Here is a 72,089-nt window from a genome sequence, read left to right as displayed (position 1 = left end):
GCCGCCTCATCAGTAGCATGCCCAGGTTTTGTAGGGAGGTCATACAGGCACGTGGAGGCCACACACACTACTGAGCATCATTTCCTTGTCTTGAGGCATTTCCACTGAAGTTGGATAAGCCAGTAATTTGATTTTCCATTTTGATTTTGAGTATCATTCCAAATCTAGACCTCCGTGGGATATTATTTTTGATTTACATTTATCATTTTTTATGTGTTATTGTTCTCAACACAGACCACTAAGTAATGAATAAAGATTTGCAATTGGAATATTTTATTCAGTGATATCTAGGATGTTTTTTTTTTAGTGTTCCCTTTATTTTTTTGAGCAGTGTATATACTGTGAAGACATTTCATTCACTACATAAGAAGTTAATTGTTTTCAATGGAGACTGTAACGCTGGGAATTCCTGCAGATCCTTTGATCACATGAGTTGAAGCAACAGGACACCCTGTAATCAGGGTATTAGTCAGTGACCCTTTAATTTTGAATCCCTCATTAAAAAAAGAGAGCTCTATAGAAAATATCTTCATATGTAAAAGAGACTGATTTTATTCTCTTGAAAAAAAAATGCATTTAAAGGTCCATCAGTATTCTTTTGTATCACTTGCTCTACTTCCCAAAAGGAAAAGGTCAATTACATGTTTTCAAACTCTTCTAGGATCACTATGGTGAACAGTTATGATTGAAAAGCATCAGCAGGGGGCGGTATTGTCACAGCGAATAGCCCCTGTTCATTCTCATTGCAGTACTGCGGGTATACGCTGAGGAGATGGAGAGACACCAGCACAAATACACAGATCGAAATCCCTTACATTACATTCTGTCACTAATGGGAGTTTTTCTTAAGTTTCCCTATCTCAAACACATAAGCGCTCTAAGAGTGATCTCACCATACAAAGTAATCATAGAAAACTAAGTCTGAGCTGGAAACGAACCCTGAGGGTAATAATGGGGTTTACCGTATTGCTAAACAAATTATGAAAAAAACTACAAAATCTGCAACAAAGAATCCCAATAGGAACCTAGGCTAAGGTGCCTTGCATAAAGTGGTATTTAAAAGGGTTGTCCAGACTTGGGACCAGAGCCGGCTCCAGGTTTTTGAGGGCCCCGGGCGAAAGAGTCTCAGTGGGTCCCCTTTAACACATACCACGATTCATGATCGCATATAAACACAGCCATGTAGTATATAACACAGCCCACATAGTATATAGCACAGCCACCTAGCATATAACACAGCCATGTAGTATATAACAGCCCACGTAGCATATAACACAGCCACGTAGTATAGTTGGGACCCAATTCTGCAGTCAATCTATGTGACTGAAGGCTTGGGAATCCTCACAGCGAGCACAGTGTACTATGTCAGGATTCTTCGGCGCTGGGAACCGGCGATCATGTGACTTCAAGTATGCAATTTGAATACTTCCGGCCACATTCCAACTAGATGTGTCATCAGTGTGTTGTAATGAGTGAGGCCATTGCATGTCTAGTTGGCATGTGACTGTATGTACGGAAATCAAAGGAGAATCCGGTATGTCAGGATTTACAAGTCTTCAGTCACTATATGTGTTGATCTTCATTTAACCTCCCACACAAGTGATAATGCTGATTAAAGTATGAATCTGAGCTGTAAAGTATTAAGTATGTGTAAGGTACAATGTGCTTGGCCGCAAGGTCTCATTACACATGAAAATTGCCAAAAAATATTTTACACAAAATTGAACTTTACCAAACGTAATGAATATGAACAATTGTGATAATGGCGCCACTTTTCCAGATATTAGTGGAACAATCTGGCCAGTTGACAAGCTTGTGATTCCTATGGCGTCTACGTGCCCGTGAAGCACCTTTATTTTATTGGCTGGGGTGAATCTCTCTCCTGGTACAGGGTGACTCACTTGAGTATTGCTATTACCGAGCCGCGTGGAACACATGTACTTCGTCAGTTCTGAGCAGGTATGGAAGAATTCCCTGCAGCTTTTGGATTGCAGAAGACACAGAATTATAGATAAATGCCCTCCAGCGTTTTTCTTTTCTCAGTGGTTACGTATCAGCAGCACATTATGTATCACGGGTCCCTTTGGTTCTGAGTGTGCTGTCGGTGGCATTGTCCTAGAGAGTCTGCAAATTGTCTCTTCAGAGAGGAAAAGAACTTGAACTCTAGTGCCACCTATTGGAAGTAGGAATTCTAACAGTCAATGTCGACTCTTTAACGAGCCTTGTCACATGACTTAGGATAAAAGCCAAACCAGAATCTCAATTTGCAGACACTGTGTTTTGGGGTACTGTCCCTCATCAGTGCAAAGTGGAGATCTGGTTTGGCTGATTGAGAGGTGTCTGACCTGGATCCAAGAAGTATTGTTTCTCTTTGTGGAGAGTGACATGATGGGCAGTACCCCGAAACACAGTGTCTGCAAATTGAGATTCTGGTTTGGCTTTTATCCTAAGTCATGTGACAAGGCTCGTTAAAGAGTCGACATTGACTGTTAGGATTGCTACTTCCAATAGGTGGCACTAGAGTTCTAGTTCTCTTCCTCTCTGAAGAGACAATTTGCATATTTCCCAGAGGAGCATTGCGGCTTTAAGGCTCCTCACCTCGACATGCTTAACATGTCACTCTCCGCAAGGAGAAACGATACTTCTTTTATCCTAGAGAGTACAAATGATTGACTTTGTTTTAGTGACTCCAAGAAGTATGACCGTCGCTTCAATGCCGGAGAAATACATTTCTGATAAATTCCGGAAATTAATAACAAGGGACGTGGACATAATCCCTAAATTCTTCATCTACAAAAGCAGATGGGTTCCATTTTTGGACGTTCAGTATCATATTTCAGCAATATAAGTAAATCATGAACATCAGTGGCACAATATAGACAGAAACATGTTAGGATAGTATGTATTTTTATTCTTGTGTTTTTCAAAGTTTTTGATGGATTTTTTTTCACCAACGTTTTTCTAGCATTTTTGGACAGTAATGAATGATGTAGAGTTAGATAATAGATATAGATGATAGATATAGACAGACAGTCAGACATATAGACTAATAATTTCACAACCACCTGACACTTAAAATTGCATCCCGTGGTGCTTATCGGACAGCTTTTTTTTAAATTAAATAATTGTAACCAGCAAAGGTAAAGCAGACAGCTGAGCGCTGATATTAACAGGCTGGAAAGATCCCTGGTTATTGAGTCATTCCCAGTCTAAAAATACAAGCTCCCGATTTTATTGCATTGTTTACAGGTGCATTAAACATATTATTATTATTATGTATGGTTGTGATTTGATTTTGCACCCTGATCTGATCATTTGCTTGCACTGACTTAGTTCTCCCTTTGTGAGCCTCCCATATTGTCTCACCTTGGAGCATTATTTGCATTTACCCTGTTTACTTTCTTTTGGTTTTTTTTTTGTGTACATGTGTCATAGAGAAAAAAATTAAATCCATAAGACATCTCTAGAAGGGAGGAGAGCTGACACACCATCCTCCTTTAACGTAGAACTGCACATTGAACATGTGTAACTAATTATAGCTAGGGAGAGAAGAACTGATTAAAACAGGAGAAAGAGAGAGAGAGAGAGAGATGTGTGATCTCCATTAAAGTAGCACCCCACTGCAGTGACCAGGTAATTGAAACAGGATGATCAATTCTTGGAACCAGATTCCAAAATGAGGATTTGTTTACACAAAGGGTTTTTCACAGAATCGTCTTAGACTTTTTGTTTATGGTGATCAGATATGAATATTGGGGGTTTTGCATTGATCCAATATTTATGGGATATAGATTTTCTGCGTCGTAGCGAAGGGACGAACATAATGCATTCACTCACATCACTGTAGGGCCATTGGAACCCCTCCAACTTAATAACAATCAGATGAATGAGCCCCCGCATGGGCTCATAAAGGGGAGGTATGTGGGCATTACCTTGAGCTAATAGAAAGGAGTATTTGGGTTTGCGTCATTGTTCATTCTGGAAGTCATAGTTTTCTGTGAAGATGATTGCTTTTCCCAATTCGAATACTTCCCTCCGCTAAACACAGAGGCATTTCTGTGGCATCAGGTTTAGTAATTCTCTTTCATTATTCCTTTATATTCTATGCAACTGTATATACTGTATTGTTTTGTTCCTATTTTGTATTATCTTTTTATTTTTTTTATAAACACTGCCTACTTTTGTGGATTAAATATATAAAATGTAATAGATGTCCAAGAGAAGAGATAAGGTGGCTGTTATCAGACAAATGTTCACATCATTCATTAAATGTTATTGAATGAAGGACTTTTAAGGCACGGCGATTGCAATCTTATCTTTTCTCTTGATCATTTATTGCATGTATAGGTGAGCACCCGAGATCCCGATTCACCGGTGTTAACTACGCTGTTCCTTAAGGAACTCCAGTACTAGTGACATTTAGCTTCTGGTGCCAGTGCTTTTACTTTGTTAAAATGTTATAGCTCTGTTCCTCTTGCTCTGCAAACCACACACCTGAAGCCATACACTACCTGTACCTGGTGTCCAATTGGCCTGTTTAAAAAATTGGTGGTGGCAGCTAGTAGTTTTTTTGTTATTGTGGAGTTGGCAATGGCCGTACCTGGGTATAAATGTATATTCCATGCGTTGGAGGTGTATATGTAATGCTGGGTGATGGTGAACTGACCTACTGCTAGCCAGCAAGAGCAGCGTGTCGGTCACACTTGGCACTAGCCGTCTCACTGCAGCACACCCTGGAGGGCCGGGTATACTCTTCACACGCCTCCTGGTCCTGGCAAGGGGGAACTTTAGCAGAGCCCTTCCAAGGCATCGAGCAGCCAGACGCACACACAGCAGACAGGGAAAACACTCCAGAACCAAGAAACCACAGTGCAACAGCATGAACTAAGGTGAACAATGATAAACCAAGCACAGGCACCAAAGCATGAACCTCCTCTGAAGTACAGAAACACTGACCTTAACCACCCACCAGAACTGAGAATAATCAGTAACAAAAGGAGGAAATGGCAGGTTTAAATCCTCCTCCCAGCAGTCACCTGATCACACTTGGGCAACACCCAATCTCCATCCCCCAAAACAGAGCAGGGGAGGGAAGACTGGAGGGACGCTCACACCATCTGACTGCCCCAGCAGGTGCGCTGGCAGCAGCTAACACCGCACAGCATAATCGCTGGGAGTAGCGGTGTACAACCTCCCATCGATGCTAGTGTAAGAAGGAAAATCGAGCCACGGGTAACTGTCCTATGCTGGGTCAGGAAATGTCGGGGCTGTCTCCTCTGTTGTCCGGGGATGGAGCAAGAAACCGGACAGACCTTTGCACTTGGAAATAAGGAGTGTGGTGGAAGCAGGCAGTCTTGGCGGGAACAGGCAGCGCACAGCACAGAGAGAGAAGTGCTCCGGCCCTTGAGCACCGGGGCTGCACCGGCCCACGTCCGTGTACTCCTGCCATGACCAGCAGGGATTGCAGAGAGAGAAGTGCAGTGTGCCCAGTAACTGTCAGTGAGCGAGGTGACATGCGCTTCGTGACCGTAAGTACAGCGCACGTGTCGCAGAGAATCAGTTACTGGACAGACGTTTGTGGCCCACCTTACCACCATATACCTTCCCGCCCACGGGGGGCTCTGATCGTGCTGCGGCCTTGCTTCCTCCGGCCACATATGTTCATAGACTAGGGGCTCAGCATGAAGGTACCGGAGACCGACAGCTGCCGCCCGATGACGGACCGCAGTTACCAGCTGAATCTCCTTGGACAAACACTGCGCCAGCCGTTGATGGTGCCACCAACCCCCAAATGGTACCTGCATTCTGAAGAACTTCTGGCACGATAAGTGCACCACCGAACTACTGTCATGTTTATTTACCCTGCATATTCCCCGCAATTGGACTGCTATTCCCCTGTTTAACCCTTCATCTCCCTGTGAGAAGTTAACCCCCTATTAAATTAAAATTATTACATTTGTTAACCCTTGCTCTGCCTTCTGTCTGTCACTGCATCTCGCAACCTGCTTACAGTATACTAGAATGCAATATTTGGACTACTGCAACCTCCTGCTCTGTGGCCTCCCCTCTAACACTCTCGCACCCCTCCAATCTATTCTAAACTCTGCTGCCCGACTAATCCACCTGTCCCCCCGCTATTCCCCGGCCTCTACCCTCTGTCAATCCCTTCACTGGCTCCCCATTGCCCAGAGACTCCACTACAAAACCCTAACCATGACTTACAAAGCCATCCACAACCTGTCTCCTCCATACATCTGTGACCTCGTCTCCCGGTACTTTCCTACACGCAACCTCCGATCCTCACAAGATCTCCTACTCTACTCCCCTCTTATCTCCTCTTCCAACAATCGTATACAAGATTTCTCTTGCGTATCACCCCTACTCTGGAACCCTCTACCACAACACATCAGACTCTCGCCTACCATCGAAACTTTCAAAAAGAACCTGAAGATCCACCTCTTCAGACAAGCCTACAACCTGCAGTAACCACCGATCGACCAAACCGCTGCATGACCAGCTCTACCCTCACCTACTGTATCCTCACCCATCCCTTGTAGATTGTGAGCCTTCGCGGGCAGGGTCCTCATTCCTCCTGTACCAGTTATGACTTGTATTGTTTAAGATTATTGTACTTGTTTTTATTATGTATACCCCTCCTCACATGTAAAGCGCCATGGAATAAATGGTGCTATAACAATAAATAATAATAATAATAATAATAAGCGAGCACCTCCATAATGCTCCACTCCCCCGGAGGTGACACCCCACCCCTCATGGCCAGTGAAGGGTGATAGGAACCCACTAGAGAGCTGAAGCCCACCCGGGAGCATGAGGGACCTGCTCAGGTACAGAGCTACCATTCCTGACAATACCATGTTCAATGTGAGACCCCCAATGAGTGGTCTTGTAGTGGAAGCAGTCGAGGCCTCGTCCATCACTTGTCAGAAAATTGCGTGATTGCCCTGACAAATGGAGGCATCAAAAATGCTTTCCCCCGACAAGATGGTGGCAGCGTTGAGATCTGTGTGTTCTCTCCGGTGTCATCTGCGACAAACTGGTAACAGTGATGGGATGCTGTTATTCGTGACAACATGGCGTATCTATTTACTCTAAGCATCATACAACCATCCATTATTTAAATGCTTATTATATTCTATGTGTATATACCTATCCATCTTATATTGTAATTACAGCCACTACACCAGGGAGGAGCCGAGTGCTAAGCGCCAGAATTAATTGGCGCATCTAATGGATGTGCCATTTTGGGGTGGCTGAGGACTGATGTTTTTAGTCTGTGACTGGGGCCAATATACATGACCCTTATGGAGGCTATTAATATCAGCACACAGCTGTCTGTTTATCCTTTGCTGGTTATTGAATATAGAGGGGACCCCATGTAATTTTTGGGGGCCGTCTTCCCTTTAACAACCAGTAAAGACTAAGCAAACAGCTGAGCAGATATTAGTAGCCTGGGAACATTTATGGATATTGGTCCGTTCCCAGAATATTGACCACAATCCCCAGCCGTCAGCTTTCCCTCAGCTGGTTGTGAAAATTACAGGGGACCCAACTCGGAGGGGCTATGAACTGGGGAACGGTCGGTCGGGAGGTGACCCAGGACTTAAATAAAATAAAATAAAAAAAATAAAAAAAACCTTTCTCAGGTTTCCCGGCATCGTCCCACCCTAGGCACATGCCCTCAAGTGCCTAGTGGCAAATACGGCATTGGTCACATCCAAACATAGACTAAGTGTGAACAGGTGCTGAACCTAGAGTCACCAACTCTTATACAGTCAAATAAATAAGGCAGCACATTTTACTTTACAAAGCTGACATCAACCCCACAAATATTACGCCACTTGCCACCACACCAGGGCAAGTGAGAAGATCCGGGCAAAGCACCAGAGTTGGTGCATCAAATAGATGCGCCTTTTGTGGGGAGGTTTCGGTCTGCTATTTTTAGACTGAGGAGGGCCAATTTTCATGTCACCTTCCCAGGCTCGGAATACCAGCCACCAGCTGTCAGCTTTAGCTTAGCTGCTTGTCAAATTGGGAGGACGCCATGCCATTTTTTATAAGTATTTAAATAATTTTTAAAAATGGCATGAGGACCCCTCTATTTTTGATAACCAGCCAAGATAACTGAGGCCTGCAGCTAACATGTGTCAGTTTTCCCTGAGCTGGATAGCAGAAATAGAGGGCTAAATTTTTTTTAAAATTATTTGTTTACTAGATGGTGGCCCGATTCTAACGCATCGGGTATTCTAGAATATGCATGTCCACATAGTATATTGCCCAGCGACGTAGTATATTGCCCAGTCACGTAGTATATTGCCCAGCCACGTAGTATATTGCCCAGTCGCGTAGTATATTGCCCAAACACGTAGTATATTGCCCAGCCACGTAGTATATTGCCCAGCCACGTAGTATATTGCCCAGGCCCAGCCACGTAGTATATTGCCCAGCCACGTAGTATATTGCCCAGTCACGTAGTATATTGCCCAGGCCCAGCCACGTAGTATATTGCCCAGCCACGTAGTATATTGCCCAGCCACGTAGTAGATTGCCCAGCAACGTAGTATATTGCCCAGCTACGTAGTATATTGCCCATTCACGAAGTATATTGCCCAGTGAGGTAGTATATTGCCCAGCCACATAGTATATAGCAGAGCCACGTAGTATATTGCCCAGCCACATAGTATATAGCAGAGCCACGTAGTACAGTATATTGCCCAGTCACGTAGTATATTGCCCAGCCACTTAGTATATAGCAGAGCCACGTAGTATATTGCCCAGCCACATAGTATCGACAGAGTATATTGCACAGTCACGTAGTATATTGCCCAGTCACGTAGTATATTGCCCAGCACAGAGCCACGTAGTATAGAGACTTAAAAAAAAATAAACATAAAATCACCTTCCGAAGGCCCGTTGAAGTCCTGCTATACTCACCATCCGCCGCCTTTCTCGCTCCTCGCGACGCTCCCGGGACCGCTCCATTGCAAGCGGCAGCTTCCGGGGACAGGGCTGGTATGAGCAGGACCTGTGATGACGTCGCGGTCACATGACCGTAACGTCACGGCAGGTCCTTGTCGCACACCAGCCCTGGGACCGGAAGCTGCCACTTGCAAAGGAGCGGTCCCGGGACGGGAGCGACGCGAGGAGCGGGAAAGGCGGCGGATCGTGAGTATAGCAGTTTTTTTGTGTTTTTTATTATCTTTAACATGACATATTTTTACTATTGATGCTGCATAGGCAGCATCAATAGTAAATAGTTGGGGACACACAGGGTTAATAGCAGCGGTAACGGAGTGAGGTACCAGCGGATCGTTACCGCTGCCATTAACCCTGTGTGAGCGGTGAGTGGAGGGGATTATGGAGCGGGCGCCGGGCAGTGAGTGCAGGGGAGTAGGGGAGGGACTAATCGGACTGTGCCCATCACTGATTGGTTGCGGCAGCCATGACAGGCAGCTGCCGAGACCAATCAGCGAATGAATAACCGTGACAGAAGGACAGACAGACAGACGGAAGTGACCCTTAGACAATTATATAGATTGCACAGGTGCCAGATGAGGAATACTCTCATCATTGTATGCCTGCTCTCCCTGCTATCAGCGAGACCTGGCGTACAGTGATGAGAATAGTACTCTCATCAGCCGATGCCTGTGACCAGCGGTAACCTTCATACCGCTGGTCACAGCTGCTGGCTGACACTGTCATTTGTTCATGCATGAGAACCGCAGTACTCTGATTGGTGGTAACGAAATTGTCGCTGACCAGAGCCAGTATTTCTCGCACTGTCACACATATGATAGTATGGGAAACAACCGATGTGCAAATCCAAACAATGGGGTCCGTGCATGGATACTTTACCGTTTGGGTTCGCCCATCACTATTCCTACAATGAAATTGGTAGAGGAGGGATAATGATGTGAGATTGTTTTGTTGAGTTTGGGTTAAGTCTCCTATTTTTGCTAAAGACTAGCATCAAACCCGCTCATTCAGCACCAATGCTTGACCTCAAAAATGCTGTTTTGGATGAAACTAGTAAAAATTCCCAGAGGCATATTCCAAAATATTGGGAAAAGTCTTGTTAGAAGATTGAGTTTAGATTAAGATGATCAACAAGCTCATATACAGTAGGTTTGATGGTCAGGTATCCTCATACTTTATGCTTAAAGCAAATGTGGCACCCCAGGAGTTTGGGTACCACAGTAGTGCTGCCTTCCTCTCTGGGAGGGTAGTGCTATGCCTGGAAACAAGGGGGATCTCTTTGGCAAGGAAATCACACACACAACACCTTCTGAATCCAGGCCAGGAGAGGGGAGTTCAAAACCCTGTTTTAGGGCAGCTTCCCCGAATAAAGATCCTGGTTTGAAGGAGGAGTCAGACAGTTGGTCCAGAGAGACCAGTGAGTGCAGTTGAGTCTGGAGAGCAGAGAGGAAAGGAGCAGAGGAGAGATTTTAGGGCTCAAGGAGGCTCAAGTGGGCCTCCGAAGAGCCAAAGTGCAGAAACTGGGTACCGGGAGCCCGGTGTGGAACTGTAGGACACCTAGCAGAACCAGAGGGCACAGAACTACATGTATACTGCCCAAATTAAGCATGTGGTACAGCAGCACCCTGGAGCCTGGAGTCGCCGTGCAGAGACCCCATAAGGAACAGCTCAAGCTGCCTTACCATACAGGTACCTGTCCCAGGACAGGGGAAAGAACCAGGATCTTGTTAGGACATTACAGATGGCAAGGGACTATAGTGTGGCACCCCTAGGGGTATTTGCCACAAAAATAGTTACTGACACTAAACACAAATATTAAGATAGCAAAACTGCACTACCACCTCCGGCCAGAAGGGGGAGCTCCAGAGACTCCCCTTGATCCATTCTGGTCTGAGAGAAGAAATGGCAGTTGGGCCAAGGAGCTGATAGTGAGAGGTCATACAGCTAAATTTCTAACAGCCCTATGACGGTTTCCAGGCCCAAATCACCGGCCTGAGGAGAAGAGGGATAGAGAAAAAGGACATTGTGAGAACCGGGTAGCATTAATCACTACCCAGAACAGGCGCAAAGACGGATACCGGATCCGTGGCTGTATTCATTACATATAATACAGCAACCGGAAAAACGTGAGGTGATATCAGCTTCACTAGGGTCGGACGCAGCAACAGACACAGAGTTCAGCGGTACTCCCAGAGGGGGTAAACCGATAAAAGGACTCGGGTTGCCCGTCGAACCAGGACCCGGAGGGGACAGATTGGGCCGGCATCCAGTTCACATACAGCAGCAGGACCACACAGAAATTGCGCACAATAAGAGGCGAAGACCCCGGCAGGGTCAAAGTAACTCAGAGTTCCCATACAGACTCCGGTGACAGGACTGGTTGTAAATCCTTTTTTTTGTTAAAGTAAACTGGTTAAACGTTTCAGTGCCTCAGTCTTTCATTTGGACAATAGCCATCTATCCAGGATCGGGATCATCGCCGCTGGGAGAACCTGCTGCTGATCAAGTAAGTGCCTGTCCCCTCACGATACCCCTTACACTGTGCATTGCCTGAGGCCACAGCACCGGGTCAAGCCACCTGTGACATCCCCCTCAAGAGACAGACCCCATTGGTCCGGTGCTGGGTATCCCGGTCTCCTGGGCGTCACAATTGGCGTCATGAACAGGATCTAGTCAGCCCGTATACCGGGTATTGTGTGCCGTGATTGGAGCCCAAAACTGTGAAAACTTGGATGAAAAATCTTGAAAATTGACTTTATTAAAGAAAATTCCATTCCCCATTGAAAACTATTGAAAGTGACTTTTCTCCATTGGTTATAATGGAATAAAGATGGCCGCCATCCCCTGAGGTAATCACTTCATAACCGTTAGGCACGAGACTGTTAATTGAGCTACGCCATCACCTGAGCCCCAGTCTAACTGAAAAACTTCAGAATCCGCCATTACAGAGCGCGCGGCGGGCGGGAGCAGCAGGGGGCGTGTCATTGTGGGCGGCACCAAGCTGAGCGCTCTGACATCAGAGCAAGGGGAAAATCGATCCTGCTGCACAGCAGAACGAATCTACACTATCCCGACGGAAGCGGAGGACCGGAAGGGTCCGGATTAACTAAGGGGGCACAGTATGTCGCAGCACGGAGACGCCGCAGCATCCGGCGACGCTAATGCAGCTGAAAGACAGAGTGTCGATAGAGAGTCTGGTAGCGCAGCGGTGCAAGGAGTGGCGCCCATCATGCCGGTGCTGATGCCATATACCCCGGGTGGCCCATGGCTTCCAATGTATGAAGGTGAGCCTAATACCCTTGACGATTTCAGAGAAAAGATGCTGGCCCATTTTGACATGTTCCCCGTGGGTGAAGTTCAGCGTGTTAGTCTCCTGATGATGCAGTTAAGTGGCCATGCTAAGCGAGAAGTCACAGCATGGGCAGCTGATCTAAAAGGCACTGTTGAACGCATATTTGCTGGTTTAAAAGCTACATTTGAAACCACTGCCAGCAGCAAAGCTAAAGTACGATTCTTTAATTGCAAACAAAAAGTTAATGAGGGCGTGAGAGACTTTGCCTTAAACCTGCAGGAAGCCCTTAAATCACTTACACTGGCTGAACCCATTTTTAATACCGGAGCGGATAAACTGCTAAGAGATCAATTTATTGAGGGACTCTACACCCCTTCTCACCGGGGGCATGTGAGCATGCTTGTTTTTAAGAACCCTGAATTGACATTTGCCCAATTAAAGGAGAGCGCTATACGTCTCCAGCTGGCAGAGGCACCTCGGGATCAGGATCCTGTGCAACCCATGGCAGAGGCACCTCAACAACAGGGAGTGCAAGTGACATCAGCTATGTCCGAGGCCATTGCTAAGCCCCTGGGGCCCAGTAGTAATGAGGCTCTTCAACAAAAGCTTGACTCTTTAACTGATGTTGTTGCTTCAATGGCTAAAACCATGCAGGAGATGAGAGGACCCAAGATGGAGTTGTCAGACCGTAGAGAAGGTGTTCCATGGATGAGACCCCGGAGATACCCGACATGGAGAAGACGACCCCGCGACCGCTACCAACCGGATGGACAGCCCATTTGCCGCCGTTGCCAGCAGCCAGGCCACTTTGCACGAGATTGTGATTTAAACGGGAATCCCCTGGGAATGCGGGCCGCTTCGCAGGAATGAACTTTCAAGGCCCAACACCCTGGCACGACAGGTACATCGGAGGACGACCCATTATCCCTATCGTGCTGGACGGAATGCCCCTCAACGCTTTGCTGGACACAGGTTCCCAGATTTCATCTATACCGTATATCCTTTATAAGAGGTACTGGGCTGATGCAGATATTGATAAAGGGCCCTCTGATGTTAAACTAGATATATGGGCCAGTAATGGTAAGTTGGTACCGAAACTAGGATTCAGGGAGATGACCATAAAGATTGGTAAAGTAGAATTGAAGAAACAGGGTATAATTGTTGTTGATGTTGACCGGCGGAACTGTGAACCAACTGTATTGATAGGAATGAATGTGTTAGAGAACTGCTTTTCCGAAGTCATTTCTGTCTTACAGCAAATTGCTGAAACTGCCCAATCCTGCCAGCAGAGAGTTCTCCGGAGGGAAATAAAAGTATTGATGTTAAGGCAACAGGTAGAAGTTGCAGGTGGAGAAATCGGCAGTGTGAGGGTAAGTGATCCAACGTCTATTGTAATCCCACCAAAAACAGAAATGCTGGTATGGTGTAGAGCAGCCATTGGTACTAAGGGACGAGATTATCAAGCCTTAATAGAACCAGTGTACACCGACAGCAGGCCCACTATACTCACAGCACGAGGGGTAGTCGAGGTACACCGGGGACGAGTGCCGGTACGACTTTTGAACTGTGGAGAGGAAGAGGTCACTTTGCCAAGGTATGCTACAATGGCAAAGCTATATACTGTTGACAACAATGCCATCACAAACATTGAGCCCTTAGGACCAACCTGTCAGGTGGAAGGCAATGGCTCAGATGGAGAAATGGAGGATTGGTGCCAACAGCTACACGTGGGCATAAATTCAACACCTACCCATCAAAAACAAGGGGTGTATAGGCTAGTGACGGAATATGAACAAGTCTTCAGTAAACACCCATTGGACTTCGGACGGATAGAAGGGGTAGAACACACAATCCCCACCGGTGACCATCCCCCAATAAAAGAAAGATATAGACCCATACCCCCCGCTCACTATCAATGTGCAAAAGATATGCTGAGGGAGATGAAACAGGCCGGGGTAATAAGAGACAGCTGTAGCCCCTGGGCGGCCCCTCTAGTGATTGTCAAAAAAAAAGATGGAACTATGAGAATGTGTGTAGACTACCGGCGGATTAATAACATCACCCATAAAGACGCCTACCCCTTGCCTAGGATAGAAGAGTCCTTGACTGCTTTGAAATCTGCTAATTATTTTTCCACCTTAGACTTAACAAGCGGGTATTGGCAAGTCCCTGTGGCTGAGAGAGATAAGGAAAAGACGGCATTCACCACACCAATGGGTCTAAGTGAATTTAATCGCATGCCGTTCGGACTCTGCAATGCATCCGGTACCTTCCAGCGGCTGATGGAATGCTGCCTCGGACACAAGAACTTCGAGACCGTCCTCCTGTACCTAGATGATGTGATCGTCTACTCAAAGACTTACGAACAACACTTAAAAGACTTGGCAGAAGTGTTCGAAGCCTTATCCAGATATGGCATGAAAATCAAGCCATCCAAATGTCACCTTCTCAAGCCAAAGGTACGGTACCTGGGACACATCGTGAGTTCGGAGGGAGTAGCACCGGATCCCGAGAAAATAACCGCCATAAGGGATTGGCCGAGACCTACCAGCGCAAAAGAAGTGAGGCAATTCCTGGGATTGGTGGGTTACTATCGCAGATTTATAAAAGGATTTACCAAGTTGGCAGCACCCTTGCAAGACGCCTTGGTAGGGCAGACGAAGAAACCTTCAAACCGAAACCCTCCTTTCCAGTGGAACGACGAAAGGGAAGACTCCTTTGAACAACTAAAGAAGGCACTAACCGGAGAAAAGGTTCTGGCATACCCAGATTACCATCAACCTTTCATCCTCTACACCGATGCCAGTAATGTGGGACTAGGAGCGGTGCTGTCACAAAAGCAAGAAGGTCGGGAGAAAGTCATCGCCTTTGCAAGTAGAAAGCTCCGGCCTACTGAAAGAAATCCAGAAAATTATAGCTCCTTCAAATTGGAACTACTGGCAGTAGTTTGGGCTGTGACGGAGCGTTTCAAACACTATCTGGCCGCTGCAGAATTTATTGTCTATACTGACAACAATCCGTTGACCCACCTGGACACAGCCAAATTAGGTGCGTTAGAACAGCGATGGATAGCCCGGTTATCCAATTACAACTTCAAGATCAAGTATCGAGCAGGTCGCAAGAATGGAAATGCCGATGCCCTATCCCGGATGCCACACTTGAGAGATGTAGAAGAAGAAACGGGGGAGCTTGAAGAAATTGAACTACCAGCCTTCCATCATCCCAAGGCAAAACATCATCAGTCAAGTACCTATCAGAAACAACAAGAGGTGAATTTTAATCCGTTAGCACACCATAGATGGGCTGACACCCAAGACAGCAATCCGGCTGTGAAGTTGGTAAAGGAACTGTTAACTGAGCAAAGTGCATATCCCGATGAGGATGCCCCAGAAGAGACGCATCAACTCTGGAAAGAGAGAGGCAAAATGTTCCTGTATCAAGGGAAGCTCTGTAGAAGGTACACCAATCCGAAAACACATGAATTGGTTTGGCAGATTATCGTGCCTAAACAAGATGTCAAGATGGTCCTCGAAGCTTACCATAATGGTGCTGGTCACTTTGGTTGGAAAAAGTTAGAAGTACTTCTAAGAGAAAGATTTTATTGGGTCGGGATGAGAAAATCAATCGAACAGTGGTGCAGAAATTGTGGCCCGTGCAACCTCAGAAGAAACGATCAAAAGAACCAAAGAGCACCACTGCAGCCCATAATCACCAAACAACCACTTGAACTTGTAGCCATAGACCACGTGAAGTTAATACCAAGCCGGTCCGGCTATGTCTATGCCTTGACCATCGTGGACCATTATTCACGCTTCTTGGTAGTAGTACCCGTAAAAGATCTGACAGCAAAAACAGCAGCCAAAGCGTTCCAAACGTACTTTTGTAGACCCCATGGATATCCGGAACAGGTTCTCACCGACCAAGGTACAGCCTTTGAATCAGAGATCTTCAGAGAATTCTGTAATATGTATGGTTGCAAAAAGATCAGGACGACGGCCTATCATCCACAAACAAACGGCTTATGCGAGAAGATGAACCATATTGTAATAGACCTACTAAAGACTTTACCTGAGACAGAAAGGAATCAATGGCCAGAGAAATTGCCTGACTTGGTGGATCTGTATAATCATGTCCCGGTGAGCTCCACCAACTGCACCCCAGCTTATCTTATGCGTGCAAGACCCGGCCAATTACCAATCGATCTAGAAATGGGAATTCTGAAACCAGACGCAGAAGTTCTAGACTCCAATTGGGATATCATACGGCAAAAGCAGTATCGCCAAGTGCAAGAGAGTGTGGAAAGAAGCCTTCAGCAAACTAGAGAAAGACAAGAGCGAACTTTCAACCAGAATGCTCTAGCGACCCCATTAAGACCGGGTGACCAAGTGCTCAAGAGAAATCGTCGAACCAATAAACTGGACAATCAGTGGGAAGCCGTACCCTACACAGTTTTACCAACAAGAGTGGATAATCCTAAAATGTGTCTCATTAGCAAAAACGGAGGCTTAACATCTGTACTAGTGTCAAGAGACAATCTTAAATTATGTCCGGAAGCATTGAAAGAGCCAGACGTTGTCCAGCCAGAACCAGAAGTTATTCAACCCATACAGGTTCAACCAGTAAAGGAAAAAGAAGAGGAAGTGTATCACACCTGTATAGGAGACTTTCCCAAAACCCTACTAACATACCATGGTGCAGTAGTGGTTCCCATGGTGGCCTTTTACCCAACACCGAACCCAATACCAGAAGTCCCAAGACAGGAAGAGGCTGACCCCGTACTACGGGAGGTTCCAGGCCAGGAAGAACAGATTCCTGATCAGAGTAATCTCATTCACGGTGGACTTGCCAACTCCATAGTCATAGAATTATCTTTAGCAGAGCGGGCAGATACTACATCCGCAGTAGACAGTAGTACACCACATGAAGAGATACCGCTATTACGTAGATCACAGCGTAGTACCCAGGGCCAATTACCGGCCAGGTATGCAGGTTACCAACTATAAAGCTCATAATGTGAATTGTATATATGTTATGCCATATATAGTTAAACAGAAAATGTAGTATAGTCATTGTTATCAGTCTGCAACGTTTAAGCCCAGTACCTACAGAGACTTGTCTGTATGAACTTCTTGCATATTCTTGAACTTGTTATCAGCCCGGAGGCACTAAATCAAAGCTCCGGAAAGACTGCTTTTTGAACTTTGCTTTTTGCTCTTTTTGAACTTTCTTTAGACTTTCTATTGAGTACCTTCAAGGGTAGAACTGTATTAGTGGACGCTATTTGAAGTGACTTTTTACAGAACTCTATTTTTGTTTCCTTGAGTGGTTTTTGTAACTTTTCATTTTTAAGACTCTGTACATATTAATTGTTATTTCAAAATGTTATCGTCCCACAGTCCCGGAGTACTTTTCTTAACTAAGGGGGAATGTGGCACCCCTAGGGGTATTTGCCACAAAAATAGTTACTGACACTAAACACAAATATTAAGATAGCAAAACTGCACTACCACCTCCGGCCAGAAGGGGGAGCTCCAGAGACTCCCCTTGATCCATTCTGGTCTGAGAGAAGAACTGGCAGTTGGGCAGTTGGGCTAAGGAGCTGATAGTGAGAGGTCATACAGCTGAATTTCTAACAGCCCTATGACGGTTTCCAGGCCCAAATCACCGGCCTGAGGAGAAGAGGGATAGAGAAAAAGGACATTGTGAGAACCGGGTAGCATTAATCACTACCCAGAACAGGCGCAAAGACGGATACCGGATCCGTGGCTGTATTCATTACATATAATACAGCAACCGGAAAAACGTGAGGTGATATCAGCTTCACTAGGGCCGGACGCAGCAACAGATACAGAGTTCAGCGGTACTCCTGGAGGGGGTAAGCCGATAAAAGGACTCGGGTTGCCCGTCGAACCAGGACCCGGAGGGGACAGATTGGGCCGGCAGCCAGTTCACATACAGCAGCAGGGCCACACAGAAATTGCGCACAATAAGAGGCGAAGACCCCGGCAGGGTCAAAGTAACTCAGAGTTCCCATACAGACTCCGGTGACAGGACTGGTTGTAAATCCTTTTTTTTGTTAAAGTAAACTGGTTAAACGTTTCAGTGCCTCAGTCTTTCATTTGGACAATAGCCATCTATCCAGGATCGGGATCATCGCCGCTGGGAGAACCTGCTGCTGATCAAGTAAGTGCCTGTCCCCTCACGATACCCCTTACACTGTGCATTGCCTGAGGCCACAGCACCGGGTCAAGCCACCTGTGACATCCCCCTCAAGAGACAGACCCCATTGGTCCGGTGCTGGGTATCCCGGTCTCCTGGGCGTCACAATAGCAAGCGCAGAGTGGAAGGCTCCCAACCTGACTTGCCAAGGGGATTTCACTTGTTTCTGGGCTGCCTGGACTCCTAATGTACCTGTTGCTGGTACCCTGGACTGTGGCCTGCCACCTACAGTAAACCATGTAAAGACTTTACAACTTGTGTCCTTTACTCATTGACCGGCAAACACCATCATCACCATACACTCTAGGACTCCTGGGGACCCCACTTCACCTGTGGGAAGCGTCACCATCATCGCTGCAACAACATCCCCCAGAGGACCCCTTTAAAGCAGCGTCGGTCCCCTTATTGACCGAACACCACAGGTGGCGTCACGACAGACTTATTCACAATTCCCCTTTAAAGACCGTTCCCTTTTACAGTGAGTCCCAGGGCCACGGACCGGGTCGCAACCACCGTAAAATCCCCTTTAATAGCGACCGGACCCGGTGCCGAGTACCCCGCTGCCCTGGTGGGCGACTCACATAGGTCAGTGGCGTAGGAAGGGGGGTGAGGGGGGGGGCGGTCCGCCCCAGGCGGCACTCCGCCCCGGGCGGCACAATGCGGGGGGCGTTCGGCGCTGCAGGAGGAGAAAGAGAAAAAAAAAAAAAAGACGCCCCTTTAAATCTTCGGGCGGCGCCGTCCACCGCCACGACCAGTCTCCCCCCACCCCTGGGCCCCCGCCCCCCGCTCTATACTCACCTCTCCTGGTTCCTGCGGCGCCGGCAGCTGCAGCGTCCTCTGACTCTGCGACGTCTCAGAGCAGAGGGCGCGATGACGTCACTATTGTGCGCGCCGCTCTGCCTCTCTGTCCTGAGCGTCGCAGAGCCGGAGAGACGCTGACTGCACCGGACCTGCGCTGGGAACGGGAGAGGTGAGGATTTTACTTTTTTTTTTTTTTCTTTATGTCTGACTGTCTGGGGCTGGGGCAATGCTGGACACACTGGGGCAATACTGGAGACCATGGGGCAGATTGCTGGACACACTGGGGCAGTACTGGAGACCATGGGGCAGAATGCTGGACACACTGGGGCAATACAGGAGACCATGGGGCAGATTGCTGGACACACTGGGGCAATACAGGAGACTATGGGGCAGATTGCTGGACACACTGGGGCAATACAGGAGACCATGGGGCAGATTGCTGGACACACTGGGGCAATACAGGAGACCATGGGGCAGATTGCTGGACACACTGGGGCAATACAGGAGACTATGGGGCAGATTGCTGGTCACACTGGGGCAATACTGGAGACCATGGGGCAGAATGCTGGACACACTGGGGCAATACTGGAGACCATGGGGCAGAATGCTGGACATACTGGGGCAATACAGGAGACCATGGGGCAGATTGCTGGACACACTGGGGCAATACTGGAGACCATGGGGCAGAATGCTGGACACACTGGGGCAGTACAGGAGACTATGGGGCAGAATGCTTGACACACTGAATACTGGAGACCATGGGGCAGATTTCAGGACACATTGAGGCAATGCTGGAGACCCTGGGGCAGACTTCTGGACATACTGGGGCAATACTGGAGACCATGGGGCAGATTGCTGGACACACCGGGGCAATACTGGAGACCATGGGGCAGAATGCTGGACACACTGGGGCAATACAGGAGACCATGGGGCAGATTGCTGGACACACTGGGGCAATACTGGAGACCCTGGGGCAGATTGCTGGACACACTGGGGCAATACTGGAGACCCTGGGGCAGATTTCTGGACATACTGGGGCAATACTGGAGACCATGGGGCAGATTGCTGGACACACCGGGGCAATACTGGAGACCATGGGGCAGAATGCTGGACACACTGGGGCAATACAGGAGACCATGGGGCAGATTGCTGGACACACTGGGGCAATACTGGAGACCCTGGGGCAGATTGCTGGACACACTGGGGCAATACTGGAGACCCTGGGGCAGATTTCTGGACACATTGAGGCAATGCTGGAGACCCTGGGGCAGACTTCTGGACACACTGGGGCAATGCTGGACACTGGGGCAGATTGCTGGACACACTGGGGGTAATATACTGGACACACTGGGGCAATGCTGGACACTGGGGGTAATATGCTGGACACACTGGGGCAGACTGCTGGACACACTGGGGAAAGGCTGGACACTGGGGCAGATTGCTGGACACACTGAGGGCAGATTGCTGGACACACTGGGGGTAATATGCTGGACATACTGGGGCAGATTGCTGGACACACTGGGGGTAATATGCTGGACACACTGGGGCAGATTGCTGGACAACATGGGGGTAATATGCTGGACACACTGGGGCAGATTGCTGGACAACATGGGGGTAATATGCTGGACACACTGGGGGCAGGACTTGAGGCATGGGCAGAATGTAGATACGGGGCATGATTGGAGACACGGGGCAGGATTGGATCATGGGGCAGGACGGATACGATGGAGGCTGGTGGGGCAGGATGGGGAGATCATATGGGGTAGAATGGATACTCATGAGGGCAGGATACGACAACATATGGCTGGAGCCAGGAATGAGATAAACGGGGCCAGGGTGGGGAATATTATTACCATAGGGGATAATTAAGGGATATTATTACTGCAGTGATGTATTTATTTTATTTTTTGAGTATACTGTTTTAAATGGGGGGGCGGTCCTGTTACTGTGCAGAGTGACACTATATCACCTTTTTTTCTTCATGTGGTGTAATGTAGAAGTTGTGAAAAATTAAGTAATGTGTTCTGCAAGCGGAGCTCGAGATAACTGTGTTATTTCCTGCAGAAACGAGTCCTGGCTGGAAGGAATGATGGCGGTCTGTGCTGGATGAAAGATGAAGGACTTCACCTAGAGACGTCACTGGTGAGTCAGTGTTACCTATACACTGACACTATACACTGTATACTATATAGAGGTCCTGTGTATAATGTCACCAGTGATCTCTGTATTACCTCTACACAGACACTGCATACTAAGTACAGATCTCCTGTGAATACTGGCACTTATGGTGATAGTATTGTGGTTTTTTTTTTATTACTGATCAGTATTGTAGTATTCAGTCACTATGTGGTGGTAATATGTGGTCTGGAAATGGTGCGGTGGTATTTGTCCCTTGTATGTAGTATTATTCGGTCACTATGTGGCCTGGTCATGGTGTGGTGGTATTAAGTCACAGGTGTGGCATGTGGGGGTGACACCATTAGGCCCAGTTTAAGTTCTACAAAACAGGAAAACCATTTTTGGTAACCTTTGTGTGTATTGAGCTGGGGGGGGGGGGGGCGCCAAACTCGGGATCAGCCCCGGGCGGCAAAAGCTCTAGCTACGCCTCTGGGCACGATCCGTGACGTTCCAGCGATATATCCGTGACGTTCCAGCGATCTCGCTGTGTCTGACACGCTCCTTCGATCAGGGACCCCGCTGAGAATCGTACGTCGTAGCAGATCGTTTGAAACTTTCTTTCGTCGTCTAGTGTCCCGCTGTGGCGGCATGATCGCATGGTGTAACAAAGGTGTGCACGATATTGTATGCGATGTGCACATAGTAACCAACAGCTTCTACATCGCACATACGTCATGAAATTATCGCTCCAGCGTCGTACATTGCAAAGTGTGACAGCAGTCAACGACGCTGGAGCGATATTGTTACGATGCTGGAGCGTCACGGATCGTGCCGTCGTAGCGATCAAAATGCCACTGTGTGACGGTACCCTTATTAAACCTGGGTGGGGGTGAGAGACTGAATACACTTGGGCTCATGCGCTCTCTCCTTCTTTAAATTGGCGAACTTTGTGATCTTAAACCGTAGTCGATTTTTTTCCCCCTTTGACAAGCCTCTTAGAAGATTAGTTTCCCAGGACTTCCCCTTTAAACGGTGCTATTCTACAGGGAAATTCATTAACCCTGAAAGCCTATGTTCTCCTACATCTACAGGACAGCTGCAGTATGAGCGCAGCTCTGCAGATAGCTGAATATAATCGGCCCCAACTCATCATTGCTGTTTCTCTATATTTCCGGAGTAATTTGCTTTTTTTTTTTTTAGTGATTTTAGAATTATTCTTTTTATATTTTGTACCACTTTTTACATTGTCTTTCTTTTTTTATGTCTTTTTAATTTTTTTTTCTGTGCAACTTTGCTTTGTTAAGATATATTAGTGACACCATGAAATGATGCATTGAATGTTCATCTCACTCCCTTTAGTAATGCTTACGTTTGACGCATTTTTAGACAAACACGCAACTCTTTAAAGGACTTTTGGTGCGGAAAAGTGTCAAAAATTGGTTAAAGTTAAAATTTAAGAGAATTTGGAGGAAAAAACGGCAGCAAGTACAAAAGAAAAAAAATTAAAGAAAAAAAATGAAGTGTTTCAAGGAATTGCAAATGATAAATAAGGCCCGATAGCCATCGAGAATCGTGAATGCGAAGCATGACAATGCTGCAATGGAAATAATGAGGCTTTCCGGACAGGCAGGGGTTAGTTAGCAAGTCTTTTCTTACATGATCACATCTGCTGTCTGAGGTTGGCTGCTGGCAGAGACTTGGGAGAAGTCAGTGGGAAGGAATGTAGTTCTCAGCCGGAGGAGGAACGGTTACAGCTGGAGTCTCAGGCTGTGAAGGAACTGATGGATAGCAGGTTGGGGGAATGGTATGGGTTCTTAGGTTGGAGATACCAGCTGGTGGTTGCCCACGTGACCCAGGCTTGTAGGGAATTTTACTACACATTCCATGTGATAAAGTAGCCCAAACACATCACCCTGGTGTCTGTAAGGAGCTGCAAAGCTTAGATAATATTGTATTGGAAATATTATTTCACATCATCACTTATAAATATGGAGGCCGGAATAGACAAGATGAGGCAGTTCCATGCTGATAATGGGCCTTCCGGATGTCCAAGAGTATGACTAACTATAGTGGGTGTAGGAGTTCGCACCTGAGTACTGGAGTATAGGAGGACCCAAGTGGTCTCTTGGACCATATGAGTAAATTATAGAATCATAGAATGGTAGAGTTGGAAGGGACCTACAGGGTCATCGTGTCCAGCCCCCTGCTCAATGCAGGATTCACTAAACCATCTCAGACACGTCTGTGCAGCTTCTGTTTGAAGACTTCCATTGAAGGAGAACTCACCATCTCTAATGGCAGCCTGGTCCACTCATTGATCACCCTCACTGTCAAAAAGTTTTTTTCTAATATCTAATCTGTTTCTTCTCCCTTCCAGTTTAATTCCATTGCTTCTCGTGCCTCTGGCTTTCAGTCATAGATGAGCGGCAGTGTATCAGCCGGCTGTCAGTCAGTGCTGAGGTGTGGTTACAGCTGCTGCTCACTATATACTGCAAGGCAACTGTCGGCAGCGCCTCGATGACTGATAGTCGGAGGCTGCTGAGAAGAATAAAGTTAATTTCCTCATGGTAGCCATTCTTTCAGTGCGTCAGCCAGGCAACATTAGAATACTATTAACCTTCGTCGGAGGTTTTTCCCGATTATACAGTACATGGTTCAAGTAACCTAACCGCTGCGACCTATCACAAGCCGCAGTGGTCTTGTGAATGGTTGAATGGCGCGGTCCATGGGGCATTCGGCACTCAAACTAGGAGAGTGACAGCAGGTGAGGATGATTCATTTTAGGTGTTTTTTTATTTTTATTATTTTTACATAATCCAACCCCACTGCGCTGTGACAGGCAAAAAAGACAGTTTACAATTGACTGACAGTTCAAAACAATGTAGGCCTCATTCATTGAAAGTGTCTAAAAGACAAATTGTCTGTTGCCCATATCAACCAGTCAGAGCTCGGATTTCATTTTTTTAGCCCCTTACCAAATTATGACGTACCGGCATGTCATATCATTGCTCCCTTCCTTGGAAACTGCATCTGCTGGCATTTGCCGGCAGATGATAGCTGTGTAATTCAGCCATCATCTACCTCTAACAGCTGCTTGTGGAACGGAGCTCCGCCTGCAGCCGTTATGCCTGTTAGATGCCTTTGTCAATCTCTGACATCAGTATTTACGATGTGAAACTAGAGGAAGACGCTGTTCTAATTGCCTATCGGAACCCCTACGATGCAATCAAAGGGTGCCAATGGGTTGCCACGATGGTTGGGGGTCTGTTGAAGACCCCGTGCCAGTCATGACAGCACTCCTTTGACTTTTTTATATTCAGCAACACTATGGTATCACAGTATAAGTACAAGCGATCAGACAATAAGGGAACTACAAAATAAAATAAAATATATATATATATATATATGAAAAAAAATTAAAATAAAAGTTTGAATCGCCGCCTTTTTACCCATTCAAAATAGGGAAATAACAGAAAAGCTAAAAATACACGTATATGGTGCCTCCATATCTGTAAAAGTCTGATCAAAATAGAAATTTAATTAATCTGATTGGTAAAGGCTCTAATGAGAAAAAAAATCGAAACGCCAGAATTGCAGTTTTTCAGTTGCTGCAACACTGTGAGAAAAATCCATTCAGAGGCGATCAAAACATTGTATTTATATCAAAATGCTATCAATGAAAACATCAGCTCAGGACTGAAAATTGAAAACATTATGGGTCTCGGAAAATAACGACATAAGCGGTTTGGGGTTTTTTTTTACAAATTTTTTTTTACTACTTAAATAAATGAAAAAAGTTGCAAGCTTGGCATCTCCATAATTGTACTGACCTGCAAAATCATATTGTCAAGTCATTTTTACTGTATATTGTACGTTGTAAAGACAAAACCCCAAAAAAACAAAGGTGGAATTGCAATTTTTCTGCACGTAGATTTTTTTCTCCGCTTTCCAGTATGTCAGATGATAAAACGAAGGGTGTCATTCAAATGTACAAACAAATGAAAAATCGCATTGTCCTTCAGGGGTTAATGCTAAGTAGTCATCTGTTTCTTTATATATCTAATATAGTGTGTCCGTTAGTGGAGGGTCCGTGCCAGGATGTATGCATTGCCGTTAAAGAATACTTCTGGGCTTTAGGTAGGGTGGTCTTGATGGATTAGCTACTGGGAAGCTTAGGAAACCCTTTGATGACAACTTTTCGGGGTGGTTTGGGCAAGTCTCAGACGGAAGGTGGATGCCAGCCAGTTCTGGCCATGCCAGGAGCTTTCAGCCTTCCTTCTCCATTCTCCGTGGTTGATGTATTCGCACTTTTTGTGACTAGGCAGCTTGATGCAGACCAGACTGGATCAAATTACCCTGTTGATGTGTAGGTATTTGGCAAAGAATTTACAGTCCCCAACTTTTAGAGACAAAATCAGAGTGTTCTTGGTTTTTCGTTGCGTAACTAGACTGAAATACATTGTGAAGGTCGATTACTAACGTTATCCTGTGTTAGGTATTAAAAAACAGAGTATTACTTGCCCTCCCAGTGATGCGTCACTGCTGTGTCGTTTGGTTGCAGTTGTGGCGTCACATCAACAGCGCTGCAGCCAATCGTCCAATCACTGTGCTCAGCAGCTCCGCTACAGTTGACGGCAAGAGTCGTTGAGCTCAGTAATTGGGGTCATAATGTCAGCACTCCAACTAAAACACCGAGAGAGGGCAACGCTGAACCCGGGGAGGACAAATATGACCCTTTTTTTTATAACAGAGTATGGCGTAAAGTTTTCTGAAAGGGGATTACCCCTTTAAACTAAAAAGCAGATAGCAGTTGGATGAAACCATTTTTTCATGGACCTTGCATTGCCAATAGTGATGAGTGAGTGTGCTCGTTACTCGAGTTTTTCCAACATGTTCGGGTGTTCTCCGAGCACCTTGGGCGTGCTCGTAAATTATGTTTGTGTCCCTGCAGCTGCATGATTTGCACCTGCTAGACAACCTGAACACATGCAGGGATAGCCTGTTTGTTAGGGAATCCCCACATGTATTCAGGCTATCTAGCAGCCGCAAATCATGCAGCCGCGGGGACTCGAACATAATCTACGAGCACACCCAAGATACTCATAGAGCACCCGAGCATGCTCAGAAAACTCGAGTATGGACAAATTTTCATTTCCTTTTTGGGGAAATTATGGACTTATGTCACCTCAACCCTTTACATTATAAACTGCCATGAACTGAGATATCCTCTGTTAGTTGCAATAAGTTACTGCTAAAGGTGTAAAATACTACCTATATTGCCTCATTACTATGCAATTGTCATATTTATGCAATCTTGTGCTATGGGATGTAAAACCCAAGAAAAAAAAACTAAATGAGCATATACCGTGTAATAATCAAATAAGAAAATTGTAATAGTACATGTAAATAACATAGGGCACTTAGTTATCATAATTTTGATTTAAAAAAATGTAAAAGTCATCCCACTGCGACAAGGTGTACCCAATCAGAACGGTCTTATCTCGAGTGTTAAAACCTCATCTTGTCTCAGCTGACCTCAGTGTTGATAAGGGCAGAGCAGGTCCCAGACCTGACTGTTCAGAAACCTGCCCGTGAAAAGTTATATAGATGAAATACCTAGCTCAGAAAGAGGCTCCACACCCTTGTTTGTGTAAAGTACAAAAAAGTACAGTAAAACCAAAGAAATGAGCCGGAGCATAAGCTGATATACCAATGCATGCTCCGGCTCATATTTTTTACTTGCTATGATATGTGATATACGGTATATATGAAATACTCCAGTCAGATGATGCCACTGCTGGCGGTGATGAATTTATGTAAAGTGTTGCAAGTGCCAGCTCACCATTGTCATAAATACCAATTGTCCACCTCTGTTGATACCAAGCCGTTGCTTCTTGGCAGATTGTTGGAACGTTCAAGTTCATTGCCTCTTCAGAGACTCTGTAACCATCAAGCTTGTTGACTTTTTATGAATATAAATGTTTTTGCACATCCCATGTGTACACCTGTATTTTAGTGGAGAGTGAACGTGCTCGGAATACGTCTTATCTGAGCATGCTCGGGTGTTATCTGAGTATCTCTTTCGTACTCATAAGTTATGTTCGAGTCCCCGTGGCTGCATGATTTGCGGCTGTTAGACAGCCTCAACACATACAGGGATTGCCTGTTTATTAAGGAATATAGATATGTACTGAGGCTGTCAAACAGCCACAAATCATGCAGCAGCAGGGACTCGAACATAATATACGAGCACGCACGAGATACTGAGATAACACCCGAGCAAGCTCAGATAAGATATTATTCGACCATGTTCGCTCGTCACTACTCTATTTCTTCAGCCATCCGTGAGTGGGGAACCTGTAAACCATTAAGGAGTACAAGGCACCATTAAGGATTCCTATATTCTTAAAGGGGCATACCAACACCCTCCTTACACTCCCATAAGGATGGCTAAATCACAGTATTTGCAGTGATTCATACAAATCTGCAGCTGGAGAACCGCTGACGGAGCAGGCTATCCAAGACTTCCCAAGACTCCTATGGTAAATTAATCGAGGTTGGGTTATGGGGTATGGTTGGGAAAGTTTCTTCTTGAAGAACCAAAGATTGTTTTGATCTGAAGTCTATGAGAAAACAAAGGAGATAAGGCGGCTTCTTTCCGGAACACAATTAAGAGAGGGTTTTCCAAGATCACAGAAGACTAGTAGAGGGCTACCAGTGAGGAATTAGGCATTACATGATATGAAGCCCATGACAATTTTGCTGCAAGGGCTTCAACATCCCTAGTCAGCTCCTATTTGGTGGTTTCTAAGGAAATGGAAGTTCCCATGATGACTTTTCCAAGAACAGCTTTAGATAAATGAGAGGTGACGAGAAGATCTGTTCAGAGGACATATGTTTGGTTCTTTAGGCTTTATAGACTGGAGTCCTGACACTACAGGAGTTCTGGGTAAGCAGATTCTATCATATTCATGATGGTTTATTTCAATCTATACAATAAAGCACGTGACAAGAAGCAGTTTCAGAAAATGCAAAATGTAAGGAGATACTTTTCAATTTTTTATTCTTTTAGGAGCCTCAGTTTTCGATTGTTACGCCAAACTCTCTAAATCAACATTGACATTCCAGGAGAACCACTCTTGATGGAACCTCTCCACAGCAAACCGATATGGAAGTCCGGCCACATGGCAAAATCAAATCCCACCACCCACCCACCCCTGCATACCAGTCAGGGGTTAACCCCTCCATTGCTAGAGTCTCTCGGCAAAACTTGGGGGGCTACTCCAGCAGAGAAGGGGTTAAAGTCCTGCTTTAACACTCCATTCGGGGAGGGGGTAGCCATTGAATAGAATGAGAACATAGGCAATACGAGGTTTAATGCTAGCATTGCAAGCCGCCCTATTCATCTTTGTTCAGAGGGATAGAAAGTCGGAAATCAGGAGTCAAGAGAAAAGAAACATTAGAGAAAAGTGAAAGATAGAAATTTGATCTGGTCAAACAATGGATTTCTGAGCTAGTGGTGACGCGCTGTCATCTCCTCCAAGCGCTAATGCGTCTTGTTGCCTTGGTCTCAGCACCGTTAATAAAATCTGTTCTAAAGTTAGCACCATTTTTTTTTTTTGTTTTGCCGCCCAACCCCCGAGAGACAAATATTACAAACTAGACTGTGAAAGAGGAGATACAAAATAAAATATTACACAAATAATTTCAGGTGAGACAAAAAAAATCCGCCGATGTCACTTAGACGATCATATTCTGGTCGATGTCCTCTGCAAGAGACAATGAAAAATGGAGCATGTCACTAAATGTTATGTCTATTTATTGGTTATATAAACCCCCAATACACATTAGATCAAATGTGGACCATCCAAATTTCTTCCAAAATCCATGGTTGGTTGGAATTCAATCACACGATGAGTTGGGTGCCAGATGAGTCGGATTTTGATTACTCAACTCTCTCAACTGGCTGAGCCGAATATTCATGAATATTATTATTATATGGGGGAGAGGGGATAGAAAACTGGCCATGATTCAAAGATGGTTCATACATGGTCAAGAAAACCAACAACCATCGGCTTTTGAGTAAGTACATAATGCAACTTTCCCCTTAGTGATGCGTTTCCATTAAATACATAGGAGAGGCGATAAATGTATAATCACTGCTCATGTGAGTGAGTATAAAGTTTATCCAGTCATTATCTGATACTTGTACTTACGCTCCTTGATTCCAAAGCACTTGGCCCATTCATCTAAAGCAATGTATTTGTCATCGTCGATATCGCATTCGTCGAAGAAACGAGTTGTGCAGTGCTCCATGGGAATAAGAGGAGCGCGGAGAGGAGACAGCTCGGTGTGGGAAAGGTATCTAGGGGCAGAATACATTAGCAATGGGTTATTTAGGGAATTAATAACAATCGGCCCAAGTTTGGTTCACTAGTACAATATATGCCCAAAATATCCAAATATAGGTCCACATGCCACATTCAATATCTGACGACTTCAGAATAAAGCTACCGTATTTTGTCTTAATTAAAAAAAAATAATAAATAATTGTATTTGTGGTTTTATACCATAATCACACTACATACCCATCAATGGGGTGCTGGTCCAGCTGTCCAAACTGCCAGTGCACGGGGAAGACATACATGTTGTAGTTCTTCTCGAAGTCACGTGCCAGCAGCTCCATGGTGTGGTCTCCAGCTTGAAGACGCTTCTCGTTTTCATGGATCTTCTTCACCTGTAGGAAAGTGAGATATGTTCTGTGGATGTTTTCTAATTGATGTCCTGTTGTACGATATTATTTAGTTGTGAACTAGTCAAAAAACGCTCTTCCTAGTGCTGATTTGATGTTTTCTTAAGTCATCCATACACTAGAGATACGACCGCTCTCAGCACAACCTGGCTGGTCTATGAATGTTCTCGCTTTGGACAAAGCCGTAAGTTAAAAAGGCAAACCAATCTATGTCTTAATCCATGACTTGATCTGGGTAAGCAGATCCATCATTTGGCAAGGAGAATGTCGTGGCAGATCAACTTTACCACAGGTGCCATCAGATTTCATCTGCTTTCCGAAAACTCCAATGTATGGCCAATTGGAGCGCCTTTTCTAATCCAATATTGGGACATAAGACATAAGAAAGCATTAATTGTCCTACACTTCATGAGACTTATTCCCAGCTTTGGTAATTGTTTGGCACAATGCCCATCCCTTTCATGGGGCCCACCATAACAATATGGTCTGACTCTATACATTCATCCGCTAGAAGGGACATGATATTAGTCAATATAAATATGTTTAAAAGAGGACTGAGTAATTATTGGGCTATTTGACCTACAAGAGAATAATTATCTCTTTAGCCGGAATATAGAGGATAGCCTATGTGCTAGCAAATTGGGAAGTCAGGAAGTCAAAAATATATTGTTTATTCTGGGCTAAGTAGAGAGCACTCAACATTAGGCTTGTGAGTTTTGGAGTTAAACCAGATCTGGTACATTATTGTGGAATATGACTGTAAAACTCCCAGCTAGATGAGCTACATGACCCCTCAATGTTTACTCAATACATAGAAATTGGATCTAAAAAGTTCCTCAGATCATAAAAGTTGCAAAATGTACCATCTGGATCTAGATATGGAAAACAGTTGACCCCAATCTGTTTCTGTTGTTGACCACGGCTGACCAAATACATTTAGCATCACAATTTTCTTTTTAACATGAATGCTTGTCTAGAAGAAGGAAGAACGCAAAACATTTTTTTTCCATGGAAAATCATTTGAATTGGGAGGAACAGGCTTCCACAAGAGGTGGTGAGTTCTCCTTCAATGGAAGTCTTCAAACAGAGGCAGGACAGACATCTGTCTGAGAGGGTTTAGTGAATCCTACATTGAGCAGGAGGTTGGTCATGATGACCCAGGAGGTCTCTTCCAACTGTACCATTCTATGATTCTATGAAGTATTATAAATTAGCATTGCCAAATGTATTTATCTCATATAATGCTAAACTAAACTGTGACTGGAGTACCAACCTTGATTTTCCACTAACGCATAAGAATGTTTTTGGACCGTGATATCTGGCCAAAGGACCAGGTTGAACCGGGACAAATCATTTAGCAATTATTAACTACAGTAACAATCACTACTAATGATCATTACATCTATGGCCAGTTCTTCTACCCAACAAAGCTATTTTCCGGGTGCATCGAGTGACTTATGGGATGCAATTTTAGATGTTGGGTAAAAAAAAAGTCTGTTCATAGATCAAAAACACATTTAGTGCAATAGATAAAATGAAAACCAAAAGTTATGGAATCTGAAATGAAGATTTTTTGTTTCAATACCCTTATCTTCTGTTTCTCATTGAGCAAGTTGTTGTCATCGTCACGCTCATACAGGCTGACCAGGACGTTCTTCAGCCAGTCGCGCATGCGCAGGGGGAACTCGTTCAGCTCGGAGTCCACACAGGGAGGAATGACTGTAGAGAAAGAAGGCAATGAAGTCAAATCTGTGCATGTAAGCTGTGGTCTAAGAAGCTAAGAATTCTCCAGTAGCCCAGGCTCTGATTCAATAATGAGCTCCAAAGGTATAGCAAAGACAACCATGTTTGAAGCCAATCTTTGTTGACACCAGGTTTTTTTCACTTCCTATGTGTTTAAGTTAAAAAGAAGTAGATGCGTTTTATAAAGATGGAGGATGGAACATCATCTCTTCTGGTGAAGACCATTTACTAAAGCCAACCACACTCATTGGATGAGTGTTGGCCAAAAGATGCCACGGCTGATCGTTCAGCCGACAGCCATCTCAGTCATCTTTTTCATACACAAGAGCTCTCGCTGGGCCAAGCACTTCTTTGTTCTCTATGAAAAAGCCGCCAAGATGCATCTCTGCTGGTAGCTTACATCTGTGAGAACAAAGCGTTCGACGGTCACAAATAAGAGACGCCCAATCAACATCTACCTGTACAATTAGTTGTCTGGCACACTTATACACTATAGAGTGTTGGCCGAACCCGTGGATACCGGAGGGTTCAGCTGACATTAGTGTAATGTGTCTGGAAGTCTTAAAGAGTCACTCAAATCTTAGAGATTGACAGCTTAGTTGACCAGAGAAGACAATAGAAGATCATACATAATCTTCACCCTTAATCCTGTTCCGCCAAGCTGATCCTTCTCTCCTCTGACATCAATTTCAACTCTCAGGGTACAGTAGGGAAGCCCTTATGTATAGTAGACTGTTGGAGAATCCCACCGATATCAACGGATTTGGCCAACTTTAGGTTAATGTGTGTGAGGGCCTTAAGGAGTCACCCAAGTTTTAGATATCGACATCTAGCTTAATTGACAATTGAAGAACATACATAATCTTTACCCCCAATCCTGTGTAAGGAGCCAACAATTTAAGACCTCCAGATAAATTTGACAGCTGTTGGCCGAACAATGGTTCGACCATCAGATATCTTCCCAGACTCCTCCATACACAAGAATGTTTGGCTCCCGCCAAGTGTTCCTATGTTGTCTATGAGAGGCTGCTGTGAGGCTCCTGGCTGCAGATTATCTCCATTTCACTATGAGACAAGCAAAAATTATTACTACAAGTATTACTACAAATAAGCCAAAAACAAATCAGACTCACTCATTAACCAGTACAAGACTGGACCATTTACCCCTATTCTTGACAAGGTACATTTTCGGGTTGCTTTAATCTATTCAGTTTAAAGAGCTGTCAGTTTTTTTCTCGTTCAGACAATCATTTTTATGTCATGTCATATTCTCTCTTTTTTTGGCTGATATGTGGTTAAAAACAATTCTAAAAAGCACAAATTTCCAATCCCAGACATTTCTTTTTTTCACTTGATAAAAATGCCGGAGTGGCGTTGAAACGCGTTGTACATGGAAAACCTTATTCTCATCATTTTTGAAGAAATTATTTTTTCCAGCAACGCAGCCCACCTACGTATTCATCCAAGTTTTAGTATGGCCATTTTCAGTGATACAGTACATACTCTAGAAAAGGGATTAGGTCTCCTGGTTCGAGAATATCACTCTTCAAGGTTCTCTTTTGAAAAAGATACTTCCCCTTGAAGTGACAACAGGCGGGATAATAGACATTCCTGCTCTGACAAAGAGACCACTGTGAAGTGTGAGAAGCTCGGGTAATTGACTTTTCTGCAACAAAGACTGCCTTGTAAATTGGTCTTTCAGGCACATGAACAGTGCCAAAAGTTCTATGGGCAAAGTGAATGGTGTTGCTCATCAAGTACAGGATTTAGGTTGAAGATTACATATGAAACCCAAGGACCTTTCAATTTCTTCTCTGGCTAGTTTGGTTAGATGAACCATCAATATAGTCTTCATTAGAGGCCTCCGTACACATTTGACTAAAGTTGGTCCAACCTGTCGATATCGGTGGGATTATCCTACAGTCTAAGCTAAATGAGGGCCTTCTGACGGTTCCCTGAAGTTGGAGGAGAGAAGGGTCAACTGATCGGAATTTAAACTGTGGAACCTTTTCATCTCTTATCTCCATGGAGATAATCAAGTAAAAAGATCTATGAGGATTCATAGGTCTGCAGTCACGAAGAATGACTGAAGATTTGAACCCCAAATCTGGACAACCTCTGAGTATAGAATGATGAGGGTCATACCAAATACATCTCATAGACATGAGTGCTACTGCTTCTTCTACAGGAAAGATGACCACTGGGGTTCCATCATTGGTCCAGAGTCCCCTGTATAAATGGAGGAGATGTCAAAATAAAGAATGCCACTCCATTCAAAGTGTATGGAACTGACCGATAAAGCCATTAGCCAAGCGCTGGCCTTGTGTTTGTCCCCCACTGATGGCACCTCCAGTGATCATGCGCTTATCACCTATCCTGTGTAGAAGTCATAAGTGTCCATTCTAGAATAACCCCTTAAATTCATATTTCACATTACTGCCTTCCTTCTAAGCACTGTGCTATTTAAAAGCCACATGGTGCAAAATTTTTAATGAAACCCAATTGCAAAAAAATATTTTTAGATCAAGTTAAAAACAAAATGCCCCCGAGGGTGTTCATAGTAACTTTTGCAATTGATAAAAGCTCATGTAAAAAAAACCAGAATGAGCTGAATTTTCCACATAAAACATTGCATTGCAGGCTAGAACAGATCTGCAAACCTTAGGAATTAGTCCCCGGGGGAGACTGCAATGCTCATTGGTTAAGTTCATATGGAGCGCTGAGCTAGCAGGATGTAGACATTTGACTCCTCGCAACTGTAAGAATCATCGTTCTTCACATGCTCTAACCAGCCAACCAAAATGAAATGACCCCCGAGGGCCATCAGTGGAAAATGTGAGCCTTAAGTGCACAATCAAGACGGAGGAACATTTATTCTAAAACAATTGTTTAGGAAAGTAGTACAGGACATTTTCAGGAAATCTCAATTTCAGTGATAATTTTGGTCTACAAACCAAAACCCATTATTTGACAAGGAAGCATTTTAGTCTTCTACTGACCATTGTATTCATGCAATTGAAAGTATTGATACTATTGCCCATCATTTAAGAGTTTGGCTAACTTGTCTTACGTTAACTCCACACAGCTTTTAAGAAATCACATGGTTATCCGTTGACTTCAATGGGTTGACCATCTGGCCTTCAAAAAGAGCCGAGAAGAGCTGTTGGCAGATGAAGTGGAATGGTACTTCATCCAAGTGACCGACAGGGATAATTGACATCGGACACCCACCCAATTGGATATTCAAGGCATAACTTGTTGATGTCTACTTGGAAAACCCCTTTTACTTCTGTCATTGGTTGGAAAATATTAATCAAATAATCTTTTAATAGTCAATTTGGCAAATTCATTGGCCAGATTTCGCTATTCTGTACCGGTTACTACAAAAGGAACGGTTCACTGGGATGAAGATCTTAGTTACTCACATTTGCATGGTCCAATGTAATCCAGGTGCAGCTTGTGACCCTTCTTTGTTCCTTCCAGGGTACATTTGGTGGCAAAGAAATGGCAGGAAGAGTCATAGGTCTTGTTGTCTGTGGCACAGACCTACAAGAGAAGGTGGATGAGATAAAACATGTCATTTTAGTAAGTGCCATAGGAAGAATATGTGAAGTTCTTTCAATTCCAAGAGTTTGAAGGAACCGAAAAGTTGAAGGGGTTGTCCACTATTAGGAAAACACTTTCTTAAACTAAATGATAAAATAATAAAGCCTATACTCATCTCATGTGCCGGCACTGTCCCCGCGGTGTCGGCACTCACTCTCCTGTGATGTGGTGTTATGACACGTGACACCTATGCTTGTCATCTTCTCCCTTTCAAAAGAACTGAATATGAAGAGGAAGCCAGGACTTCCGGACTTCCTGTTCATGTTTGGCGGAGACAGTGACACCAGCGCTGATGTGGCGCCGGCATCACATGTCATTCCACCCATGCCAGCTTCGGGACCATAAGTGCCGAAACCACGGTGGCGCAGTGGTTAGCACTACAGCCTTGCAGCGCTGGAGTCCTGGGTTCAAACCCCACGAAGGACAACATCTGCAAAGAGTTTGTATGTTCTCTCCGTGTTTGCGTGGGTTTCCTCCGGGTTCTCCGGTTTCCTCCCACATTCCAAAAACATACAGATAGGGAATTTAGATTGTGAGCCCGTTGGGGACAGCGATGATAATGTGTGCAAACTGTAAAGCGCTGCGGAATATGTTAGCGCTATATAAAAATAAAGATTATTATTATATTATTATTAGATCGGAGCCGGCATGGGAGGGGAGTATAGGCTTTATTATTTATTAGGGCTGAACATTTAGTTTAAGAGGGGGGTTGTCCTAGTAGTGGACAACCAATTTAATTATAAAGTGTACAATATAAATTTGGAAACTTTTTCGGTATTCTCCTCCTCATTTGTTTCTAATCGACCACCGATTGGTAAAGATTTACCGATCAGTGGTCGTATCGTGCTGCTGGTCGGTCCGTATAACACAGATCCTTAGACAGCAATAATGTAGATATGTTTATTGAGATGTTTTGAGCATGCTCTTTGACCTGTGCAAAGATGTCTGCACAGAGTGGCAGGAACAGGGAAGTAACGTTTGGGGTTACAGAGGGTTCGACCACAACTGAGGTGGTGGAGTCAGGGGACCCACCATCGCCAGTGCTGTTTTCAGCTGAATGTGTGTCCTTGAATGACAAAATGTATCACGGGAGAGAGAGACTCCGGCTCCCTGCACCACGATCACAATAAGAGACTGGCACCTGATGTTGGCGTGCCAAGCACAGGTAGGACATGACGACACTGACATATGTGCCCTACACCGCCCCAATACATCAGCTGTGGAGAAGGAAGAAGACACTGCCTGCTACAGGAAGGTGGGCTGGTAAGAATAATCATTTTTTTAAAATGTGTCGGAGAAGAGAGACAGGATGGAGGACATTATTACAGGATAGGGGCCAGGAAGGAGGATATTGTTATGGGGGTCAGTCCATCTGACCAACATGTTGGTGGGGGTCTAGGTCCAAATTTTAGCCCATGAGATAGTAGATGATAAATGCCATTGTAATCCTTCCTATTAATAAAATAACTCCTGAAAAACGAACTAGAAATATTAGTCTACTATTTGGCTATTGTAGCCAAAGCAAGAACAGGAACATTCCAAGATTTTTTTTTAAATTTAGATCATGAAAAAAAATAAATAAGAAAAAGTGAAAAAAAAAACCAACAATTTAAAAAAAATATATATGTTAACTATAAAAATGTAATATAAATCAACAGATCGTTTCCTGACAATGGAAATGATGTTTATGAGGCTTGGAAGAATTGTACACAGATGACAATGACATTTCCAATAGTAATAATATAAATAAATAATACATTTTCTAGATCTTTGCATTTACTCATTGAAAACTATGTGTAGAAACGTGTCCCCTAAAGTTCCCTCTTATTCATAGTCAGACAACCCCTATCCTGGAATGTGCAAATACTCTGAATATGTCGCTTCAGGCTCAAAACCGAATCTGGATGACTTGAATTAATTTCTTTTTTTTTCATCATCTAATGAAATTTGTCGAGAGTCGCATTGCTCAAGGCCTTTGAAATATCGAACAAATCTAAATGTGTGACCGAATGGTGCGAATGAGATCTATGAACTCTAGGACGTCTTGTCTAAACCCATTTTCCATTCATGGAGTTGAGTGCTCGGTGACTTACAAGATCTGTTTGGAGACGTACCTTCTCAAACTCCCCTACACTTGCAGGGCAGGTAGATGGGTCTTGGCACACGCACATTGGAGTGTTGTTCTCGTCTACTTCACACACCTTGCCGTGCTTGCAGTGATGATTTAGGCAAGGATCTATGGAGAAAAAAATGTGGCTTCTGAATAAATATGTCTAAATATGCAGTAATATAATCATATTGCTGAGGTGGTGAGCAAAGAGCACTGCTGAAAGCATTTAACCTAAGGGCTTGTGCAGACAACTGTATTTTCAGTCTTCGTTCAATCCGACAAAACATCGGATCGCACCTGGACGAATGTTATTCTGTGGGGCCATGCACATGTCTGATATTTTCCTCATGCTGATTTTTCCATCTTCTCCTCATCCGAAAAAATCACTGTGATCACAATCTGTTCAAATGCTGATCAGAGTGTGAATAAAGTGTAATTAGCATAATCGTCCCAATTCTCTTAAATGAGATCCTAGTCTTAGTCATGGCCACACAACTGGAAACAGGAATACAAGGAGTACTAGAACTGCTGGTTTCCAGGAGGTTTTCGAGAGACTTTAGTTGCACCAGGGATATTTGCCAACTCTTCCTCTTCCTCTTAAAACCCCTACTAGAGCATCCAGTAGGCTCCTGGAGAACGGTCCAGGAGGTCTCACCGTTCTCCAGGAAGGTCCCCATATGTATTAAGGTTGGCTGAACATGCTGCATTCAACTATCATATGTTTTTGGGGGCCTCACAAAAAAGGATTGTGTTGGGTTTCAATTCTTTTGTATGTAGGGAAAATAAGCCACCACCAGAGGTGTCTGGCAGTAATCAATTCCAAACAAAGTGTTCATTTGCATGAGGATTCAGGAGATAAAGCTGTTGGCCATAGAAGCTATCGTGAACAATTATGGATGCTTTAGTATGAGCTGAAAGCAATCCTTACTTTCTTGTGTGGTGGGATCCTCTTCCTCCTCATCTATTGCTTCATCAAACTCTCCAACTTCTACCTGCACGGGGTTTGCCCCCACTGCTGTCTCCTGTAAAAGTAAAGTATGAAGATGAGCAAAGCACCTGGCAAGTTCTTGGTCATTCAGTGTAAGATGTTGAGGGCTCTATACACAGTAGACTAAAGTTGGCCGATATTGGCAAGATCAGCCAAAAGTCTAAGCTGTATGGGGGTCTCTGGACTCTCCTCCAGCAAATGATGTCAGGGAATAGAAGGATCCTGCACGTTGGCTTTTCAATGGACAACTCTATTGAGATAAGTTGTCCCCACAGGAGTTTGACAGTGACTCTCATAGAGAAAAAAGGTGCTCTTATCTGAGTTGAGAAATCCTGGGATTTCGGAGAGATAGTTGTCAGCTGAACGATCATTTGGTAAACACCTATCTAATCGGTATGAGATGCTTAAGTTGTCTCACCTCAGTCACAACATCTTCTATCACCTCCTCCTCTTCTGGCAAAGCATCCTGTTGCTGATTAAAGAGAAGAGAACTGAGTTAGTGAACACCAAGATACCACAAATATTTCCAACTCAACTAGACATCAAGATAAAAGACCAAAATGAGAATGTGATAAATAAATGTCTCACACAAACCTAGAACTAAACATAGCATATTATGCCATTTTGGGAAGACAAGAAAACCTCTTGGCCCAATGCAGCAATGGAAGAAGGTTTAGCTTAATGGGTGAGACCTAAAGAGAACATTTATGGCCACAGGATTTGCCATCGATGTCAGAAAAATGTGTAACCTGCACACATCTCAAGAACATCTCAACTCATGCCTCCGAGAATGGAAAACTGGCGGTGCATACGCAAAAATTCTATGTGAGTTCTGAAAATAGCCAAGGTGGGATCTACATCTATCATTTAGATTTGCTATAAATGAGACCTCAGGTCTCCTAGTATTTAGTCCATTTTGAGAAACCTGGTAAGTTGAGCTTGATCTATTAAGCAGTTCCGTCTTTCTTAATTGGTCCACAGCAGAACAGGGATCGAGAGCAGTGGAAAAGATCCTCCGGATCAACACTGTAGGACAATAGGTCAACTAGGTTGACGTTGGTTTTGCCTTCCTCAACTGTACTTATGTCTATCAGGGTCAAGAAAGAGATTGATTTCATGGTAGGTAAATGGTCACTTACAGGTGCAGCTAGTGCTTTGCCAGCCAGGCACAAGACGAAGAAGATCCAGACTCTCATTGTGCTACCTGATCTGGAAAAAAAAAAAGAAAAGTTCAAAACAATTGTAGCATGTAAAGCAAATGTGTGTAAATGTGCAGGAGATGCTTGCTATTTACATGCACTTGTCAGGTCCGCAAATCAGACCAATAGTCCGTGTGGAAAATTGACTAGGTTGCACTGGTGCATTGGCTATTATGGGTGCGTGTGCTCTTGATGAGTAAAAATCAACCACTGTTCCAGCATTCCAGGAAAAGTTGAAGTGCAATCTACCCCATTGTTACTGGCTGGGAAAAAAATAGACGTTTGTTTGGATCTTTCCTGGACCCTGCGAATGAGGTATTAGCAGAGTGGGATCACAAGCACAAATGTCAAAGACAAAGTTGCTCAGGGCATGGAACAAGTCCTAATGGGTGGAGGAGCAGAATTTGAAGTTGTTGCGTGATTTCAAGAATCACAAGGGCTTCACCTTCAGGTTAAAGTGAATCTGTCAACAGTTTTTGCTATTTAAACTGAGAGTAGAATAATATAGGGTAAGTGAGCCTGATCATGGTGATGTATCACTTATTAGGCTGTGTGTTGTAGCTTCAATACAATCAGTGTTTTATCAGCAGGACATTTTGACTGCCTGACTAGATGTCATGTGTACAGCAGTCAGGCTAATCTGTGTAACTCCGCCCCCACCACTGATTGGCAGTTTGCTGACTGTGTACACAGAGAGCTGCCAATCAGTGGTGTGGGCGGGATTATACACAGCTCAGCATTAAAAGCATTGCTACACCTACAGCAGGCAAAACAGGGATTTTATCAAAACTCCACCAAGCAGCCCAGTAAGTGACCCTTCGCTCAAATAAGGCTCTTTGCCCCTATATTATGCTGCTCTCAGATTACACAGTAAAACCTGCTGTCGGATTCCCTAAAAGACATCATTTCTGGTCTGCAGCAAAAATCTCTACAGGTTCTGTGAAAGGATGACATGAGCAGAACTGTATTTCCTAGTGAATGCTCACACATTTGTAATTTTCAAGTAATTTTTAAAGAGGCTCAGCAAGATGGTAGATTGTCTATATATCGTGATTGTGATTCACACTAATATTTGTTAACAAAAATCCCTAAAAATTGGATGTCTGAAATTTGGGTAAGAAATATGGCTATGGCAGTACTCCGATAGAAAAAATATGGTTTCCCATTTGTAGTGAATGTCCAAAGAATATGCTGGGCACCATCTGAGTATGGACATTTGAATGCTTGGTGTTAAGCTGCATTTTACATGGTCCCAGAACAGGACATCACTGTGTGTATGAACCCTCCGAAGGGTATTTTCAAATTTGGAAGTTACCTCCTACCAACAGGACAGATGATAACTTTCCGATCACTGGAGGTTTGACCCCTGGTACACCTATCAAACCCAGTGAATCAAGAGCATAATCAACCACAGCTCCATTCACAAGGAACTCGACAGAGTTCTCGGGATTCATAGAGTCTCATCAGTCTGTTCCACAGTGATCGGGACATCCAAATTGGAGAATACCCTTTTAAAAAAATCATGGCATTCAGTTCCCTGGGCTTGACAGCAAAAAATATTATAGGAGTTTTATTTTTCTATTATTGACATGTTAACTTAACCTGGCCATACACATTAGATAATGATCGTGCGGCCAACAGATATCTCTTTCGACTTGGCCAAGAACTTATGGTCAACTTATTACCCCACTGAAATCCCAACCCTGGGATCCTTCTTTCCCCGACAACATCTGTTAAAGTTGAGTCTGAAGGTCCCAACACCCATTAGAGGGTCGGACGACCCTACCGAAATCGTCAGGTTTGGCTGACTTTTATCGAATGTGTATGAATGGGGGCAAATGTTCATTGTGAGTGTTTCCAACACCACTAAAGCTCATAGTTATCAGAAATTACGTCATTTACACCAAATCTTCAGCACCCTTCAGCTCCACCTCTCCATATCTAGCCAAAGCCACACCTTAATGATAAGCTTGGCGCAAATTATATTAGTGCAACTTTTTACGCACTTCCCAATGCTAAATATTAAACATTCCTTATTTTCTCATCATTTTTTTACATTTTGTTGTAGGTACTAACAAATTATGTAAGTTTTTGCAAAAATTTTGGCACAAATGGAATGACAAATGTTACATCATTTTCCATTAAAGGGTTAATAATATATATATATATATATATATATACGTATACATACATATAGATATTACCTATCTGTGCGATGGGTAAAAACTTGTTGCTTGCTGGCAATCCATCCACTGGGTTCACAAATGAGCCCAAGATCAGGGCTCTAGTTGTCTGAGAATGAACCCTGATCTACTGTATATGCAGTGGAGGTGCGCATGCTTGACCTTTGCTTCACTCATTATCTATGGGTTTGACAGATATCGCTGAGTGCTGTACTTAACAGTCCTATCGACAATGAGTAATGCGGAGGTTGAAAATGTGAACCTCTGCTCCATTCAGGATGGTGCTCCATGCGAACCTCTGTTCCATTCAGGATGGAGCTCCATGCGAACTTCTGTTCCATTCAGGATGGGGCTCCATGCGAACTTCTGTTCCATTCAGGATGGGGCTCCATGCGAACCTCTGTTCCATTCAGGATGGGGCTCCATGCGAACCTCTGTTCCATTCAGGATGGGGCTCCATACGAACCTCTATTCCATTCAGGATGGAGCTCCATGCGAACCTCTGTTCCATTCAGGATGGGGCTCCATGCGAACCTCTGTTCCATTCAGGATGGGGCTCCATGCGAACCTCTGTTCCATTCAGGATGGGGCTCCATGCGAACCTCTGTTCCATTCAGGATGGGGCTCCATGCGAACCTCTGTTCCATTCAGGATGGGGCTCCATACGAACCTCTATTCCATTCAGGATGGAGCTCCATGCGAACTTCTGTTCCATTCAGGATGGAGCTCCATGCGAACCTCTGTTCCATTCAGGATGGAGCTCCATGTGAACCTCTGTTCCATTCAGGATGGGGCTCCATGCAAACCTCTGTTCCATTCAGGATGGGGCTCCATACGAACCCCTATTCCATTCAGGATGGAGCTCCATGCGAACCTCTATTCCATTCAGGATGGAGCTCCATGCGAACCTCTGTTCCATTCAGGATGGAGCTCCATGCGAACCTCTATTCCATTCAGGATGGGGCTCCATGCGAACCTCTGTTCCATTCAGGATGGGGCTCCAAACGAACCTCTGTTCCATTCAGGATGGGGCTCCATGCGAACCTCTGTTCCATTCAGGATGGAGCTCCATGCGAACCTCTGTTCCATTCAGGATGGAGCTCCAGAACCATGTTCTTGGAGTTCCAGAGCCCTGATCGTGGGATCGTTGGAAGTCCCAGCTTTCAGACTTTCTGTGATCAGCAATTTATCCCCTTTCCTATGGACCGGGAATAACTTGTTTTATAAAAATCCCTTTAAATAAGAGGTTTTTTTAAATTTTATTTTATGCATTAACATAAGACTTTCAAACAGATTGACCTACAAAAGTTAATTTTCATTCCCAGTGCACTCCGTAAAAGTGGTCAGATGGAGTTGGCCAAAAAACTTCCTTTCATTCTATTCCCTGGCCATGGCTCCCCCCTCTGTGCACTGTCTCAGGTTGGGGGGTCAGTTCAGCCTTTTTTGGCTTTCATGAGCGTCGGGTGGAAAAGTACTGCCACTTTTGGCAGCCTTTCTTTAGTCCAGATGCCCCGATAGGCTTTGCACAGGCCGGGGCACCCTGTTTTTCTGGACATTTCCTGGCACTCGGCAAACGCGCGCCGGGAGTACATTCTTTATGTCCGCAAGCCCAAAAATAAACAGGATTATTTAGTCACATTTCAGATCAGAGGGAGAAAACACTTTCGCTAACCAAAAGCAACAGCCGGGCTGAGACGATTGTGGTGCCTCGCTATATATCCAGGTTGTTTGATGACAGGCTCCTTTCTCACACTAAATTTATTGACATTTAAAGGAAATAATAAAAAAATAGAGAAATCGAAAACTTTTAAAACAAAATGTATAAAAGTAAAGATATAACTTTTGCCAAAAATATATTAAAAATCTTTTTGGAAAAATATGTGTTGAGAGTCCAACTCGTTCGGCCTTTGTCACTATGGAAGACCATGATGAAGTGAACCCTATTTTGTTTCTTTTTATTGACCGCCCCCCCCCCCCCCCTCAACATATCAATGAAAAGTTCTCACAAACCCATTGACACAGAAGTACAGAACAGTATGTATTTTGGTTGGAAGGCTCCTAAGAGGGAAATGTGTCCTGTAGCAAACAAACCTCAGCTCTTCGTGATCTCACAGCAGGGAAAAAACAAGTTTATTTCAGAAGAGTAAACTAAGTTTATGAAAAGAGACTTCTTCTACGGCCTCATCGGTGTCTGGAAACATTTTACTTAGTACATTTCATGGACAGAGAAATACACATTGGCCGGATTCATCATGGAAGATGAAGCAACTGTTGCCGTTAACCCATTTTGGTCAATGGGTTGAACATCTGTTCCTTTCGAGTCATAGATGGGAAGTTTTAATTTTGTTTTTCCATTTTATAAATGCTCGCGAATAAGTTAATGTTGAATACATTTCAGTAGAAAGAGAGATTGAGCATGTTCGATTTCAACATGTCTGATCCATCACGTGGGAAGAGAGGGTTCATGACCCACATACATAATCAGCTGATGATCATTGTTAATGGTTCTGCGGAAAAAACTCTATACCAGAACAGATGACCGGGGGAAGATACGAATCAATTTGATCACCTCAATAGTTTTGTTCCGCAGGTAGGTAAGTTGCTGTCAGATAATTTTGGTGGCGGCTTAAAAGGGTTGTCCGACCTTAGTCCACAAGTCTGCAGTCAATTTATGTGACGGTAGACTTGTGAACCCTCACATCGCTTCAACTGCGCTCTCTCAGGATTCTCCGGTATTGGCAAACGGAGTTGGCGGTCATTTGCATACTTCTGGTCACATTCCAACTAGACTTGTCTAGTCTCTTATTTCACTTCCACTAAGTGAGTCTGGAATCAGTTTAGTCGTCATGTGACCGCATGTATGCAAATCACATACCTGTGGCGCCAGAACAGGAAAAGCCTCACAGTGCGCGACCATCACATAGAGTGACTGAATATTTGCAGCCTAAGGCCGGACAATCCATTTAAGGACCGATACACTGTGGAGTAATGTTAGTGGAACTCGATGGGTTTGGCCGACGGTCTAATATGTATGGAGGCTTCGGCCAACTGATGGTTGAGGAGATGTCAATTCGATTTTGGAATTCCAATCGGGTTGTCCTCCATCAAGTAGGCTGCCGGCCGACATGTCAGTCAGCAGCTTTCTCATAAACGAGTGAGTCCCTGTCTATGGGAGAGTAGACTGAGATGGCTGTTCATTCGGCCGACAGCCATCTAATGTGTATGGTTGGACATAGGTGGAATGGTCATGTGAATGGGTGAATCTAGGGAGATAACATGAGACAAATTAGCAATTAGACAGATACCTAAGGTACATGGCTACCCTAAAGCTAACCATACACTTTTCCAGTTAAACTCTCAGAGCCCATTTAGACTAGACAACCATGGCCGCTAAAGGAACCCAAAGATTATATACGAGCCAATCAGTAGACATTAAATGGCCTGTCTAGACTGGCCAACCACAATTCTATGTCCACAAAGCGATCATTTACACAATTGTTTTATGTGCTTAGAATATCATTTTATCAACAGCACATCTTCTGTCTAAACCGGACAATGTGCTGCCGAGGACAATGGAATCAATGGCGTCATGAACAGTCCAATCATCCGACAAACAACTGTTTTGTTCTCTCATCGGGTTATTGCCATCATGTTCACATGAGCAGATAATCAGCGAATAATCCCAATTCTCCGCTTATCTAAATGGGCCTTTATTTAGAGGCCAAAAAATGTAATATTTCTGGGGCCTCCCATGGCAGATGTCCAGGATAAAAAAAGTGAGACCACTGCCGAAGCAGTATGACTAGAGATAGTGCGATCCATTTGCATATTCCATTCCATCTCTCGCGACAGAGATTTGTGGCCACTACACGGGCGTGGGAGAAGCACTTCTCACCTGTCAGTATCAGGCTATGAGCTTAGTATATTCTGTCAATTGGGACTGACTCCCTTTAAATAGGTGCGAAGCCATTGCCTATTGGCAGATTGGGGGGCCCTATGATTTCCGTTTCCTTGTTTAAGTCAATGGCTCTTTCCATTGATGTCAGTGGAGAGATGTGTCCACCACTTCATTGACGTCTATTACGTTACAGAGAGAGTCAAGCAATGGATTGGACACTAGAATTTGAAGAAGGAACATAAAAAAAGTCTCCATATCATGAAAGTGTTTTTCTCCAGAGGAACCTGCACAAAGTTGTCGAATAACATGTCTAGAGGGCAATCTCAAGATCTGTTAAGTCTACACTTACGGTAAGTTAAATGGGTTGTCTCAAGATGAATCCACCTTGAATCCTGTCAATCTACTTTCCTGGGTGAAGTGTAATCCTGAAGATTGACATTTTGGTCAAGTAGTGTGGTCCAAACTGTGTTCTACCATGATGCTGGCAGAGGTAACGTTACCTCTGCAACATCCGAGAAGCACAGGTCAAGGGTGCACCATTTGTGCAACTGTAGGGGCCCAAAAGTTAAGGGGTGCCATTTCTACCCCAAAGCAGTGCGTAAAAGGTGCATTTAATGAACTAGAAGACTGGACAGAGTCCATATTCTGTTTTTGTACAGAAGCCTTGTTCTGTCTCTGAACGCCCCTTGAACCCCTTGAGGCTGGTCGGACTCAGGTATCCGGCTAGCTTCAGAGCGGTATGCTGTAAAGCATAGTGCCTGCTTGTGCCATGCCCTCCTTGCCTACGTAACTGGCCAAGCTGGAAATACAGAGGTGTCCGGTAATCTAGGCAACAGGCCGTACACTTTAAAATAAAATATTCCTCCATTTTTGAGAATGGAGGGGATTTTTAATAAGGGCTAAATCGCAAAGTTGCTCGTTTTTACAAGCACTATGCAATTTTACCTATTTACCTTTAAGAAAACAAAGGCGTAGGTTACGCTACATGGGTTTTTGAGGAGCACAAACGGTGAAACATTGTTCTCCCAGGTGCCGCCATACCGAGCTAAAAATGAAGGAGCAGGAAATGTATCTTGGTCTGAAGCCTGAATAAAATCCACCTGTGAAGTAGGACTGTGTACAGAGGGATCATCGCACTAACGTCATCGGCCGTAAATTCGGAGGAACGTGGCATCTGCCTGAGTGGAGACTTGAGGAGAAACCTTTCCAAAATAACAAAGCTATAATGGGACTGCTATTACATAAGCATCCGATGTACAAGTGGGTTTACCTTAAAGGGGTTGTCCACCTTAGGGACAATTTTATTGTACAGCAGTTATAGAAGCCAAATGGGACCCATTTTATTTGATAAAATGAAGCTGTCTTCCTTTAGATCCCTCAATCTTAGGGATGAGCGGACCTGTAGAAGTTCGGGTTCTTGTACCCAACCAAAGTTCAGTTTGGGTATCAGAACTTTACTTGAACTAGAACTTGAACCTGAACCCCTTTGACATGTACTGGGTTCTGAGCTCCGGTTTCCCTCTCTGTCTCCTTACCCCGAAACTGCCAACATTAAAATGGACTTCCGGGAGAAGTCCAAGTTCAGCACCGAACACTTAGTGCTTGCTACGAACCCCGGACTTTAAAGTTCGCCCATCTCTACTCAATCTCTGAGTTTATGTGGGTTGTTTTGCCTAAAAATTATCAGGCAAATGATAATTTTTGGACCTCGTGGAGGTTTTTTTTCAGAACAGTCATACATGGACTTCTGGGAGAAGACCATGTTTGGAGTTCAGCACTGGACACTTAGTGTTCGCTATGAACCCCAGACTTTAAAGTTCGCTCATCTCTACTCAATCTCTGAGTTTATGTAGGTTGTTTTGCCTAAAAATTATCAGGCAAATGATAATTTTTGGACCTCGTGGAGGTTTTTTTTCAGAACAGTCATACATGGACTTCTGGGAGAAGACCATGTTTGGAGTTCAGCACCGGACACTTAGTGTTCGCTACGATCCCTGGACTTTAAAGTTCACTCATCTCTACTCAATCTCTGAGTTTATGTGGGTTGTTTTGCCTAAAAATTATCAGGCAAATGATAATTTTTGGACCTCGTGGAGGTTTTTTTTCAGAACAGTCATACTTGTTGAGGCATCACATGCTTGCGTTGTACTGCTGCATAAAGAAAATATAGGATACTAGTTTGGCATTTTATAGGGTTTGCGGTATGAGGCCATAGAGTCAGACAAATACCAGGAGAGTCCAAAAGGCTATTAAAAACTGACTAATAACTTTAGAATTGTGGCTGTTGGTCTGATATCAAGTAATGAATGACCTCATGTCATCTGTCAAACATTTTCATACAGAGTTTAGACGTTTGTCATCTGCTGATTACTTGTCTGGAGATTTCCAATGCATAGGCCATGAAAGGTTTATTAAAAGGGTTATATAAAGTTTGGAAGTAATCCCCAATACAAGGGATAGGGAAAAAATTCCTGATCGCTGGAGATTTGACCGTTGGACGCCCCAAGGGTCAGACCACCAGTGAATAATGTATAACTTTCCAACTTAGTACAACCACTTTATAGGAACTGGCTGACCTGCAATATGGAGGATGCCTGGCAGTTAAAAATTAAAGGTCTATTTCGTCAAAGCAATACCTTTAGAAAAGCCGTCCCATCAGCTAGCCAGATCCCCTGCTTGGCAGTTTGCTGTAGTTTCAGTACAATCAGTGTTTTATCAGCAGGAGATCATCACTAGAGGACTAGATCTACGTGCAAGCCAGTGCAGATAATATGTGTAGCCCACCACCACCACTGACCCTCTAAATTCAAAAGAAAACAACCTTCGAAATATTATCTACTATTTTGCTGCTGTAGAGTGTTTGTGAATCATTTATCTAGTTGCCTACTTTTGCTAAAATGTTAGAAATCTGTCAGAGCTGCTTCTTTTGTTGGTGAGGGTTCTTTTTCCTCTTCACATCATTTCTCTCAGTGTAGGACATAGCAGTCGCGAGATGATTCTACACAGATCTCTACACCGTGGGCAGGGGAGAAAGCATAAACAGTCTCAGGGAGGGCAGATCAAAAGGCTATAGAAAAGGAGGAAAGAACACAGAGAAAAAACAAGTGCAGGATAGAAGCTGTGCTGATATATAAACTAATGAAGACATCAGCACCCTGAATAGACACAGACCTTACATCCAGCCTACATTACTGGGAGGGACAATCTCAAGAGAGAAAAATCATGAAATCTGGATCACTGTACAAATTGTATACAAGGGGTCTGAAAACGAACAAAGGAATGAAGATTTGTAAAATTTTAAGAACTAAAGGTAACTATTAACATGTGAAATGTTTTTCCAAAGTGTTTAAAAAGGGAATTTTTAATGGAAAAAACATCTTTAACAATCTTTAGAAGTGATTGTCAAGTGAATGTGATAAAAGGTGATAAAAATACAGAAAAAATATATAAAAAAGGGGAAAAAGAACCTTGACTGACAATAAGGAGAGGATTTCCCATTTTATTGGACACGGTCTGATAAAATAAGGTATGGGCCGTCAGTGGAGACTTTATAAAGGTGCGTCCTTGATAGACCAACTACTCTGAACATCCCAGACAGTGATGATGATGGTGATGAGCCGGTGAAGGAGGACCTGGCCACGTTACTATAGCACCGAGCATTCCTCAGAGCCTGAGTAATGTGAGAGGAGCGCCAGGCAGGGTGGAGCTGAGCTCCCAGCAACTTTGCACAGTGGATTCTCTCCCACATAACAGGACCCCCTCCTTTCTTGTCTCCCACCCTCCCTTCCCCCCTTTTTGCTTATGTGGCAGACAATGCTTGTGTTAACCCCTTCTTCCCCTCTGCACTACACAGGACCCTGCCACGCAGGACTTATAGCAACAGCTGCAACTCTGCTTTTACAGATGTTGTTTTTTCCCAACTCCCCTTTACTAGATGCAGCAGAGCTGACATTGTCATTTTTACTATTCGAACGAAGCTCATTGTTTAACGTGACGGGATAATGACATGGAATAGCAGGGTCGGTTTATCAGAATTTCTTTATAAAATCAGAAGAAGAATTTGTGTTATTAATACGAGCTGGGACAGATAACAAACTCGGCACTGCTACATCCGTGGATTTACTTTCATGCTGTTATTTTAGGTCTGTTGTTCTCCACTGTCACACAGCGTCCCAAAACGTGACAAGACGGCGCAATATTAATAATGATCACATCAGAGAGAGGCAATAGACAAACATATATGAGATAGAGATATAGATAGAGGCGAGAAATAAAGCGAAAGAAAGAAAGAAAGAAAGAGAGAGAGAAAGAAAGGAAGGAAGGAAGAAAGACAGAAAGAAAGAAAGAAAGAAAGAAAGAAAGGAAGAAAGAAAGAAAGGAAGGAAGAAAGAAAGAAAGAAAGAATATAAATAGATATGAGATACATACATAAATTGATAGAAAGAAACATCATGAAGTGCTACTGTATATAGAAAGGAAAATAAAGATAGATAGATAGATAGATAGATAGATAGATAGATAGATAGATAGATAGATAGATAGATAGATAGATAATAGATAGATAATAGATAGATAGATAATAGATAGATAATAGATAGATAGATAGATAGATAGATAGATAGATAGATAGATAGATAATAGATAGATAATAGATAGATAATAGATAGATAGATAATAGATAGATAGATAATAGATAGATAGATAGATAGATAGATAGATAATAGATAGATAGATAATAGATAGATAGATAGATAGATAGATAATAGATAGATAGATAATAGATAGATGATAGATAGATGATAGATAGATAGATAGATAGATAGATAGATAGATAGATAGATAGATAGATAGATAATAGATAGATGATAGATAGATGATAGATAGATAGATAATAGATAGATAGATAGATAATAGAGAGAGATAATAGATAGATAGATAATAGATAGATAGATAGATGATAGATAGATAATAGATAGATAGATAATAGATAGATAGATAGATAATAGATAGATAGATAATAGATAGATAATAGATAGATAGATGATAGATAGATAGATAATAGATAGATAGATAGATAGATAATAGAGAGAGATAATAGATAGATAGATAATAGATAGATAGATAGATAGATAGATAATAGATAGATGATAGATAGATAATAGATAGATAGATAATAGATAGATAGATAGATAGATAGATAATAGATAGATAGATAATAGATAGATGATAGATAGATGATAGATAGATAGATAATAGATAGATAGATAATAGATAGATAATAGATAGATACATAGATAATAGATATGACATATATGATAGATAGAAAGAAAGAAGGAAAGAAAGTGCAATGAATTGCTACTGTAGACAGAAAGAAATAAAAGATAGATAATAGATAGATTGATATATCATGAAATTCTATTTTAGAAAGAAAGAACTATAGAAAGAAAAAAGATAGATAGATGTGACATTATGTATTATAAATATGCAAGTAGTGTCTTCATAGATTATGACAAACTGTTTTATCTATCTATCATCTATCTATCTATCTATCATCTATCTATCATCTATCTATCATCTATCTATTATCTATCTATTATCTATCTATCTATCTATCTATCTATCTATCTATCTGATTATCTATCTATCTATCTATCATCTATCTATTATCTATCTATTATCTATCTATCTATTATCTATCTATCTATTATCTATCTATTATCTATCTATTATCTATCTATCATCTATCTATTATCTATCTATTATCTATGTATTATCTATCTATCATCTATCTATTATCTATCTATCTATCTATCTATCTATCTATCTATCTTCTATCTATTATCTATCTACTTATTATCTATCTATTAATTATCTATCTATTATCTATCTATCTTCTATCTATCTATCTATCTATCTATCTATCTATCTATCTATCTATTATCTATCTATCTATCTATCTATCTATCTATCTATCTATCTATTATCTATCTTCTATCTATCTATCTATCTTCTATCTATTATCTATCTATCTATCTATTATCTATCTACTTATTATCTATCTATTAATTATCTATCTATTATCTATCTATCATCTATCTATTATCTATATATTTATATCTATGTAGTAGTAGAAGACAATGTGTGGGGTTTGAATACATCACTCCATTACAGCCATGTGTTCTAGGTTTGCCTGCAGTCCTATGTAAGGCACCATGTATGTCTGCACATTCCTGGCACTTCCACTATCACAGATGAAGTTCTTAGTGGATTCTTGTCATTCCTCCTGGCCTCAGCCTCACACTATGGACTTACAAGAGGCCAAACATAATCTTTAGAGCTTTCCTCTGCGGATGCAACTATTGGAATTTTAAGAATCATTTTAGTTTCATCATAAAAGATTGACAAACGTGTAGAAGATAAAGCGTTTGTGATATAATGATCTGCAATCCTCGGCGGAGTCTTACAATATTCTACCTTGTGTATAGGGAGAGATCTAGCAGAGCTGAATTTAATGCTTCGCACATTGCCGTTTAGCAGCAGTCCTATGTAAGACCACAGAAGAATGCAGTATTATAAAAAGTTGGATCAAATTACAAACTCGGCTCTGCTACGCCCTACTTGGTTCTGGTGGAATATTATAGCCAAGGGCGATAACGTAATTTATCTAAGCGCTATAGTACCGTCTGCGTTATAGGAAGAGGAAGGCTAAAAACCAAAAACCCATACCTTGGGATAAGCGAGGAGAGAGCTTCAGCCTCTGGGATGGTCTGAAGAAATCTGAAGGGTGCAGGACAAGTTAGCAGAGGGCAGGGATGGGGTGGGTGGGCCTGGGCTGTCTGTCTCTCTCATTCCTCCATGGTGGGCTGTGCTAGCCCCATCCTTCCCCCCTTCAGTCCTATTCTAAGGACACAGCCCCCAAAAAATAAAAAATTCAGGCCAGAGCAATCCGCATAGACTCCAAAACTTTAATGCCAGAAATTAGATGATGATTACAGTATCCGTCAACCCCAATATCGTCAGCGGAGACATTACTGTGACTAAAGAATGCAAAACGCCCCAAATACAAGCTACCGTCACCAGTACCCCAACATATCCAGCGTACTACTACTAAACGAATAGACAATACAAATCCGTACCATTACCCTAACGGACCCCAATACAACATTTGTTTCAAGGATCCCAAATCTGCACAATTCAATTTATAAGCCAGTGTTCACACATAGCTTTGTTGTCGTGGATTCCAAAGCAGATCTGTTTCAAAATCCACTCTGAATATACAAATCGCCTTGGCTTGAACTCTAGTGCCACCTACTGGAAGACATTGTGGGGAGCGAAATGCCTCACGTGCCAGTGTAAGGAGACTTATAGGCTATACAATGGTCTTCTGGGAAATTAGATATGCAAATTGCCTCTTCAGAGACGAGGAGGACTTGAATTCTAGTGTCACTTACTGGGAGACATTGTGGGGAGCCAAATGCCTCACGTGCCAGTGTAAGGAGACTTATAGGCTATACAATGATCTTCTGGGAAATTAGATATGCAAATTGCCTCTTCAGAGACAAAGAAGACTTGAACGCTTGTGCCATCTATGGGAAGTCATTGTGGGGAGCGAAATGCCTCACATGCCAGTGTAAGGAGACTTATAGGCTATACAATGGTCTTCTGGGAAATTAGATATGCAAATTGCCTCTTCAGAGACGAGGAGGACTTGAATTCTAGTGTCACTTACTGGGAGACATTGTGGGGAGCGAAATGCCTCACATGCCAGTGTAAGGAGACTTATAGGCTATACAATGGTCTTCTGGGAAATTAGATATGCAAATTGCTTCTTCAGAGACGAAGACGACTTGAACTCTGGTGCCACTTATTGGAAGTCATTGTGGGGAGCGAAATGCCTCACATGCCAGTGTAAGGAGACTTATAGGCTATACAATGGTCTTCTGGGAAATTAGATATGCAAATTGCCTCTTCAGAGACGAGGAGGACTTGAATTCTAGTGCCATTTACTGGAAGTAGCGATCCTAATCCTAAATATTGACCCTTTCATGAGCCTTGTCCCCTGGCTTACGATAAAAGCCAAACCAAAATCTCTATATGCAGACATATGTTCCAGGGTGTTTGCCCCTCCTCAGTGCAAAGCAAGAGATATGGCTGTACAAGAGGCCTCTAACTCAGATCAAAGGGGTAGCATCTCTTCTTGTGGAGAGTGGAATGCCAATATAAGGAAACTTATAGGCCATGCAATGCTTCTCTGGGAAATTAAATATGCAAATTGTCTCTTCCTCTTCAGAGAGGAAGAGGACTAAAACTCTAGCGCCTCGTATTGGAAGCAGCAATCCTAAAAGTCATTATCGACCCATTAATGAGCCTTGACACATGACTTAAGATAAAAACCAAAACAGAGTACCGTATCTATTTGTTGACACTGTGTTTTAGGCTGTTGCCCCTCCTCAGTGCAAAGTGAGATCTGATTGCTACTTCAAATACACACGTGGTCAAAATTGTTGGTACCCTGTTGTGAATTCTGCTCCTGGGCTCCCTCCGGTGGTTGTAAGTGGCACTTTTGTGAGTTCTGCTCTTGGGCTCCCTCTTGTGGTTTCAAGTGGTATGGCTGCTCCTTGGAGTTAGCTGTATTCAGCTGCCTCCACTTATCGTCTCCTCTCTCGCCTATTTAAGTCTGGCTCTATCTTCAGCCAGTGCCACTTGTAAATGGTTCCTGGTTGGATTCACATCTCTTTGGATTTCCCTGTTATCCTGACCAGTTCAGCAAAGCTAAGTTTTTGCTTACTTTTTCTGTCCATAGTTTGTGGACTTATCCATTCTGTGCTTTCTTTGTTTGTCCAGCATTTTCAGTTTGAATTATTTTCTGTCTTGCTGGAAGCTCTGGGAAGCAGAGTGACCCTCCACACCTTTAGTCAGGTGTGGAGATTTTTTGTTTAATCTGCGTGGATTTTTGTAGTGTTTTATACTGACCGCACAGTGTTCCATCCTGTCCTATCTATCAAGCTAGACTGGCCTCCTGTGCTCATCCTGGTTTCATTCTGTGTATGTCTTTTTCCTCTCCACTCACAGTCATTATTTGTAGGGGGCTAATCTATCCTTTGGGGATTTTCTCTGAGGCAAGATAGTTTTCCTGCTTCTGTCTTCAGGGGTAGTTAGCTCTTAGGCTGTGACGAGATGCCTAGGGAGAGTTAGGAGCATTCCACGGCTGCTTCTAGTGTTGTGTTGAGCTTAGGGTCTGCGGTCAGTACAGATACCACTTCCCTCAGAGCTCGTTCCATGTTGCTCCTAGACCACCGCATCATAACAGTACCCCTCGTTTAATGACAGAAAGACCCACAATGGTCACAGAAATAACTTGAATCTGACCAAAGTAATAATAAATAAAAAATCTATGAAAATGAACAAATTTTTAGCTATGAATTAAAAATGTAGGTTAGGTACCGTAAATACTAGAAAGTAGCTGCAGCAGCAACATGGAGGTCATTATACAGTACCACTGAGCAGTGTAGCTGTAAATCCAGCACTGAGTAAACCATTGTAGGCTAAATCACATGCCATTCAATGATGACAGTCGTAATCTGTGTAACCAGCAGCTCTCGAGAGTGAGAGCCTTAAATTGCAGCATCTCTCTGCTTTAGTTAATAGAAAGGATGCCAAATGGGTGCGTCCAGATACCCTATGTTTTTGTGGCATTAGGTGTTAGTTGTTTTCCATATGAAGTTAGCGTAGTTCTCACCTACAGCGTACAGGGATGCTGTCGTGTTTTCGGGATGTGAGTTTTCAATAGATACTTGCTTGTAAGAGGTGAACTGACAGCTCGGTGAATTATGTTTCCTGCCTGGCATTACAAAATATACAGTCCGATCCCAGTTTATTTATGTATTTGGTCTGAGCCATTACCAAGAGCAAGCATGTGGTTAGTAGTCAGTCATCTCTTATGGGCCATATTAAAAAAAAAAAAAAAAAAAGAAGTCAAGCCCCTTTAAATCCGCTGGGTATTTCTTTTTCCATCTCTATGCCCAAATATTCATAAAAGTAGTGCTTCTCTCCGCCAAAATAAATTTGCTCACATTTCTTCAGGGTGAACGTCTGTCACAGTGGGATTTTTAATAACTACAGTTGTTTCTGGTTATATGACCTTCTATAAAAATTTTTTGGAAGAGCCGTAATAAAAAATTGTCGTCGGTAAATAGGAGACTCCCCTTTTGTAGCCTAGGGGTACTGTACTGGAGGACTTTGCATGACCATGTATTATGTGATCACACATGGAATTTAAGGACTTAATGTAATACCAAACTTCTCCTACAGAGGCCACTGCAGAAAAAATGTGCGGCTGGCAGCAGCTTCATCCAGCTTGATCCTGAGGGTTGGGATTATGATGCCAGACACATATCCGCTCTCAACCAGACGGTCCTTATTTAGAGAAGGGATTGTAAAGATTGAAAAGTTTTAGGTGTTCCTCCAACCTTATTTAATCCCAAGAGCTCATCATAATACACAGTTCCACCACCCTAAGAGGTGAAAATGGACCCCCTTAACTGTTGGGCCCCTGGCTGTACCAACGATATGTCCGCCCCTGTCCTAAGGCCACCTTTATCCAGCAGGGTGACTAAACTTTCATATAACCTTTTACAAAGATCTGCAATGTCTATATACATGAGGAATAAAATTATTTCTGGCCATTATCTGACATGTTCACCGGTTTCCCTTCCTCGGGCTCTGTTTTTTTAATTGGCAATTGACTCTGAGCTGGAAGGACGAGACATCATAGATGTGTTATGTTTGCTAATGACAGGTGTTATGAAGGCAATCCAGAAACACAGTGTGCTTAGCGATCAGAGCGCACACAGTGATCTGACAAATACCCAAAAATACAAGAACGAGCTCTGAGACGTGGAAACTCTGTAGACTGCACACCTGATCCTATCCTAAACACAACTAAAAGCGGCTGTGGATTGCGCCTAACAACTACCTAGGCAACTCGGCACAGCCTAAGAAACTAGCTAACCTGAAGATAGAAAAATAGGCCTGACTTGCCCCAGAGAAATTCCCCAAAGGAAAAGGCAGCCCCCCACATATAATGACTGTGAGTAAGATGAAAAGACAAAACGTAGGGATGAAATAGATTCAGCAAAGTGGGGCCCGATATTCTAGGACAGAGCGAGGACAGTAAAGCGAACTTTGCAGTCTACAAAAAACCCTAAAGCAAAACCACGCAAAGGGGGCAAAAAAAAACCACCGTGCCGAACTAACGGCACGGCGGTACACCCTTTGCGTCTCAGAGCTTCCAGCAAAACAAAAGACAAGCTGGACAGAAAAAAAGCAACAAAAAAGCAAAAAGCACTTAGCTATACAGAGCAGCAGATCACAGGAACAATCAGGAGAAGCTCAGATCCAACACTGAAACATTGACAAGGAGCAAGGATAGCAGCATCAGGCGGAGTTAAGTAATGAAGCAGTCAACGAGCTCACCAGAACACCTGAGGGAGGAAGCTCAGAAGCTGCAGTACCACTTGTGACCACAGGAGTGAATTCAGCCACAGAATTCACAACAGTACCCCCCCCTTGAGGAGGGGTCACCGAACCCTCACCAGAGCCCCCAGGCCGACCAGGATGAGCCGCATGAAAGGCACGAACAAGATCGGAAGCATGAACATCAGAGGCAAAAACCCAGGAATTATCTTCCTGAGCATAACCCTTCCATTTAACCAGATACTGGAGTTTCCGTCTAGAAACACGAGAATCCAAAATCTTCTCCACAATATACTCCAATTCCCCCTCCACCAAAACCGGGGCAGGAGGCTCAACAGATGGAACCATAGGTGCCACGTATCTCCGCAACAACGACCTATGGAATACATTATGTATGGAAAAGGAGTCTGGGAGGGTCAAACGAAAAGACACAGGATTGAGAACCTCAGAAATCCTATACGGACCAATAAAACGAGGTTTAAATTTAGGAGAGGAAACCTTCATAGGAATATGACGAGAAGATAACCAAACCAGATCCCCAACACGAAGTCGGGGACCCACACGGCGTCTACGATTAGCGAAAAGTTGAGCTTTCTCCTGGGACAAGATCAAATTGTCCACTACCTGAGTCCAGATCTGCTGCAACCTATCCACCACAGAATCCACACCAGGACAGTCCGAAGACTCAACCTGTCCTGAAGAGAAACGAGGATGGAACCCAGAATTGCAAAAAAATGGAGAAACCAAGGTAGCCGAACTGGCCCGATTATTAAGGGCGAACTCAGCCAATGGCAAAAAGGACACCCAATCATCCTGGTCTGCAGAAACAAAACATCTCAGATATGTTTCCAAGGTCTGATTGGTTCGTTCGGTCTGGCCATTAGTCTGAGGATGGAAAGCCGAGGAAAAGGATAGGTCAATGCCCATCCTACCACAAAAGGCTCGCCAAAACCTTGAAACAAACTGGGAACCTCTGTCAGAAACAATATTCTCAGGAATGCCATGCAACCGAACCACATGCTGAAAGAACAAAGGTACCAAATCAGAGGAGGAAGGCAATTTAGCCAAGGGCACCAGATGGACCATTTTAGAAAAGCGATCACAGACCACCCAAATGACTGACATCTTTTGAGAAACGGGAAGGTCAGAAATGAAATCCATCGAAATATGTGTCCAAGGCCTCTTTGGGACCGGCAAGGGCAAAAGCAACCCACTGGCACGAGAACAGCAGGGCTTAGCCCTAGCACAAATCCCACAGGACTGCACAAAAGTACGTACATCCCGTGACAGAGATGGCCACCAGAAGGATCTAGCCACTAACTCTCTGGTACCAAAGATTCCAGGATGACCAGCCAACACCGAACAATGAAGTTCAGAGATAAGTTTATTAGTCCACCTATCAGGGACGAACAGTTTCTCTGCTGGACAACGATCAGGTTTATTCGCCTGAAATTTTTGCAGCACCCGCCGCAAATCAGGGGAGATGGCAGACACAATGACTCCTTCCTTGAGGATACCCGCTGGCTCAGATAAACCCGGAGAGTCGGGCACAAAACTCCTAGACAGAGCATCCGCCTTCACATTTTTAGAGCCCGGAAGGTACGAAATCACAAAGTCGAAGCGGGCAAAAAATAAAGACCAACGGGCCTGTCTAGGATTCAAGCGCTTGGCAGACTCGAGATAAGTCAAGTTCTTATGATCAGTCAATACCACCACGCGATGCTTAGCTCCTTCAAGCCAATGACGCCACTCCTCAAATGCCCACTTCATGGCCAGCAACTCTCGATTGCCCACATCATAATTACGCTCAGCAGGCGAAAACTTCCTGGAAAAGAAAGCACATGGTTTCATCACTGAGCAATCAGAACCTCTCTGTGACAAAACCGCCCCTGCTCCAATCTCAGAAGCATCAACCTCGACCTGGAACGGAAGAGAAACATCTGGCTGACACAACACAGGGGCAGAACAAAAACGACGCTTCAACTCCTGAAAAGCTTCCACGGCAGCAGAAGACCAATTGACCACATCAGCACCCTTCTTGGTCAAATCGGTCAATGGTTTGGCAATGCTAGAAAAATTACAGATGAAGCGACGATAAAAATTAGCAAAGCCCAGGAACTTTTGCAGACTTTTCAGAGATGTCGGCTGAATCCAATCCTGGATGGCTTGGACCTTAACTGGATCCATCTCGATAGTAGAAGGGGTAAAGATGAACCCTAAAAATGAAACTTTCTGCACACCGAAGAGACACTTTGATCCCTTCACAAACAAAGAGTTAGCACGCAGGACCTGAAAAACCATTCTGACCTGCTTCACATGAGACTCCCAATCATCTGAGAAGATCAAAATGTCATCCAAGTAAACAATCAGGAATTTATCCAGATACTCACGGAAGATGTTATGCATAAAAGACTGAAACACAGATGGAGCATTGGCAAGTCCGAACGGCATCACTAGATACTCAAAATGACCCTCGGGCGTATTGAATGCAGTTTTCCATTCATCTCCTTGCCTGATTCTCACCAGATTATACGCACCACGAAGATCTATCTTAGTGAACCAACTAGCCCCCTTAATCCGAGCAAACAAGTCAGATAACAATGGCAAGGGATACTGAAATTTAACAGTGATCTTATTAAGAAGGCGGTAATCAATACACGGTCTCAGCGAACCATCCTTCTTGGCTACAAAGAAGAACCCTGCTCCCAGTGGTGATGACGATGGGCGAATATGTCCCTTCTCCAGGGATTCCTTCACATAACTGCGCATAGCGGCGTGTTCGGGCACGGATAAATTAAATAATCGACCTTTAGGGAATTTACTACCAGGAATCAAATTGATAGCACAATCACAATCCCTATGCGGAGGTAGAGCATCGGACTTGGGCTCTTCAAATACATCCTGATAATCAGACAAGAACTCTGGGACCTCAGAAGGGGTGGATGACGAAATCGACAAAAATGGAACATCACCATGTACCCCCTGACAACCCCAGCTGGATACCGACATGGAATTCCAATCCAATACTGGATTATGGGTTTGTAGCCATGGCAACCCCAACACGACCACATCATGCAGATTATGCAACACCAGAAAGCGAATAACTTCCTGATGTGCAGGAGCCATGCACATGGTCAGCTGGGCCCAGTATTGAGGTTTATTCTTGGCCAAAGGTGTAGCATCAATTCCTCTCAATGGAATAGGACACCGCAAAGGCTCCAAGAAAAACCCACAACGTTTAGCATAATCCAAATCCATCAGATTCAGGGCAGCGCCCGAATCCACAAACGCCATGACAGAAAACGACGACAAAGAGCATATCAAGGTAATGGACAGAAGGAATTTGGACTGTACAGTACCAATGACGGCAGACCTAGCGGACCGCTTAGTGCGCTTAGGACAATCAGAAATAGCATGAGTGGAATCACCACAGTAGAAACACAGACCATTCAGACGTCTGTATTCCTGACGTTCAACTCTAGTCATAGTCCTATCGCACTGCATAGGCTCAGGTTTAACCTCAGGCAGTACCGCCAAATGGTGCACAGATTTACGCTCGCGCAAGCGTCGACCGATCTGAATGGCCAAAGACAAAGACTCATTCAAACCAGCAGGCATAGGAAATCCCACCATGACATCCTTAAGAGCCTCAGAGAGACCCTTTCTGAACAAAGCTGCCAGCGCAGATTCATTCCACTGAGTGAGTACTGACCATTTCCTAAATTTCTGACAATATACTTCTATATCATCCTGACCCTGGCACAAAGCCAGCAAATTTTTCTCAGCCTGATCCACTGAATTAGGCTCATCGTACAGCAATCTGAGCGCCAGGAAAAACGCATCGATACTACTCAATGCAGGGTCTCCTGGCGCAAGAGAAAATGCCCAGTCTTGAGGGTCGCCGCGCAAAAAAGAAATAATAATCAAAACCTGTTGAATAGGATTACCAGAAGAATGAGGTTTCAAGGCCAGAAATAGCTTACAATTATTTTTGAAACTTAGAAACTTAGTTCTATCTCCAAAAAACAAATCAGGAATAGGAATTCTTGGTTCTAACATAGATTTCTGATCAATAGTATCTTGAATTTTTTGTACATTTATAACGAGATTATCCATTGAAGAGCACAGACCCTGAATATCCATGTCCACACCTGTGTCCAGAATCACCCAAATGTCTAGGGGAAAAAAAAAAAGTGAACACAGAGCAGAAAAAAAAAAAAAAAAAAATGATGTCAGAACTTTTTCTTTCCCTCTATTGAGAATCATTAGTTTGGCTCCTTGTACTGTTATGTTTGCTAATGACAGGTGTTATGAAGGCAATCCAGAAACACAGTGTGCTTAGCGATCAGAGCGCACACAGTGATCTGACAAATACACAAAAATACAAGAACGAGCTCTGAGACGTGGAAACTCTGTAGACTGCACACCTGATCCTATCCTAAACACAACTAAAAGCGGCTGTGGATTGCGCCTAACAACTACCTAGGCAACTCGGCACAGCCTAAGAAACTAGCTAGCCTGAAGATAGAAAAATAGGCCTGACTTGCCCCAGAGAAATTCCCCAAAGGAAAAGGCAGCCCCCCACATATAATGACTGTGAGTAAGATGAAAAGACAAAACGTAGGGATGAAATAGATTCAGCAAAGTGGGGCCCGATATTCTAGGACAGAGCGAGGACAGTAAAGCGAACTTTGCAGTCTACAAAAAACCCTAAAGCAAAACCACGCAAAGGGGGCAAAAAAAACCCACCGTGCCGAACTAACGGCACGGCGGTACACCCTTTGCGTCTCAGAGCTTCCAGCAAAACAAAAGACAAGCTGGACAGAAAAAAAGCAACAAAAAAGCAAAAAGCACTTAGCTATACAGAGCAGCAGGTCACAGGAACAATCAGGAGAAGCTCAGATCCAACACTGAAACATTGACAAGGAGCAAGGATAGCAGCATCAGGCGGAGTTAAGTAATGAAGCAGTCAACGAGCTCACCAGAACACCTGAGGGAGGAAGCTCAGAAGCTGCAGTACCACTTGTGACCACAGGAGTGAATTCAGCCACAGAATTCACAACATAGATGTCTCCCATAAACAGCAGAGCACACAGAAAGGGATTCCTGCTCCTCATCCTTTATTTATGACACAGAGATAAACAGCAGAGGAAATCATACAGAAGTACTGCACTGCGCGGATGTGAATCATCCTCTGCAGTGAGGAAAAAGACTTGTTAGAAAGCTCAGCGCAATCTTTCTGTTTTCTCACTCTGGTCCTCACTTTCCCTGACACCACAATAAGCTGAGAGTCCATTTTGTTTTAAGCAAGATGGAGTTGAGTTGTTTTTCTTCAGAGTGGATAGTGATTTCAGAAGACGGAAGAGGGGAAGAAATGGCTTATAAGTGGAGAAAGAAGTAGTTTCTCTGATAAGATATATTACAAAGCTTCTTATATTCGCTAGCACTATTGATTTATGCTATGGTTGTGGAAAGTATAGTTGCCTTTTAACTGTAGACTGTGCTGGTGACATGCAGTCTAATTCATATTTGCATGGAGATATCCATTAAACGGTTCTTCCAATGTTGTGCCCAAAAGTATTAAATGTGGCAGAACATTCCTCGGACATCCATTAATAACCTCATTGATAGCAGCCATGGAGCGTAAGATCTTTAACATGTTTATCCGTCCTCTAATTTCCAAAATGTCATGACTTTTACTTCTCGGTGATACAATATGAATATAAAAACCAGGAACTAAAGACAGTAGTTCCCATTACTCCACTTCAACTCTGGGCCGGCCCTACAGTTAACCCTCACACCCCTGACTAGCAGGAACTGGAGACATTAGCAGGATAAAACAATAAAATAAAAATACAATTTGCACAAAATATAACAGCAGGCCTCTTCAGAGGGTATACTATGTCCACTTCTCCAACATTTACACCCGCCCCTCCTTTCAATGATTGCCTGTGACTAGGATCTGTAACAAACAGGTTACTTACATGCTACAGAATGCACTCTGGACCGAAGTCTTGCTCTCTCAAGGTGTCTTCTTTATGGTCACCACCATTCCCATAGGACTTCAGAGGGGTATTACATCCTCTTTTCCACCTTTACAGTCAATCATGAAAGTGGCATTTAAGAGGTTGGAAATGGGGAAATTGGATTTACCTTCCGACACCCATTGTTCCCAATGCGATGCCGTTGGCTTTGGCAGCCAGGAACAACTTCTTAGAGGGCCAGCGCCCACCTGCAAGATGGTCTCTGGCCAATAGCTGAGAGGTATCTTGGATAACAGGTACCCTCCCCTATAGGGAGGTACGGAAGCAACGAGTTTCATTAGTGTGATAGTGGTGCAACTAGTGAGTAGTTAGGTCCCCTGGTCCTGGTGTGTCCAGTGTCCTGAACCTGAAGCCCCTGGTCCTTGCATGGCCAGTCCTGAACCGTAGTCCCATGGTCCTAGTAAAGCCAGTGCCTGAACCTTGTCCCCTGGTCCATGTTTGGCTAGTCCCTGGAATCCGAACCCCTGGTCCCTATGTGGCCAGCACCTGAACCTCATCCCCTAGTCCGAGGGCAGCCAGTACCCGATTCAGTTTCCGAGATCCGTGTGTCTGAACGTTTGTCTATCTGAGTGTTCCATGTATCCAGACTGTCCTATCAGTCTCTGAATCAGCCCTGTCTCCATGTCAGTAACCATTCGACCCGTGGGTCCTGAACCTTTTGAATGGAGCCCTTTGGCTCCATTTGGCTTTAACGAGTCGTGCAATATGACTTAGGATAAAAGCCAAATCAATATCTCAATTTGCTGACACGGTGTCTGCGAATTGAGATATTGATTTGGCTTTTATCCTAAGTCATATTGCACGACTCGTTAAAGGGTTGATTGTGACTTGTAGGATCGCTACTTCCAACAGGTGGCGCTATAGAGCTTAAGTCCTCTTTTTCTCAGAAGAGGCAATTTGCATATTATATTTCCCAGAGGAGCATTGCACGGCGAATAAGCCTCCTTACCTTGACAAGCCAGAGATGGTATGTCACTCTCCATAAGGAGAAACGATACCCCTTAGAAAGGCATACAGATTTCAAAATGGTAATGATAAAAATTTCAGCTGTCATTGAGCCGAGATCTAAATCTGCGCATGAAGTGACACCTGCGCCATCTGAAGTCCACCACGGGGAGATAAATGTCAGACTCCTGGGAGATCTGGGGCTAGAAGATCACTTCGTATTGTGATTTGCAGATCTTCCTTTTAGCCTGTGTGTTTGTGTTTCATATTAAATGCATTTGGCTTCCTTTGGTGCTGAAGAGGTTAACGACCCTTTCTATGCTAGTCAGAAACGTTCAGCTCCATTTTCAGCAGCTTCTGATCTGGTCATTACCTCTCCCTATAAAACATGGCCAGACCTTCTCTGCCTTGCCAGTGAAAGCTTTGTTTCCTAGCTCCTTGGAGATCCTGTGCTGAATTGGAGATTGTTGTTGCTGCTGGAGATTGTTGCGTGCTGTTTTCGGGTGTATGCTTTCCTTATTGTCCTATTCCCATTTGGTTGGTACATAACTGTCCTTCTCTATATATCTCTTTACCTTTGGTGACTGTTTGTATGTTTGTTGCTTTCTGTTATTCCTGTTTTGTCTTTGTGTCTTGTTTACCTTACATTTCTGGGGAGGGGACAGATCAGGATTTAACAGGAGCATAGTAAGGTCGAAGACTCGGACAGGGATAGTTAGGGTCCTAATTCCAGGGACAGTTTGAGGCCCCCCTTCTTTAACAAAGACAGTAAGAGAGTGACAATAAATGTGCGTAACAGGGACTCTGATCCTACCTTGCACCACCGTCATTTTCCAGAAGTTCACCGCCGGGAGATCAATGGCTTCTGCCTTGCCCCGCCGGGACATCCCCTTCTTCCAGACCGAGGCATCGCCCCCTCCTGCAGCCACCAGCTTGCTGCAGCGGAAACCCTGCCTCCTGTGACCCCTCATCACCGGCGCCACTAAGTGCGTCTTATAGTCTGAAAAATATGGTAATTGATGCAAAAATAAGTACACGCACATAAAAACTGCTACATCTAGAATTTTGTATGACCCCCGTCATTTCTAAGGACAGCACCAAGTCTTCTAGGCATGGATTGAGAAAAATTGTTGACATACTACAACATCTATATTTCTTCATTCTAAAAGAACGATCTGTTTTAGAGCGTGGATGCTGGATGGAGAGTGATGACAGCTTTTCTCCTCAGAATTCCCCATAGGTGTTGTGTTCAGTTGAGTACAGATCAGGAGGCACTTGGTCAATGAATAACTTTCACCCTGTTCTTTTTCAGAAATACAACAGATGTGTGCTTTGGATCATTGTCATGTTGTATAAGTGCATGTCTACTAAGGGCACAAAGTGATGGCAGCATCTTCTTTTTCAAGAAAGAGCAGCACATCTGTGAATTCATGACACCATCAATGAAATACAGCTCCTCAACACCAGCAGTGCTTACGCAGTTCCATATAAGGACACAGCCACCACCATGTTTCACTGTAGGCAACATGCATGTTTCTTTGTACTACTCACCTTTGCAATGCCATACAGTTTTGAAACCATCAGTTCCAAAAAAATGTATCTTGGTGTCATCACTTCAGAGTCCCAGTAGTCTTCATATAGTTTAGAATGGGCTTTGGCAAATCGTAGGTGGGCTTTTTTTGTACATGGGCTTTAGGATAGGCTTTCTTTCTAGGCCAAACCATGCATGATATGCCTCTGTAGTGTATGCAGTATAGCATTGCAAGAAACACTTTGCTTTGGCTTTCTACTTCTTTAGCTAAGTGCAGTGAACTTGCATGTCGATTTTGTTCAATCCTTCCCGTCAAAACACACTGCTGTTTAGGGGTTAACTTCCATGGTTGGCCTGGACATATCACTTTTGCTACAGTGTTCTGACTGATGTGTAAAGCTTTGCTGCTCTTCTTGTAGCCTTCACCTTTATTGTGTAAAGAAATTATTTTCTTTCTCAGGTCTTGTGACATTTCTCTTCCATGTGGTGCCATTCCTGGACACCTGCTTAATGAATAATTAGACTTACTGGTTGTTGAATTTTTGCAAATAAGAATTTTGTTGGCTAAACTTTACCTTTGCAACTGAAGCTTTAATTGGGTTGTAGTCATTTTTGCTACATGGTTTTGAGTGAATTTATTAGGGAAAGTACTTTTTTGGGGTGTGCAAAACAGCAACTCTTGTTTGCAATCGATGTCTCACATTTGCGGGAATATGTTTTAGTATGGTATGCCTTAGAATATATTGACTCTGAAATAAAAGTAAAGAGATATACATTTAAAAAAATAAAATAAAATAAAAATATGTATTGACTGTTCTTTTAATAGTGGTGATAGGACCCTGATCCTGACGCAATCTGACAAAAAATGTGCTAAACGGATTTGGGCTTTTTTTTTTTGCTTTCAGGGTAAATTCAGTGACAAAAGTGCTATGAAAGGATTACACTGTGTAATCTGAGATTGATTATTACGGTCTCTTCCATGTACAAACCTGATTACTGTGCAATCAAAGAGCAGCAGCTGCCTCTACGCTGCATGTCCCTGCAAGACAGAAAACATCTGGGCCGAGGCTCACTAAATAACATAGCGCTGATTGGACTAAAGACGTGGCAGAAGGAAAAGCCTTCTATTTCTGGCCCAAAGCGCACCCCCTCCTTCCATTAAACAGAACCAAATGACACTGTGCATGATGGGAGAATTGCTGGTGTACGTGGCGATTCTGCCACAAAATTGCTATTTAGATAATTTTAAAATGAACGTTATAAAATTTTCCATCGCTCGAATGTACTTATTTCAGCCTGACGCAGTAAACTTAATTTATAAAGGTCTCAAAATTAGTTCTAGGAACTAAGGGGTTAATTCAAATTTGACATGAAAATAAAATCTATTCATACGCCTGAAAAAAAATTGCACCCAAATACAAACACACAGGTTATTTTGGTGCATTTTTTAATTTTTAAATAAAATATGCAGCGCAATATATACAATATATATATATATACACTAGATGGTGGCCTGATTCTAACGCATCGGGTATTCTAGACAGCCCACATAGTATATAGCACAGCCCACGTAGTATATAGCGTAGCCCACGCAGAATATAACACAGCCACGTAGTATATTGCCCAGCTACGTAATATATTGCACAGCCCACGTAGTATATAGCACAGAGATGTAGTATATAACACAGCCCATGCAGTATATAACACAGCCCATGCAGTATATAACACAGCCGACGCGGTATATAACACAGCCCACGTAGTATATAATAACCCACGCAGTATATAACACAGCTCACGTAGTATATAATAGCCCACGCAGTATACAGGTCCTTCTCAAAAAATTAGCATATAGTGTTAAATTTCATTATTTACCATAATGTAATGATTACAATTAAACTTTCATATAGATTCATTATCCACCAACTGAAATTTGTCAGGTCTTTTATTGTTTTAATACTGATGATTTTGGCATACAACTCCTGATAACCCAAAAAACCTGTCTCAATAAATTAGCATATTTCACCCATCCAATCAAATAAAAGTGTTTTTTAATAACAAACAAAAAAACCATCAAATAATAATGTTCAGTTATGCACTCAATACTTGGTCGGGAATCCTTTGGCAGAAATGACTGCTTCAATGCGGCGTGGCATGGAGGCAATCAGCCTGTGACACTGCTGAGATGTTATGGAGGCCCAGGATGCTTCAATAGCGGCCTTAAGCTCATCCAGAGTGTTGGGTCTTGCGTCTCTCAACTTCTCTTCACAATATCCCACAGATTCTCTATGGGGTTCAGGTCAGGAGAGTTGGCAGGCCAATTGAGCACAGTAATACCATGGTCAGTAAACCATTTACCAGTGGTTTTGGCACTGTAAGCAGGTGCCAGGTCGTGCTGAAAAATGAAATCTTCATCTCCATAAAGCATTTCAGCCGATGGAAGCATGAAGTGCTCCAAAATCTCCTGATAGCTAGCTGCATTGACCCTGCCCTTGATGAAACACAGTGGACCAACACCAGCAGCTGACATGGCACCCCACACCATCACTGACTGTGGGTACTTGACACTGGACTTCAGGCATTTTGGCATTTCCTTCTCCCCAGTCTTCCTCCAGACTCTGGCACCTTGATTTCCGAATGACATGCAAAATTTGCTTTCATCAGAAAAAAGTACTTGGGACCACTTAGCAACAGTCCAGTGCTGCTTCTCTGTAGCCCAGGTCAGGCGCCTCTGCCGCTGTTTATGGTTCAAAAGTGGCTTTACCTGGGGAATGCGGCACCTGTAGCCCATTTCCTGCACACGCCTGTGCACGGTGGCTCTGGATGTTTCCACACCAGACTCAGTCCACTGCTTCCTCAGGTTCCCCAAGGTCTGGAATCGGTCCTTCTCCACAATCTTCCTCAGGGTCCGGTCTCCTCTTCTCGTTGTACAGCGTTTTCTGCCACATTGTTTCCTTCCAACAGACTTACCATTGAGGTGCCTTGATACAGCACTCTGGGAACAGCCTATTTGTTGAGAAATTTCTTTCTGGGTCTTACCCTCTTGCTTGAGGGTGTCAATGATGGCCTTCTTGACATCTGTCAGGTTGCTAGTCTTACCCATGATGGGGGTTTTGAGTAATGAACCAGGCAGGGAGTTTATATAAGCCTCAGGTATCTTTTGCATGTGTTTAGAGTTAATTAGTTGATTCAGAAGATTAGGATAATAGGTCGTTTAGAGAACCTTTTCTTGATATGCTAATTTATTGAGACAGGTTTTTTGGGTTATCAGGAGTTGTATGCCAAAATCATCAGTATTAAAACAATAAAAGACCTGACAAATTTCAGTTGGTGGATAATGAATCTATAATATATGAAAGTTTAATTGTAATCATTACATTATGGTAAATAATGAAATTTAACACTATATGCTAATTTTTTGAGAAGGACCTGTATAACACAGCCCACGTAGTATATAACACAGCCCACGCAGTATGTAACAGCCCATGCAGTATATAACACAGCCCACGTAGTATCTAACACAGACCACGTAGTATATAGCAATGTGGGCACCATATCCCTGTTAAAAAAAAGAATTAAAATAAAAAATAGTTATATACTCACCTTCCGTCGGCCCCCGGATCCAGGCCAGGCCTTTAGCGATGCTCCTCGCAATGCTTCGGTCCCAAGAATACATTGCGGTCTCACGAGATGATGACGTTGCGAGATCGCAATCCATTCTTTGGACCGGAGCGTCGCGAGGTGCTGGAAGGCGCCGGAAGGTGAGTATATAATGATTTATTATTTTTTTTATTATTTTCAACATTAGAACTTTTTACTATTAATGCTGCATAGGCACCATCAATAGTAAAAAGTTGGTCACACACGGTTAATAGCAGCATTAACGGACTGCGTTACACCGCGGAATAACACAGTGTATCGCAGCCATTAACCCTCTGTAAGCGCTGACTGGAGGGGGCACTGATGGAGAGTAGGAAGGTGCGAATTCGCAACCGGACTGTGCCCGTCGCTGATTGGCCGCGGTCTACCAATCAGCGACGCGGGATTTCCATGACAAACAGACAAATAGATGGAAGTGACCCTTAGAAGAATATATAGATATATGTATATATACAGTGGGTATGGAAGGTATTCACACCCCTTTAAATTTTCACTCTTTGTTTCATTGCAGCCATTTGGTAAATTCAAAAAAGTTCAATTTTTTCTCACTAATGTACACTATGCACCCCATCTTGACTGAAAAAAACAAATGTAGAAATGTTTGCATATTTATTTAAAAAGAAAAAACGAAATATCACATGGTCATATGTATTCAGACCCTTTGCTCAGACACTCATAGTTACGCCACATATTGTCCATTTCCTTGTGATCCTCCTTGAGATGGTTCTACTCCTTCATTGCAGGCCAGCTGTGTGTAATTAAACTGATAGAACTTGATTTGGAAAGGCGCACACCTGTCTATATAAGACCTCACAGCTCACAGTGCATGTCAGACCAAATGAGAATCATGAGGCCAAAGGAACTGGCCGAGGAGCTCAGAGACAGAATTGTGGCAAGGCACAGATCTGGCCAAGGTTACAACAGAATTTCTGCAGTACTCAAAGTTCCTAAGAGCACAGTGGCCTCCATAATCCATAATCCTTAAATGGAAGAAGTTTGGCACCAAAAGTCTTCCTAGACCTGGTCGTCCAGCCAAACTGAGCAATTGTGGGAGAAGAGCCTTGGTGAGAGAGGTAAAGAAGAACCCCAAGATCACTGTGGCTGAGGTCCAGGGATGCAGCAGGGAGATGAGAGAAAGTTCCACAAAGTCAACTATCACTGCAGCCCTCCACCCGACGGAAGCCTCTCCTCAGTACAATAGAAACAAACACCGTGAGCACTACTGTTAGGGAGGTGCCAAGGTAGGTTCCCACACCATGTGATAGTAAATTGTATAACCCGGCACTCAACTTAATGAAGTGAAGACAAACTTTTAATTCAGTCCAGAATGGTAGTACAGCAAAACCTTTCGATCATTCTGACCTTCATCAGATAGGCTATGTGCACACATTGCAGATTTTGATGCGTTTCCGCAGCATTTTGGGAAGAGCGGAATTGCATGAAATCCGCAGTGTAGTGCACAAGCAATGTTAGTCAATGGGAAATCTAGAATTGGTGTGCACATGTTGTGGAAAAAAACGTGCGGATTTGCAGCGTTTTATTTTCCGCAGCATGTCAATTTTTTTTGCGGCTCTGCAGCATTTCTACACCCATTGACTTCCATCGATTCAGTCCAAGATCTGCAGTTTTGCTGCGGAGATGGGTGCGAGAAACGCTGCAGATTGGGAGGAGGAAGAGTGTGTGGGCGGAGTGTGGGCGGAGTCTGTGTGTGCAGAGAAGATGTGCATGTCTGTGCGGCTGTTTGTGGATATCTGTGTGTGTCGGCGAGGGTGTGCGGGGCTTTGTGTGTGTGTCTGTGTGTGTGTGTGCGGGTCTTGTGTAGGCAGGCATTGTTTGATGGCGCAGATGCGCCATTTCTGGGGCAGCTGTGAGCTGGTGTTTGTAGCCGGTGGGGCAGTATCCATGGCCCCTTCCTAGGCTATGAATATCAGCCCACAGCTGTCTGCATAGCCTTTGCTGGCTATTAATTATATGGGGACCCCAGGTCATTTTTTGGTGGATTCCCCCTATTTTAATAGCCAGTAAAGGCTAATTATACAGCTGCGGGCTGATATTCATAGCCTAGGAAGATGCATGGGTATTAACCCCTACATAGGCTCTAAACATTGGCCCCTAGTTGCTGGGTTTCCCTCTCTGGTGCAGATAATTGCGCGGGAGCCCACATCATTTTTTTTTTCAATTTTTTTTTAAATTAAACAGATATTGCATTTAAGGCCGGGGTCACACTTGCGAGAAACTCGCACAAGTCTCTCGCATCAATACCTGGCATTGCCACCGGCACTCAGATCGGATTGTGCGGCTGCATGTATTTCTATGCAGCTGAATGCTCTGGTCCCAAATGCCGGCGGCAGTGCTGGGTATTGAGGTGCAAGACTCGTGCGAGTTTCTCGCTAGTGTGACCCTGGCCTAACGCAGATTTTGTGTGTGTGTGTGTCTTTAATTAACGCTTTATGTACCATTTTATTATGTTTATTACTAAACATCAGGCTTGGTATTATCTATCTATCTATTATCTATCATCTATCTATCTATAT

General features: G+C 43.6%; 1 protein-coding gene across 1 annotated transcript; it reads right to left on the bottom strand.

Moving 5' to 3' along the window:
• Positions 1–28,470: 28,470 nt before the first annotated feature.
• On the bottom strand, positions 28,471–52,768 carry SPARC (secreted protein acidic and cysteine rich). The gene is made up of 10 exons (XM_069763543.1): positions 52,630–52,768; positions 39,763–39,832; positions 39,042–39,095; positions 38,564–38,657; positions 37,640–37,761; positions 35,345–35,465; positions 31,762–31,895; positions 30,013–30,161; positions 29,641–29,789; positions 28,471–29,193 (listed from the first exon to the last, which is right to left on the bottom strand). The coding sequence occupies exons 2-10, from the start codon at positions 39,817–39,819 to the stop codon at positions 29,165–29,167; spliced, it is 909 nt and encodes a 302-aa protein (XP_069619644.1). The 5' UTR covers positions 39,820–39,832; positions 52,630–52,768; the 3' UTR covers positions 28,471–29,164.
• Between the last annotated feature and the right edge of the window lie 19,321 nt (positions 52,769–72,089).

The sequence above is a fragment of the Ranitomeya imitator genome, chromosome 4, assembly GCF_032444005.1.
Source record: "Ranitomeya imitator isolate aRanImi1 chromosome 4, aRanImi1.pri, whole genome shotgun sequence".
Classification (NCBI taxonomy): Eukaryota; Metazoa; Chordata; class Amphibia; order Anura; family Dendrobatidae; genus Ranitomeya; species Ranitomeya imitator.
The sequence above is the reverse complement of the archived record's forward strand: the minus strand, read 5'-3'. Positions and strand labels throughout refer to the sequence as shown.

Coding starts and splice junctions, on each gene's coding strand:
- SPARC (XM_069763543.1), bottom strand. CDS start 39,819: ATGAGAGTCTGGATCTTCTTCGTCTTGTGCCTGGCTGGCAAAGCACTA. Junction 35,466..37,639: donor GTGTAGGGGAGTTTGAGAAG/GTACGTCTCCAA, acceptor CTTCTCTTGTAG/GTCTGTGCCACAGACAACAA. Junction 30,162..31,761: donor ATGAGAAACAGAAGATAAGG/GTATTGAAACAA, acceptor ACTTTCCTACAG/GTGAAGAAGATCCATGAAAA.